Raw genomic sequence first — 72,089 nt, forward strand, 5'->3', positions numbered from 1 at the left:
CGTACATCAATCAACCATAAGAGATCGGTCAACGGCTGTATTAAAGTAAAAAAAATCACACAATACCACTATAAAAGATAGATCAAAGGCATCATTAACATCATGAAATCACATAAAACCAACCATAATAGATACACCAAAGGCTTTATTAAAGTTAAGAAAAGACATAAAACCACCATAAGAGACAGATTAAATAGTTCGTAAAAGTCATAAATTCACATAACTCCACCTTAATAGATAGATCAAAGGAATAATTAAAGTAAAGACATCACTTAAAACCACCATAATAGATAGTTCAAGGCACATTTCATTTACATGACAATTCAATGTGCTTTATATAAATCATTAGAGCAGGGTGCAGACGAGTGCATTTAAAAAAAATAAATAAATAAAAACAAAAAATAAATAATTAAATATGAAAAGAAATGTAATTGATGAAATAAAAGCAGAAGGAATATGCTAAAATAAAATAGATAAAAAGCAAGACATAAAGTTAAATACAATATTAAAACATAATTCCAGCTTAAAAGAACCAGATGTAGATTTTGACTTCTAAATTAAAACTATTGAAACGCAGCAGAGAACAGGTATGTCTTCAACCTTGATTTAAATAAACTGAGTGTTAAACTGGCTTTCTGGGAGTTTGTTCCAGACATGTGGAGCACAGAAGCTGAAAGCAGCTTCTCTATGTCTGGTTCTGACTCAGGGAACTGATAAGAAACTGTAATCAGATGACCTGAGGGTTCTTTCAGGTTCATAATGGCTCAAGAGGTCACTGATGATGATCTATCTAATATGGTGGTTTTAATTGATTTTTTGACATTAATAAAGCTTTTGATCTTTCTATTATGGTGGTTATATGTCTTTCCTTAACTTCAATAAAGCTTTTTATGGATCTATAATGGCTGTTTTGTCTGATTTCATGACTTAAATAAAGTGTTTGATCTATATATTATGGTGGTTTTGTGTGATTTCATGACTTTAATAAATTCTTTGATATATCTATTATGTTGGTTTTATGTGATTTCATGATGTTAATGATGCCTTTGATCTATCTTTTATGGTGGTATTGTGTGATTTTATGACTTTAATAAAGCCTTTGATTTCATACCATTAGTAAAGCCATTTAACTATCTATTATGTTGGTTTTAAGTGATGTCTTTACTTCAATAAAGCCTTTGATTGATGTATTAAGGTGGTGTTATGTAAATTTATGACTTTAATGAATCATTTAATCTATCAATTATGGTGGTTTTATGTGATTTCAAGACTTTAAAAAAGCCTTTGATCTATCTATTATGGGGATTTTATGTCATTTAATGACTTTAATAAAGCCTTTGATCTTTCTATTATGCTCGTGTTGTGTGATTTGTTAACTTTAATGAAGCCTTTAAACTTATCCATTAAGGTGGTTTTATTTAATTTCTTGATTTCAATATTCTATTCTATTCTATTCTACATTCATTTAGCAGATGCTTTTATCCAAAGCAACTTACATTTGAGAGTAAGAACAACACAAGCATGAATTCAAACAAGATGGGACATCATAATTAAGTGATAGTCAGACTGCTTTGAGTCCAGTTGGACCCAGGTGTTGTCATGTAGTGCTAGAGGCAGTGCATATAATTTATTATTTTTTTATGTCATTTTGTTTAAATACAAGATCACGATTTCATCACACAATATCAACTTGGGCATAAGTGCACACAGCTTCTTCAGTACTTGGTTGAGCCAAAGAGCTGGACAAATCTTTCTAACTCATTCTGTTGCATAAAATAGTTAAGCTAAGCGTGGAAATGCTCCTTAAACAACTGAGTCTTTAGCTTGCTCTTAAAAGTGGATAAGGACTCTGCGGATCGGACGGAGTTTGGTAGATCGTTCCACCACCGGGAAACAACAGAGGAGAAGAGACTAGCTACTGATTTTGCGCCACGTTGTGGTGGGAGCACTAGCGGTCTTTTGCTGGCAGAGTGCAACTGTCGAGAGGGAGTGTAGCTCTGGATTAAGGAGTGAAGGTAAACCGGAGCCGTTTGGGTTATTGTTTTGTAAGCCAGAAGCAGAGCTTTGAATTTGATGCGTGCTGCAACTGGAAGCCAGTGAAGAGCAACTAGCAGCGGAGTGACATGAGCTCTTTTGGGCTGGTTGAAGACCAGATGTGCTGCTGCGTTCTGGATCATCTGCAGAGGTTTAACTGAGCATGCAGGCAGGCCAGCCAGTAAGGAGTTGCAGTAGTCAATGCGTGAAATGACCAGAGCCTGGACCAGGAGCTGGGTCGTGTGTTCTGTCAGGTAGGGTCTGATCCTCCTGATGTTGTAGAGAGCAAATTGGCAAGACCGGGAATCCGAGGCAACATGGTCCTTAAAGGTCAGCTGGAGTTAATCACCATGAACAGTTGTCGTGTGTTGGGAGCATTGCGGATCTTGTTCTGATAAAAGGCTATCTTGGCCGCCTTTAGGCTTATTGTGAAAGTTTCAAGTTTTTGCTGGTACTCAGACAAGTCAGTGTGCTCTTTTGATTTGCACCACTTTCTTTCTGCAGCCCTGAGTCCGGCTCTGTGCTCCCTTAGAACCTCTGTGAGCCATGGACTGGGAGGATTTTGTCTGGCTGGTTTTGACACCAGAGGACAGAGTTTGTACAGAGAGGAGGCGAGAGAGGAGCAGAGTGTTTCTGTAGCCTCATTAACAGACAGTAAGGAGAAGTCTGAGTGGGAAGGGAGGGTAGAGTAAACCTCATCAGACAGCTGTGTAGGTCTGAGGGATCTCAAGTTTTTGGGGTAGGACACCATTTTTGGAGCTGCTTGATTGACATGAGGAAGGAAGACAGAGAATTTAACCAGGAAGTGGTCTGAGAGATGCAGCGGGGTGACGGACAGGTTGGCTGTGGAGCAGTTTCTGGTCAGCACCAAGTTAAGAGTATTGCCAACTTTGTGTGTTGGAGGAGTCTGTACCAGTATGAGATTGAAAGAGTAGATGAGAGCCAGAAAGTCAGTTGCTTGTGGTTTGCCAGTGTGAATGTTCATGTCTCCCATGACAATTAGTGGTGTGCCATCATCAGGAATGTCAGAGAGAATCATGTCCATTTCAGAGACAAACTCATCTATACTGCCACCCGGAGGGCGGTAAATGACCAGAATGTATGCAGTAATGGGTGTTGAAACCTTTACTGCGTGATACTCAAGTGATGAGCAGTTAGCCATAGGACGGAGAGAAGTAAAGTTCCACTTTTCAGAAATAAGAATGCCCGTTCCACCTCCTCGTCCAGCTGAGTGAGGTGTTTGGGTAAATTCTGCATTGACATAAAGGGCAGCTGGTGTAGCTGTGTTTTCTGGACGGATCCAGGTTTCAGTCAGGGCTAGGACCTGAATGTCAGAGACATTTATCAATGAACTGATGAATTCTGTTTTGTTCAGTGCAGACTGACAGATCCAGAGACCAAAGGCAACAGAGGGTTTGGCTGACGTGCATGCCAGTGGAAAGGACAGGTTTTGCGGATTGCGGTGTCTATGGGTGACACGCCTTGGTCTATACCCATATCTGACAGGAAGGGGTTTGAAGCACATTGTGCGTTAATATAGTTGTGAGGCGGTTTAAGCTCGTGCCCTTGCTCGGTGGACTCGTGCAGGTAGACTCGCAGGTCTTTACCCTGTGTGGTCTTAACCCGACGTGGGCTGACACAATGGCTGACGCCCCGCTGACGCTTCAGCGCACCATGTGTGGTAAAGTACCTGGAGCTGACACAGCTCAGCTCACTTTGCTTGATTGCAACCGGCTGAAATCTCCTCTATCTGCTTTGCCCTGAGCAGTACACAGTGGGTGTGACAGCGTCACGTCCTCAACTGGTTGTAGAGAGAAGGTGCTAACGACAGAGCCCCACACCAGCAATGTAAACAATAACCCGAAACCAAGACAGAAACTCAAGCAGTAAACTCACCTAATTGACTGTACCAACCCTGACTGAAATGTAGCTATTATGGTGATTTTATGTGATTTCATACCTTTAGTAAAGCCTCTGATCAATCTATTTATTATGGTTGTTTTGTGATATTTATTGACTTTATTGAAGCCTTTGATCTACCTTTTATGGTGGTTATATATCATTCATTAACCTCACTAAAGCCTTTCAAGTATCTATTATGGTGGTTTTGTGTGATTTCATGACTTTAATGAAGCCTTTGATCCATCTATTATGTTGGATTTGTGTCATTTCATAGCTATATTAGCCTTTGATCTATCTATTATGGTGGTTTTGTGTGACATCTTGACTTTAATAAAGCCTTTGATGTTTCTCTCTTTTTTTTTTTTTTTTTTTTAACTTGTCCTGTCCAGCATCATAGCAAGCAAAATGATAATCTGGTTGCTGTATCTTGCTGAACAAATTTGCTCTGCCAAGGGGAGGCCTATGGGTAAGGCTCCTCCTGATAATGTGATTAATTTATTTATTTATTTACTTTGAATCACAGAATCTATGTAATCTTGCTGGACCTGACCAGAGGGGACAGAAAAAGAGCAAAAATAGCCAAAGGGAAAGAAGAAAGGAGACAAAAAGATCACAGACAGAAGGCAACGACCCTTCAGTCCATACCATCACCAGACAACAAACTGTTACACCTGTACATGAACACACCAGAAAATTTCCTACAACTTTTACAAAAACAGAAACACACACACAGAAAAAACAGGGCTGCTAGTCATTAAGAGTTTTTAAATAATAACCAAATCAAAAAGACATAACAGCGACCAGATACTAACTCACAGGAACAATAAAAATACAAAAAAAAATAATTATCGCTTAGTATTAAAACCCACTGGACAACTCACTGACTGTGTCAGCATGCAGAGCATGAGAAACAAGGAGTGATCAGTGATGAAGAGTGGTGAGTGAGATCATGCAAATGCGACTACGCCTCCACGGAGGCCAGAGGCAGACCAGGGCCAGAGGCCCGGGCCTTCAGCAGCAGACCCGGAGCACCAACCCTAGCCACCCCACCACGAAGATGACTCCAGCCCCACTAGAAGGGCTGCAGAGGAGAGCCCCAGCAAGAGCCCCCCACGGCCACACACAGGGGGAACAGGGGTGTGAGAGGTCCCCAATACCCTCTCCCTCCCCGCTCCTGACTGTTTAAGTAGTGTGTGTTGTGTGCAATTAAAATTGAGGGGCAGTGACCGCAATGAGTCAGGAGCCGGGCCACCTAAGTGGCCCCGCCCGACATGCACCGCATGCCATGCCCCCCAGGTGTTGTTTGTGTGTTGTGTTTCTTGTGTTTTGGTGTCTCGGCGCAATTAAAACTGAGAGGCGAGTCGCCACGGGGTGCATCCAAGGAGACCACTGAATCGTCTCCTCCATTCCACCCCGCATGGCTCCACGCCTCCCAACTCCCTACATGTGTGTGTGTGCGTGTGTGTGTGTGTGGGTGTGTTCTTGATTACATGGTTTGCGAAACCAATTTTTCTGGTTACACACCAGCATTACAAAACCATTTGGTTTACGAAACCACATTAGATGTCCTCGTAATTCAAGAATTTTAAAGTCTTATAACTTTTGAACAAATGTAAGTAATATATATATGTGTGTGTGTACCATAGTTAAATAACTATTATTTTCAATTTATTTTGTTTTTTTGTTTTTAATTAGTATCCCATTGTTTTTATGGCCTGTACAAATGATGGTTCCTTAAACCACTGTGTGTGTGCGTAAACGCTGAAGAGTGGCCTCTGCAGGTGGGAAAAGGAACTGCAAGGCAACGCCAAGTTACACATTTTCCCGGGCTGACATACACAAAGGCGGGAAATTTTAGCTACGTGACCAGCACTTCCCACGGATTTTCGGGTGGTGACCAGTCCTACCGTGGGTTTTGTGCTGATTTTGTTGTGGATTTTTTTTAGCTGGATTTGTAATTCCTTTGGATTTTGGACCCATGATTATTTTTTTTAACCATCTATTCAAGCGATGAATTCAAAAGTAAGTTTTTCTGTTTTAATACATGTCTAACTATATGAAATAGTGTCCGTGGACATATTTGATCTAGTAAAAATAGACATTATCACTTTTTAAGGTTTACATGTTTTTAATCGTGTAAAACTGACAAGAAAGACATAATTAACTATTTCCCTTTAATTAAATGCCCCAACATTCTTGTAGGCACTTATCGGATTTGTAGTTTTTAACCGGTCTCCACCCTTTATTTGACTTCATTTAGTAGCACAGACGGTTTGTCAACCGGAGTTGATTAGCTTATTTCCCTGTCTCTGCTGTCCCTTTCACTTCGGTGACAAACGGATGATAATCATAGTCCACGTAAAGAATTGTTACAGGGAACTAAATAATTAATTATATTTGATTCGTACAACTTCACAATACTAATATTTGAGGCAACAACATGCAGTGTTTTTTTTTTAAACACTGCGAAGCAGGATGCCACTCGTTGTCACCTCAAATATTAGTATTGTGAAGCTGTACAAAGTTGCTCGTTAGATTATACCGATAATACAGCAACAATCTGATTAATGAACCATAACGAAAGCAACTTTGCCTGCTATTAGCTAAAATCTGGTAGCATCCAACATGTGAACTTCGAAGCCCAGAAAAATTCGAAGAATGCAGTTAGCTAGTTTGCCTTGAATTTTCCGTTTCTGTCGGTTGACTTCTATGCATGACTGATTGCACAAGTTACTTCTGGCTTGACCAATAGCCTTAGTGGTAGGAGCTATTTTTAGTTTATAATAAATATTTATCTGAGGTTGATATATGACAGCTGGTGGAAACACAGGTTGTATAAAATTTGTTTTTCTGTGTCTGACTGCAAAACAATATTATGGAGACACGTTTAACTATACACACGCTAAAGCATCATGCTTTATCCTCTAAATGAAAAATTGTCCAGTTATATTTTGGCCAAGGCATCCGTATTATAATAATAATGATGATCATCATTGTTACTGTGTTGACTTGATCTGACTATTGTGTGAATTATGCTTTACTTTTATAAACTAAATATAAAACACTATTTTGTAGTGAGCCTATCAAAGAGAGCCCTAAAGAGGCAAAATCCAATTAAAGAAGCTGAACATTATATCCGGTTGGGAACAGATAAGGAAGTCCTTACATGGAGGTTTATAGATCATATAAAAGGTAAGAATTAAAAATATTTTGTATTTTAATAATAGGTTGTCAATTGTTAATATGACAATTTGATCAATGGGATCTTTCTCTCTCTCTCTCTCTCTCTCTCTCTCTCTCTTTCCATGTATATATATGTATATATAATGTGCTGTTAGTTTAACTGTTAGTTTAATTGTTTAATTAAATGCTGTTCCTTTTTTCCTGAAGGTCGAGGAGTGTTTGCAAAAGGCCCTATTGGAAAAGGCACATTCCTATTAGAATACAGAGGGAAGCTTTTAAAAAGAGGAATCTGTAGTAAATTTGGAAGGACAATAAATGAATACACTTATATATTCACACACAAAGGAACAGACTTCTGGTTAGTAATCAAATTTATGTTAATATTTAAATATTGTGGACAATTTTAAATATAATGAACTTTTTTTCAGTTTAAATTTAATTCTATTTTTGAAAAATACAATTTGTCACATTTTTTTTTAGCATTGATGCTTCAAGTGAAGATGGCTCACTTGGAAGACTAGTCAATGATGACAGGAAACCTAACGCAAAAGTGAAGAAGATTGAAGTGGATTGTGTGCCCCACCTCTGCTTGTTTGGTGATGAAATAACATACGATTATGGAGGTGTCGACATGCCATGGCGCTCTTCAAACAAAAGAAACTCGTCCAAGGTAGACACTTGATGAGCAGAATGAGATGTATATATTTGTGTGTAAATGTATGTAGCCATGGTTTATGAAGACATGTCTTGTATAGAGTAACCATTAACCTACAGGCTGGTTAATAAAGCTTTCTTTTGTGTGTAAATGTATGTAGCCATGGTTTATGAAGACATGTCTGGTATAGAGTAACCATTAACCTACAGGCTGGTTAATAAAGCTTTCTTTTGTGTGTAAATGTATGTAGTCATGGTTTATGAAGACATGTCTGGTTTACAGTAACCAGTAAATTACATGATGGTGATTTGAACTACATCTTTTTGTTTTCATGTTCTTCCTCAGACACTTGGACCAGCCACAGTCAGGAAAAGCTCCAACTGTAGTGAAACCACTTCTGAAAAGGTTTGTATAGTTGCCAACATGATTTAGAAAATAGTTAAACATACAGATTTTGAACATTATGAGATGTGTGCTGCAGACGTTTGGTTCAAGATGGTTAGAAAAATGGTTCTTCTCCTTATATAATATGGTTATATCTTCAACTATGGTTCTGATCTATATACAGTAACCAGTAGCCTATATGTTGCTGAATGAAGCTTCTTTTGTGTGTAAATGTATGTAGTCATGGTTTATGAAGACATGTCTGGTATAGAGTAACCATTAACCTACAGGCTGGTTAATAAAGCTTTCTTTTGTGTGTAAATGTATGTAGCCATGGTTAATGAAGACATGTCTGGTATAGAGTAACCATTAACCTACAGGCTGGTTAATAAAGCTTTTTTTTGTGTGTAAATGTATGTAGCCATGGTACGGAAGCGTATTGCTGTCATGGAAGAAAATAAATTTTCGAGCACTATCACGTTATAACGTGATACGTATATTGTACAAACGTGTTACCTATATTGTACAAACGTGATGATTATATTGTACAAACGTGATAATTATATTGTACGAACGTGATATTATATTGTACAAACGTGATAATTATATTGTACAAACGTGATAATTATATTGTACGAACGTGATAATATATTGTACAAACGTGATAATTATATTGTATAAACGTGATAATTATATTGTACAAACGTGATATTATATTGTACAAACGTGATACGTATATTGTACAAACGTGATAATTATATTGTATAAACGTGAAATTATAAACTTGATCGTAGATGATTGCGGTTGCGGATGTATGCTTTGCGCTTGTTTGCTTTCAGTGAAGCCTTGCACAATGGCTAATTTACAGGAGTTGGTCAAGTTTTACTTCATGCTCGGGCTAAGACATGGAGAAATACTGATGCTGCTGCGTACTGCGGATGGACTTGTTATTAGCATGCGCACTCTTAGAAGGATCCTAGACAGAATGGGACTGTACAGAAGAAAAAATCAATCCGATCCTATAGATGTCGCGTCCTTCCTCATTGACCAGCTGGAGAGTTACGGGAGGCTTCATGGATATAGGTTTCATCACCTTAAATGTATTCAACATGGATATGTTGTGACTCAGAGTACAGTAAGACATCTCTTAAAATTTCTTGATCCCAGTGGTGTGGAACGAAGGCGAAGGAGGCGGCTGATGCGACGTGTGTATTTGAATCCTGGACCTAATTTCATGTGGCATGTAGACTCCTATGATAAACTGAAGCCGTTTGGTATTTGTGTCAATGGAGCAATCGATGGTTTTTCAAGACAAGTTATATGGCTTCATGCTTTTTCAACAAACAGCGATCCAAAAATCATAGCTGGATATTTCATAACAGAAGTTGAGAGGAGGATGGGAACACCTGCCCGAATTCGCGCTGATTTTGGAACTGAAAATGTCACGATGGCAGAAATGCAGAGATTCCTACGATGGACTGCTGACCCGTCTGCAAGTAATTCCTTCATCTCTGGATCCAGCAATCACAATCAGCGGATTGAAAGCTGGTGGGGCTTTTTGAGGACTCATCATGCTCAACACTGGATGGATCTTTTTCAGGAGCTGAAAGAGAATGATTATTTCTCTGGTGACTTTATGGACAAGCAGCTTGTTCTGTTTACTTGTCTGAAGATCATTGAGGTATGTCAAAGGGGTCATGTAGCAACCCTGCGTTCACTCTATTTTCATTTCCAACATCCAAATCATAACATTAAATTCGGGCCTTTTTCCGTTTTTGGATAGGCTTATGTGAAGTAGGCTATATTTCAAAAATTGAAGAAAGTGCTGTTTTCCATTTACTCACAGCCGTAAATCTGGCCTTTGCATCATTCTCTTATTAAGAACTTTTATATTCCCTTCAAATTACAAAAAATCAATGTAAAACCAAAATACAAACAATCATGACTGTTTAATATCTTTTTTTGTTAAAATGTTGGCCTCCACCTCATCCACCAAAATCCCGACCTCGTTGGCCCGGAACACTGTTTTTCCTTTTTTCCCTTGGCTCCATTTGACGCCCTTTCATTTAACCTATTCATAGCCACGCGATAAGTGTTAGTTGGCACCGGATGACTAACTTATGAATACTGGCAGCACGACACAAAGATTAGTGCTAAATACAGTATTTATTTTGTTTTTCCCTACTCAGCTCACAAAATTGTTTTTTCATGACATAGGCCTACAACAGGTGACATTATGTAGGCAAGCATTGTTGAGGCAAAACCTATTTTGTGACTGAATGGCATCTGATTGTTGTTATTTTAGGGTCCGGCAATACACCTGTGCGCTGCTTCAGCACTCACGTTCAGCACTAGCTCGGGGACAGCTCCACCCGCTACGAATAATCTTACCGACGTTGTCTCTACTGGCATGTTTGTGAAACATTTTACCGATCGCTCGTTAGATCATTCTTAAGTCCCTTCGCTATTTTTTCGTGTTTCCCATAACGATGAATCTTTCGAATAGTGGTTACGGGGTGCCCACACCAAACGAAAGATGCAGGTGTGGGACGCCAGAGGTATGAAGGCGTTGCTGTTGCCACACCCCTGTCAGCGGAGGAGAGGGCCCTGGCAGTATAGGGCCGCGTTTCCAAATAAGGATGAATCTTTCGAATAGCGAAGGAACTTAAGAGGGATCTAATAAACAATCGGTAAGATTTAACGTGCGTCTCCCAAACATGTAGAGACAACGTAGGTAAGATTATTCGGTAAAATACATCTGACTGTTCCTCCACCCCAGCCACTGTAAATAAGCCGCCCCATCACGACGTCATCATAAGCCCAATATTACCCCCCATGCACTTCATCACATGAAGGGTCACATGTCTCCCCTTAATATAAAGGCTGCATTCATAATGGCCTCATTACGTGTAGGCTGTAGCTGCCATTTTAACCAGTGGGTATTCAGGGCATTGATTTTCTTTGTGTGAATGCTGGTGGATATTTGCAAGAGAAGGAGGGGAGTGAAACGGTGAAAATAAAAGAGCGTTTTTACTGTTTTCTGATTGATTAACAAGCAAACATTTGTTTTTATTTCTTGGCAGTAACCTGGCCTGCTGTAGATGGCATATTTTGATAAATCAGTTAAATAATATTATCTTAATAGAAAAGACCTGGATGCTAATTAGAATGTAATTACACAAATTTTAACTGATTATTTTTCTACAGGAGGAGCTGCAACTGGTTTCCAACTTGTGGAACACACACACCATCCGCCACAGCAGAAATGCAGTCGCTCCGAGTGGACGTCCAATCCTTATATACACCATCCCACATCTGTATGGTGGACAAGAACATCTGGTGGAGGTCTCTCTGGAGGCAGTGGAGGCTTGTAAACAGGAATGCCATCAAAGAGGAACTTATCCTTGTGATGAAACAGTATTCAACTTGTGTTGTCATGTAATGTCCGAGAACTTCTTACTTGCACCAAGCACAGCAGATGAAGCCATTGAACTGTATATCTTCCTGAGAACATACATACGTATGGCCCTATAAACAGTGCAGTGTCCTGTCATATTAAGATGACACTTCTTTTTCCCATTGATGTGTAAGTGATGTCAAATGTTGTGAACATACACATTTGTGAGGAATGCAGGCCCCCATGATACTAGGCTATTATTATTGGACCTCACAGTCAGGATACAAGAGCCCACAGGGCTGTGTCACTGCCATGAGTAAGTCCTTGCAAGCCTTAACCAAAACTGTTGTGAACTTATCTGAAATATATGAGACAAAAACGGCGAGTGAACAACTAATGATGCTTGCCTTTCAGTTGCATGCATTTTTTGTTTGTTTTTTTAGTTTAATAATAGCTGCTGAGTAAAGGAATAAAGCTATGAAGCACTTAATGACTATGGCATTAATATTCATTCAACACTGTTTTCAGTAAGTAGCCTGTAAATATGACAAGAAATTTGTGTGTTGTTACTTTAGTTTCTAACCCATTACTTCAATTTTAAGAGTTAATTTTTCCATTATTACAGAGGTTGAACTGCTAATATGAAAATATGAGCAAAAAAATCTACCAAATTGTTGAAAATGCTTTTATTCTTCACATCTGTTAACAACTGCTTTCAGGTTCACATTTATATCCATGTGAAAAAAGATGTCACCTGTCACTTTCCATGTCACTTGAAAAAACAAAACAGAGCAGGTTAGTGAGTTAGTGAAGTCTTAGACCACTTTGAAACAGAACAGTAAACTTGTTTTTGTAAATTTCCAAACTGTGCAATAATAAATCACTTATTTAAATGTAATCCTTTAGAAAATCACTGCACTCTGCGGAAACAGCAAGACTATAAAACAATCTAATTACAATAAACAACATATGCTTCTGTTGTTGTGCATATTTCTGTTATGAACACAAACCTTCAGTTATAACTTAGCAAGGTACTCAGTGCTTCAAAATGCCTGATTGAAAAAAGGCACAACCTGTTCTTAGTGCATTTTACACTTTTCATTTAATGTGAAAGCTCAATCTACTTTTTGGCCTTTGCCACAACAATATATCACTGTTTCAGGGTTTTACATAGAATAACCTTCTTTCTGCATATTGCTCTTCCTTTTTACACAACTTAACACTGTGTATATGTATTTATTGAACACTGTTCTGTGTCTTTCTCTCCTTTAAATGTCTTCTTCCTGTTTGGTACTAAATGTCATAATCAGATCTAAACTATGCTGAACTCAAATGAGTTTTGATTAAGCAATATGCTGTCCATTTCACAACGGAGTTCTGGGTATGAACCATATGTCCATGGAAGTTCCAGAGCTGGTCCACAAGTGTGTGCAATAGGTCGTCTTGCCAGACCTTCTGCTGGTGTGAAGATCACCTCGACTCTGTTTACACAGATAATATCAGACCCTGTAACAAACCTTAGCATTCTTCTGAGTCCGGCATCATCCAGTCCTCTTATGTACTGCTGTAGAAAACGCAAGCTCTGATTCTCTGCTTGAGTTGTAGGAGAGGCATCCAGTAACTTCAGAACCTTTTTGCTCGTTGGCTTTTTTTCTTGACACATCTGCAGGACAGCTTGTGGGCTAGAAAATGATTCCTTTAAAAGGTGGCTAGCAGTGGAAGACATTTGTTCTGCAGCATATCTTGGTTTTTGGATCAAGTGCTTGTGTGCTGCTTTTAAAAGGATTCCCTTTAAATTCTCTTGTGTGGGAAGGGTTGTCACATTTAACCGATCCAAAAGATCAATAAGTTCATCCTTCTCCTCATTTACAGAGTTTGACTGTAAGGCAGTGGTCACAAGATCTCTGTCTGCTGGACTGATGAACAGGAGAAGGCTTTCAAACAGCATTTCCTCTGTGACTTCATTCTCACCAAAAATGAGAGCGACTGAAAAGGCAGGGGCAAGGCGACAAGGAAAGTAGCCATGATCTTGAAATCCCTTGAGCAGTATCCGCCCTATGGATTTCCACTCTTGTTTTTGCCATCTATTTGGCAATGATGGAACCCTCACTTCCTCACCTTCTGCTATGCGGTCCATAAACTCAGTCCAAAACGTGGCATACACGTCTCTTGAGACACCATCTGCATCGGCTCCCATTTCATCTATGAAAGTGAATTTCAGGGTTTGTCTAAGGAGTATTTCGTCCTTAAATTGTGTTATCATCTCCTCAAGAAGATTGCTCCTGTGTAGTTTTATAGTGATATGCACTATTTCAGATGAAGCTGTACTGGTACTTGCTTCATCACTTCGTACTGCGGCTACATGTGCTGTGCTTGTGGAAGGAAGTTCTATAGATATGAAGCTTGACTCGTCTCCTTCAAACTGATATATCAAAGTGTCATCAAGTTCACCAGGCATGGGCTCTGTATTTCTGGATGGGCCAAATATCACTTCAGATTCATCTGACAGTGCATCTTGATCGAGTTCAAAATCAGATAGAATCACAATGCTTTCACAAACTTGGTTATCTTGGACCATGTCTGTCATTTGTAGATTATTTTGATCAGATTCCTCACCACCATTATCCTCCTCATCCAAGCTGATCTTTCTTTTAGTGGAAAAGTAAAATCTTAACTTTCCCAATCTAACTACCGAGTACAGTTCCCCTACTGTGATATTGTCATCCAACACAGCTTCTTCCTGGAAGTCCAAGATGTCATAACTGAATGTCTCAAAACTTCCAAATCTACATTTTCCATTAGGGAAGAAAAGTTCCCTGGAATAATTAATAAGATCTGATTTCTTCGCATCTTTGGGTACATCAAGCGTTCTTGTTCCTCCCCCCTTGCGTGTCCTCACTTGTTTGCCATCATGGATCCATCCCAACTCGATTCTCCGAGTCTTTTTTTCAGCCCATTTGTTGGCATGTGCATATTGTCTTTTCCGTTTTGTTGTTCTCGTCTCAGCTTCATCCGAGTTTCTATCATCTGTATCAATGCCCATCTTCCTCTTCAGTTTTTCAAGCAGTGAATGTTTTGTGGAATCTTTTGTATTTGTGTCCTTTTTTCTAAACAGAAGCGTCTTGCTGCAATTCGGTCCCCATACGTTGGAATGTAGCCTGAGAGAGTGCCATCATCCATACAGTCAATAATCGTTGCATCAATCTGTGTATACAGAAATTTACATTAGAACTAAAAGACAAACTTGGTACCTATTGCAACATCCTGCAGCAGCACAAAGAGTGTGTGCACACACAAAATCTATTTTCTCTACACAGAATGATGTAGCAATAAATAAATGTATCGTTCTATCTGCCACTGGTGGTCTATGGCTACACAAGGTAAATCACCCATACTTAAATCTGAAACAATTATTTCAAACAAATCCAATCAACATTGGGTTATTTTGAGTCAGCGTCTAATATGTAAAGTAAAAGCAAGCTTGGCAGCCCAGTATGCTATTCAGAACAAAAGAAATAACCTTTCATTCCTTTCATTTAGGCTACATGAGGTGAACAATCTATACAGTAATGTAACTGGATATGAAATATTTCATTCTGTAAAAAATCAAATTGACATTGGTTTAGTTTGAGTCAGTATCTATGTAAAATAAAAGACCATGTATGCTAGCCAGAACGAATGGACTATCCTAATCATTTATGCTACGATAAATACAAATGTTGATCATAAATAATACGATAAATGCACTTACATGTTCCTCTTCCATGCGCGAGAGGCACTCTTCTGGCACGCCGCGGTTTCGCAAGAATCGTAGCAACGGAGAATCAGTATTATTTGCCATTTCTCACATGTAAACTACACGGGTAAGCTAACTCCTTCTCATTTTCCCTCTCATTTTCAATAAGGTCAAGAATACATTGTCGCCACTAGTCGGCCGCTTATCTGCCAATGGTATCTGCTTTAGTCTTTTAAAATAATGATCCACAGAGGGTGGATCTTTTACATTTTAAAGCTTGTTTTTTCTTAATCAGATTTTGCTCGTTGGCACTCGTAATTATTGCACATTTTTTCATAATCTTAGTTTAAAGTTCTTTAAATTAAAAGGCATGCACCGCAGTCTACTAAGTGAGTTGAACCAATGACATCCGGAGATACAAATCTCATGACATTGTTCAGCCAGTCAGACGCCGATAAGTGAAGATCAGGTGTTCATGACAAGATCAGCTGTTGGAAACGAGTTGGATACATAGAAAAACCTAAAAAATATGCTTGGAAGATGCAGTTTCTACGTTGCTCAATATGCTATCAATGCTATTTGTTCAATGTGCTATGCTTATATTGTGTTTATGAAAGTGTTGTGAATAACTCATGCTAATGAACTAGGGTAACCCAAACAAACATACATTATATATATATATATATATATATATATATATATATATGTGTGTGTGTGTGTGTGTGTGTGTCTATGTATATGTACAATGCACATATACATGGTACATGTTTGTATGAAATGTCACGGGAGCATGCTAGTAAAAGCATCCGGTGGTGTCTAGCTGTCTAAATGAATCCGATCTGTGGTTGCAGGACATCCAGCGTATGAAATACACCAGGCTGATCCAGACTGGGCATCATCCTTGCATCTGGGGCACACATCAGTTCAACCCACCAACACTCTGCGCTACCTGGCTATCTTTGTGGCATTATTCCACTTCTTGCTTCCTCTCATGCCCAGTTAAAACAATATTCTCATTCCCTTTCAGATGCTTCTTATAACCTTTATGCACCTGCAGTTGGATCTGCCTGCGCAACACTCAGCTCACTTGTTTCCCCAACACCGTGTTTAGAACATCCAATGAGATGGTGCCTTTTTTGTATGCAAATCTGAGTATAAGGTCTTAATAGCAACCATCCCTGTAAACATGATTATTCCTTGTGAAGGTGAAGAAGCTGCAGTGCTGGATAAATTCGGTACTGTATGTGTGCCTTACTGTTGTTTAGACAAGATATGATGAATTGAGTATGAGCAGTTACACTAGTGATTCACACAGTCAAGCCTTTTCAGAAGGCATAGGAATGCCTTTTACACTTAGGATTGTCTTCAGTTGCCTTACTTTTTGTAAAACCCAAGGTTTTAAAAGTTTTTGAACATGTTTAAAATGTTTAATGTGGCTGTTCTGTGCAAAAGTAACTTCAAAAGTTCCAAAAAGGGCACTATTGGGCAGGTTTCGTACGCATCAATCAAATCCATTTTCCATGAGGTTCCATTCAGGTTAAAAAGATGTTTATTTTTTGCGCAGCAAGCAAGCAAACATTTTACGTGCCTCTTTATGCTATGCCACGCTATCCAATGATGATGTTGATGATGGTAAAAACCTTGTGCCACCCCAGTGTATGCCGGTCACCCCAGGTGACCTATTTATAAACTTTCATTTGCCTGTGGCTGTGATTAAACAGAAAAAACAAATAAATATTGCTATATAATCAAAAATATTTTCTCAAAAATAAATAACAAAAATAACCTAAACTAAATTTGCCAAAAAGTTTAACTAATACTGTGTTGTAATAAATAGCTCCTACATTGTGCTTAATAAAATGAATCTATGATGTTCATCTCGCACATTAGGCACCAGTAATAGGAAATGTGTGCTAACAAAACAGGCATGACAGTTTAATTTAAATGGGTTGGTTTGTCTTTTTTTTTTACACTGAAAGTGACAATGAAAAGACAGCAACAACACAAAAAATACATAGTAGTCAATCAACACTGGAACATGGAGAGCAGTTTCAACAGTCCTCTGTAGTCGTATCATGCTGTAGACCAGGGCTTCATTGGTGCGTCACTCAGACGTCGGGAGTGCAAAACCTTTAGGCAGAAATGAACACATTAGCATAAAGAAAACAAAAATGAACATGTTTGTTTGATTTGTTAAGACTGTCTACACCGGTTTCTGATTTACAGAGGTGGAAAAGGACTGAGAATTTCGAACGAAGTGAGAGTATCTTTACTTAAATTCTACTCAAGTTAAAGTACCCATCTAAGCGCTTCTCAATTACACACACCAGGGGCCTCATTTATCGACAGTGCGTACGCACGGAACTGTGCTAAAAGCGTGCGTACGAGCATTTCTCAGCAAAGTATGGGATTTATCAACTTGTACTTGTGCATTGAAAAATGTGTTAATTGAAGCACATGCTAAGATCTTCGTAGCGTTAAGAAACGAATAAGCACATTTTCCATGCGTAAGCACAAAACCTAGCAGTAGAACAGGGAAACAGCATCTTTTCTGCAGGTTCTGCTGCATCTGTCAGTCATTATTTTTGTCCCACTACTGGGACAGGGTCCCTGTCCATCACGGAGCTGTGTTACATAATCAATAACTGATGCATCTTTTCACTGGACTGAAACACGCTTTTCAGTCTGGAATTATATGACAGCAGCGCGGCTATAATGCAAGAAATGATGCTGGGAATAATGGTGAAATATGTGTGCAAGTCTCTATAAACATCTAAAACCAGCCGATCGTCATGATAATAAAACATTCAGGAGGAAGTTTTCTTGGTTCTGTCTGACAGCAGCATATACGGCTCGTTTTAAAAGTGCTGTGGGTTTTAAAAGATTTATATTTTTCTTAATCCTATTTCATTCCTTCAATGGGGCAACAAAGCATTTTCTTTTTTTCTTTTTCTTAAATGACAAAGAATCTCCTCTTCATCCAGACATAGTTAGTGCTCAAATTTCTCTCTGCAGCGTTTATTTACTTTTTTTCACGTTTATTTTAATGAGATCTTTGGCAGCAATTCCTTCTTTCTTTCTCTCCACCACTTCGAGGAGAAACGAAAGCGATTTCTCTTTCACTTCTAAAGCGAAGTGTTGTCTCTATATATGGTTAAATGAGGGCTTTTCTGATTGCAAATGACCATGCTTGGGTACGGGCATGGTGATTTAGAACAGAGAGTACTTACAGCTGTGTGCACCCACGTTTGATAAATCCGGATTTTTTTTGTACTCAGGACAACATTAAAAATTTTAGTCCTACGCAAAAATTTGGAACCTTATGTAGAAATTTGGAACCTTTTGTACACATGGTTGATAAATGAGGCCCCAGGGGTCACCTTTAGGTCACACTACATCGACTGTTTTGGGAAGCTGTTTTCTAGCATGATCATGATGAGACTGTTGATGTGTGTAGTGAGTTTCTATACTGTATAACAGTGGAGTTATTGATCAATATTGGTATTATTATTGAAATCGCAATAAAAAAAATTATACAAAAGCATATTTTCCCAGAACTGCTGTTGTAGTCTAATCATGAGGAGATCATTGATGTGTGTAGTGAGTTGTTACTTCCTCACTCTGCTGCTGACTGTTCTCTTCACTCGGGTCAGATGGATTCTCCGTCTGTAGCTCTCTGATGTCTGCCTCTTTCTGCATCTGCTCCCGTCTGCCTTGTCTTGCAGGGCGCACAGTGTTGGTGGGTCGAACTGATGGGTGCCTCCGATGCAAGGATGATGTCCAGTCTGGATCAGGCTGGTGCACTTCATATGCTGGTTTTCCTGCAACCACAAGATCGGTTTCATTTGGACAGCTAGTCACCACCGAATATATATATATATATATATGTATATATATATATATATATATATATATATATGAGCTTTAGACTACTAAATAGACAAACAGTATATTGTTGGCCTGCTTTACTACCATCTGCTCTCTCAAATCACAAGTGGAAATCGCATACATAAAACTTTGTGTCATATTATGCTTACTTCTTACCTTTAGTTTTATAATAATTCGCTCAGCAATGTTTTTCTTTGGAATAAAAAACACCTATGAAACGATCTCTACCGACCTCCCTCTTTGTTTACAAGAGAGGCTAGTTAGGAAGCTAACTAAGGTTAGCTAAAAGGGAGACAGTGACTTTAAGAAGCAAACGATAGCATATTCAGCATCACTATTATAAACTACAACAACAAGAACCTTACGTACCTGTATGGAAATCCCAGGAGCAAGCACATGAAGGGGGATGCAATGGGAAAAGTGATGTCCTTCCATCTCAATGCTGCGACCGAGGCTATTCGACGCCTCTTTGTTATTTCCTCAACCTGCTGTCCATGTTTTCTTTTCCGGGTGGGAAACATCGAATGTTGTTGTCATATTCATTTCCCCTTTTGTCATTTGACTTTGTATGTGTTGCCTAGCTCAGCAAGCTAAGACGTTGAGTCGACCAGAGTTTTTCTCCCGGATACACTCGGGACCACAATGCATTGGGAACTAGCGGAGGCGCAACATCACCTGACAAAGACCCATTATCACGTTTGTACAATATAATTATCACGTTTGTACAATATAATTATCACGTTTGTACAATATAATATCACGTTTGTACAATATAATTATCACGTTTGTACAATATATTATCACGTTTGTACAATTTAATTATCACGTTTGTACAATATAATATCACGTTTGTACAATATAATTATCACGTTTGTACAATATATTATCACGTTTGTACAATATAATTATCACGTTTGTACAATATATTATCACCTTCGTACAATATAATTATCACATTTGTACAATATAATTATCACGTTTGTACAATTTAATTATCACGTTTGTACAATATAATTATCACGTTTGTACAATATATTATCACGTTTGTACAATATAATTATCACGTTTGTACAATATAATTATCACGTTTGTACAATATAATTATCACGTTTGTACAATATATTATCACGTTTGTACAATATAATTATCACGTTTGTACAATATATTATCACGTTCGTACAATATAATTATCACGTTTGTACAATATAATTATCACGTTTGTACAATATAATATCACGTTCGTACAATATAATTATCACGTTTGTACAATATAATCATCACGTTTGTACAATATAGGTATCACGTTTGTACAATATATTATCACGTTTGTACAATATAATATCACGTTTGTACAATATAATATCACGTTTGTACAATATAGGTAACACGTTTGTACAATATACGTATCACGTTATAACGTGATAGTGCTCGAAAATTTATTTTCTTCCATGACAGCAATACGCTTCCGTACCATGGTTAATGAAGACATGTCTGGTATAGAGTAACCATTAACCTACAGGCTGGTTAATAAAGCTTTCTTTTGTGTGTAAATGTATGTAGCCATGGTTAATGAAGACATGTCTGGTATAGAGTAACCATTAACCTACAGGCTGGTTAATAAAGCTTTCTTTTGTGTGTAAATGTATGTAGTCATGGTTAATGAAGACATGTCTGGTATAGAGTAACCATTAACCTACAGGCTGGTTAATAAAGCTTTCTTTTGTGTGTAAATGTATGTAGCCATGTATGTAGCCATTCTCTTATCACCATTGACCAGTAGGGTGCGATCTTCGCACAGCCCCAAAAAATGTGAAAATGTCCTGCTGTCACTATGCCACAATTCTGCCAACATTGAGCTTTAGCAGGATTTTTACATTGTTTACTTGTGATATTAGGAGTAACAAAAAAATGTAGCATGTTTTTCCAGGTAAATTCCCTCCACAGACCTGAACAGGAAGTGATCATTGCCTCTTTACACATATTCAGCCAGTCATCATCAGTTATTATCACTTTAGCTTCTTTTTCCCATCTGGCTTTAATATATACTGTAGAAAAGTTCTTTGTTGTTTGTAAGCATGAATACAGCCTAGATATCTGTTTCTTTGGGGCATTTCCTTCACATGAATCAAGAAGAATTTTGATTAGACCTGTTTCCTCCTCATCAGTAAACTTGATATGTCTGTCAAAGTAGTGCCTCAGCTGAAGGTATCTGAAGAAGTCTTGCTTTTCCAAATCACATGTTTCCAAAAGCTGCTGGTAACTTTTTAACATGTTTTTATCTGAAATTTTCCAGTAACCTGTGATACCCTTTTGTAACCACTGTATGAATCTCCCATCTATAATTGCAGGCAAAAATTCCGAATCATATGCTGGCCACCTCAGGATTCTGGCACTCCTCTCAGTTCTTTTATGTTTAAGTATTTTGAGCCAGGTGTCTATAGGTACTGTTATCCAGGTAGGCAACAAGTGCGTTCATCCAAGCCCTGTTCCTGCTCTATTTTCTGTCATGAGCTTTGCAGACTGCTGGCAGGTCCAGTCCCGGCCCCCAAGCCAGCCAAAATCTATACAGTCCCTGCTTGGATCAGTCACAGGGAGCACAGGTGTAATCCCAGCTGCAGTATCCAATCCAATCCACTTTAGTGATAAAGCATATTTAAAACAGAACGTCTCTAAAGTGTTGCTCATCAAAAAGTCAGTATGATTATTTAGAAAATGAGTTGTTTTTGCAGAACAGCAGTGTGAATGCCTTATGCTGAAATGCTTAAACTGTAATGCTTAGTGATGTGCCATGCTCAAAATAGCCGGCTCTGAGAGCCGATGCTTTGTAGTGAATCCGAAGAGCCGGCTCGCATTGAGTAAGAGCTGGCTCCCAGTTATTTTCCTATTGCTGTGTTCTCAGTGCTCAGCCCCAGCTCTGCCCACAACAAACCATTAATTTCTGAGATGTTAAGATAATTAGGGGGGCCACAAAAGATGATAAATTAAGAGCCATTTTGGAGCCGAAACAGCCAGCTCTCTGAAAAGAGCCAAACATCACATCAATAGTAATGCTAAAGGAAGCAGAAATGATCAAGAATGCCTAGAAGGCATTCACATACAATGCAAAATACAAAAAAAAAAAGAGGCCCATACAACTCACGTGTGGTGTTAAAAGCCAATGAATAAAGGGGGTCTTTAGATGAGACTTAAAACACTCCACATTTACTGATTTTTTTTATACTCCAGCAACCAGTGAGATGCAGTTTTACCGATCATTTATGGTGACGAATATTGTCCGGAAAGTTACTACTAGCTAGTTTCGGATACATGCTAAAGCTAGCTTTGAAGACACGTGCCGTTCCACACGTGCCGTTCCACACGCGCTGCACTGGAAAGTCTGCAGTAGTTAATCACTCCAAAGATCTCCCAGACATTTTCCACCTGGACCCTTTCTCTGGAAGAATAGAATAGAAAGAATAGAATAGATCCGTAGGTTTGACGATACGAACATAACATTAGTTCTGATAGAATCTTTATGCTTGTGGGTTGAAATAGCTGCAGTGTTATGGAGTTATTTTTGTGTTTTTATTAAATGCAAAAAAACAGTGATTTGAGAGTGGAAAAATTATCTGAAAGGAAAAAAATATATTTGATATAAATATTTTTCACACTGATAGCAAAAAATAATAATATTTGAGACTAAAAAAAGTTTTGAGATAAAGTGTCTTGTTACAGCACATTTAAAAAATAATTTGACATTTAAAAAAATAATTTCCTAGAAAAAAAACCTCTCTCAAAAGCCTTTCTTTACTCTCAAATATATATTTTTTTGCTATCAGAGTGAAAACTTTTACTCCCAATTTTTTTTCTCTCTCAAAGCTTTTTTCTTTTCTCTCTCAAAAGCGAAGTCTTTGCTATCGTTTCAAGATTTTGCTATCGATGTGAAACTTGTGTCATGGGCGGGTCCATGTTACTATTGGTCATTCTCAACCGAACTGACAGCTGGGTGGCGATCATTTCTGCATACTGATTACGCCGTTTGTGTGTGCTGTGTCATAATCTTACACAAATATTGGAGTCTCCGCCGCCAAAAACAACATATCAATGCATATTCACTATGTCTGCACCTCTCAGTGAATCAGTGGTGGATCACAGCGCAGGGATAGCAGGAGTTAGTCATGAATATTAATGAGAAAGGCGTAATCAGTATGCAGAAATGATAGCCACCCAGCTGTCAGTTCGGTTGAGAATGACCAATAGTAACATGGACCCGCCCATGACACAAGTTTCACATCGATAGCAAAATCTTGAAACGATAGCAAAGACTTCGCTTTTGAGAGAGAAAAGAAAAAAGCTTTGAGAGAGAAAAAAAATTGGGAGAGTAAAAGTTTTCACTCTGATAGCAAAAAAATATATATTTCAGAGTAAAGAAAGGCTTTTGAGAGAGGTTTTTTTTCTAGGAAATTATTTTTTTAAATGTCAAATTATTTTTTAAATGTGCTGTAACAATATACTTTATCTCAAAACTTTTTTTAGTCTCAAATATTATTATTTTTTGCTATCAGTGTGAAAAATATTTATATCAAATATATTTTTTTCCTTTCAGATAATTTTTCCACTCTCAAATCACTATTTTTTTGCATTTAATAAAAACACAAAAATAACTCCATACAGTGTCTGACTGTGACTAGTGTTTAATCACCACTGCCTCAGTGACACAAGAATTTGCTCAGACAGGAATTTTACATCTAGTCGGGCAAAAAGATTTTTGTGTTGGTGCAATACTGCATATTATCTCTTGCTCATTTTTTTTTATTTTGTATTTATTTTTATTTAGTTTCCATTATTCTTAGTAACATCATCAGTATATATAATCACTGATGATGTAGGTAAATTTAATTTCTTTGCACATTTATTAATTTCATACTGTTTCAACATTAGACTCTGCTTATGTTCTGAAATTGAGTAGAATGATTTTGTGTAAATTATTTATATTCATCATTATTGTAAGTTGGTATGTTCACCCAACCCACAAACTGTTTTTACTTGACAGAAAATGAGACCACAAAGGGTGAAAATCAAACCTGCAGATGAGGCAGCACATTTTTCATCCATTGGTATAGATAAGGATGGTTTTGATGTGAAATATATCAACTTATTCAAAGGTGGGTTACTATAGATCATAGTGAGTTTCTTTAGGCATAATGTGTTTGACTGTTGTGGTCAATCAATACTGACATTTTCTAATCATTGTTAGGTCGAGGAGTGTTTAGTAGATGCCACTTTCAGAAGGGAGAGTTTCTCATAGAATACAGAGGAGATGTTATAAGCAAACAGGAACATGAAAGCAGAATGAAACTGTATCATGATGCGTTAAAGGTCTTCATGTTTGAATTTCGCTTCAATGGAAAACGGCTATGGTATGTAAATGAGAGTACTTTGTTCTAACCACACATTTTAAGTTTTGCGGTACCCAGATAAACAAAGTAAAGCTTTCTGCCTACTCTATATCGGTATAGAAAGATGTTATAGAAGGTGTTTTTTTTTTGTTTGTTTTTGTTTTTTCTCAGTCAGATTAAAGATTTTGTCATTTCAGTATTGATGCAGCAAAAGACGATGGCTCTCTAGGGAGACTAGTTAATGATGACCACGTGAGCCCAAATGCCAAAATGAAGACGATCAGGGTAAATGGACAACCTCATCTCTGCTTATTTGCTATTAAGGACATCAAGCCAGGAGAAGAGATAACCTACAGTTATGGAGACTCTGAATGGCCATGGAGAGAAAAGGTAAATTTAAGCATGCATGAATATATATATATATATATATATATATATATATATATATATATATATATATATATATATATATATATATTGTTGCAAATATTTTATAAGCATTTTGATTCATTTACTCATTTATTATTCATTCATCTTATTCATTTATTCATTTACATTTTATCCTTAGATTTTAGTAACATGCATTAGGCTCTGTTTTTAATTAATAGAACTACAGCTTAATTGTTATCATTGCTTTGCAGGTTACAGATAGTGCATTCACATAAACTCATATAGGGTTATTGAGTTCAATACTGAGAAAAGAGCTGAGAATTAGCGGCCTTGACAATGTTATGGATGGCCAGTAGGGAGTAAATCGTAAATATTGTTACATCTCTTTGCTTATCTATTCACTCCTAGCAGAACGGAATTTCCCAGTAACTCAGAAATCATTAAAAGTACAGCCTTTTGTGTAAAACGGTGGGAACAGGTAGAAGGAGGTCAGCACAGAGAGGCAGACAGATAACAGGGCAGAGCATAGTATCTTTTTCCTTTCAGCTCTGACGCACCTCAGACGAAGGACGTGGAGGAATCAAATTACCGGAAGAAGGAAGGACCACCTTGCAAAATACACATTCACATGAAGGCTCACCACATGCACGCACATAGCCACAATGCTTTGTATCACTATAAATGAGGAGGATAATTTAGTTAGGCGGGTCTTTTTGGCTGAACCGAAGGGTCCCGACACTTTGTGTATTAGTGATCAGAAGCTAAGCTAACAGGCCTCCTTCTCGAGAAGATATGTATTGTTTTCTTATTACTGGCTTAACAAAGAATTGTCAATTCTACTCAAACTCTGGTGTTTTTGCCTTCTTTTAAAAATGTGGATTTTTGAACACTCTTCCTTCTGATGATTGATTTACAGGTGGTGAACAAATCTTTTAAAGCCAACAAAGAATATTTTAAAAATTTCAATATATATATATATATTTTTATACACATATACATACATACATACAGTGCTTTCGGAAAGCATTCACAGCGCTTCACTTTTTCCACATTTTATTATGTTACAGCTTCATTCCAAATTATATTAAATTAAGCTCTTACCTTAAAATTCTACACACAATACCCCATTATGACAAGGTGAAAAAAGTATTTTTTTTTAAGTTTTTGAATTTATTAAAAATGGAAAACGAAGAAATCACATTTACATAAGTATTCACAGCCTTTGCTTAATACTTTGTTGATCCACCTTTGGCAGCAATTACAGCCTCAAGTCTTTTTGGATATGATGCTACAAGCTTAGCACACCTATCTTTAGGCAGTTTGGCCCATTCTTCTTTGCAGTACTTCTCAAGCTCCTTTAGTTTGGATGGGAGATGTCTATGCACAGCCATTTTCAGATCTCTCCAGAGATGTTCAATCGGATTCAAGTCTGGACTCTGGCTGGGCCACTCCAGGATATTCACAGAGTGGTTCTGAAGCCACTCCTTTGAGATCTTGGCTGTGTGCTTTGGGTCATTGTCCTGCTGAAAAATAAACCGTCGCCCCAGTCTGAGATCTCGAGCGCTCTGGAACAGGTTTTCATCCAAGATGTCTCTGTATAATTCTGCAGTCATCTTTCCTTCTCTCCTGACTAGTCTGCCAGTTCCTGCTGCTGAAAAACATCCCCATAGCATGATGCTGCCATCACCATGCTTCACTGTAGGGATGGTATTGGCCTGGTGATGAGCGATGCCTGGTTTCCTCCAAACATGACGCCTGGCATTCACACCAAAGAGTTCAAGCTTTGTCTCATCAGACCAGAGAATTTTGTTTCTCATGGTCTGAGAGTCATTCAGGTGCCTTTTGGCAAACTCAAGACGGGCTGCCATGTGCCTTTTACTAAGGAGTGGCTTTCGTCTTGCCACTCTACCATACAGTCCTGATTGGTGGATTGCTGCAGAGATGGTGGTTCTTCTGGAAGGTTCTCCTCTCTCCACAGAGGAACGCTGGAGCTCTGCCAGACTGACCATCGGGTTCTTGGTCACCTCCCTGACTAAGGCCCTTCTCCCCCGATTGCTCAGTGTAGACGGCCGGCCAGCTCTAGGAAGAGTCCTGGTGGTTCCAAACGTCTTCCATTTACGAATGATGGAGGCCACTGTGCTCATTGGGACCTTCAAAGCAGCAGAAATTTTTCTGTATCCTTCCCCAGATTTGTGCCTCAAGACAATACTGTCTCGGAGGTCTACAGACAATTCCTTCGACTTCATGCTTGGTGTTTGTGCTCTGACGTGCATGGTCAACTGTGGGACCTTATATAGACAGGTGTGTGCCTTTCCAAATCATGTCCAATCAACTGAATTTACCACAGGTGGACTCCAATTAAGCTGTAGAAACATCTCAAGGCTTATCAGTGGGAACAGGATGCACCTCAGCTCAATTTTGAGCTCCATGGCAAAGGTTGTGAATACTTATGTAAATGTGATTTCTTTGTTTTCCATTTTTAATAAATTCAAAAAATCTCAAAAAAAGACTTTTTTCACCTTGTCATAATGAGGTATTGTGTGTAGAATTTTGAGGTAAGAACTTAATATAATTTGGAATAAAACTGTAACATAATAAAATGTGGAAAAAGTGAAGCGCTGTGAATACTTTCCGGATGCACTGTGGATATATATATATATATATATATATATGGATATGTGTGTACAGTTGTGCTCATAAGTTTAAATAGCCTGGCTGAATTTATGATTTCTTGGCCATTTTTCAGAGTATCATACAGGAATGAACACCTTAAATGTTGCTGTCATGTACAGTATTAAGAAGGACTTTGTATTAATTAAGTTGTGTATGATACAGGGATGAACACCTTGAAGGATCTTCATGCAATACTATTGCAACACATGTGTCTCATTGTTACTGTGCTTTAAACTGTCAACAAACTGGTATTGTAAAGATGTTAACCAGTTTTTGTGCTTGTTTGAACCAGGTTTCAGCCACCAGAGACCCTCCTTGTTATGAGCAGCCTAAAGCATCAGTCTCCATCATTGAAGATGAGCAGGTAACCCATTTTCCCCTGCTTTAACTACAGGAACATCTACAGAACATAGCAGTCTAGTTGGTCCTAGTGATAATTGTCGACAGTCCCTGTAGTGTTGTTTATTTGTCAGACACACATATTGTGAGGACTGTGTGTTTTTCTAATCTGTACATGATGGTGATTTGAAATACATCTTTTTGTTTTCATGTTCTTCCTCAGACACTTGGACCAGCCACAGTCAGGAAAAGCTCCAACTGTAGTGAAACCACTTCTGAAAAGGTTTGTATAGTTGCCAACATGATTTAGAAAATAGTTAAACATACAGATTTTGAACATTATGAGATGTGTGCTGCAGAAGTTTGGTTCAAGATGGTTAGAAAAATGGTTCTTCTCCTTATATAATATGGTTATATCTTCAACTATGGTTCTGATCTATATACAGTAACCAGTAGCCTATATGTTGCTGAATGAAGCTTCTTTTGTGTGTAAATGTATGTAGTCATGTTTTATGAAGACATGTCTGGTTTACAGTAACCAGTAAATTACATGATGGTGATTCGAACTACATCTTTTTGTTGTCATGTTCTTCCTCAGACACTTGGACCAGCCACAGTCAGGAAAAGCTCCGACTCTGCTGTAATTACTTCTGAAAAGGTCTGTATAGTTGTCAACATGATTTAGAAAATAATTGCACATCTAAATGGTGAACGTGATATAGGTTGATGGCTGGTTGGTGGTAGATAGAGAAGAAATGAAAGCTTCATTTTGTGTGTAATTCTGTTAAATCATGGTTTATGAAGACATGTCTGGTATAGAGTAACCATTAACCTACAGGCTGGTTAATAAAGCTTTCTTTTGTGTGTAAATGTATGTAGTCATGGTTTATGAAGACATGTCTGGTTGGAGGAATACAAGTACCTTGGAGTTCAGCTGGACAACAGACTTGAGTGGAAAAGCAACACTGAGTACATTTACAAGAAAGGTCAGAGCAGACTCTACTTCTTAAGGAAGCTGAGATCTTTTAACGTCTGCACCAAAATGTTGCAAATGTTCTACAGGTCTGTTGTTGAAAGTGCAATCAGCTTTGCAGCAATCTGCTGGGGCAGCGGCATCAGAACCAGAGACTTGAAAAGAATTAACAAACTGATCAAGAAAGCTGGATCTGTGCTTGGAGTAACTCTGGAGCCGCTGGAGTTGATCATCAAAAAAAGAATTCTGTACAAGCTGACGAAGATAATGGAAGATCCTTCACACCCTCTACACAACGCCGTGACGAAACAACAGAGTGTGTTCAGTGGGAGGCTTGTTCAAGTCCGATGCAAGACAGAGAGATACAGAAGATCCTTCCTTCCAGCAGCTATCAGGCTGAAGAACAAAGCCCTTAATTAATTAATGTGATTGTTTAAAAAAAAAAAAAAAAAAAAAAAAAAAAAAATTACTACTACTACAATATTGAATTTCCCTTTGGGATTAATAAAGTATTTTTCATTTCATTCATTTCATTTTCATTCATTCATTCATTCATTCATTTCATTCATTCATATCTTCAACTATGGTTCAGATCTATATACAGTAACCAGTAGCCTACATGGGGCTGAATGAAGCTTCTTTTGTGTGTAAATGTATGTAGCCATGGTTTATGAAGACATGTCTGGTATAGAGTAACCATTAACCTACAGGCTGGTTAATAAAGCTTTTTTTTGTGTGTAAATGTATGTAGTCATGGTTTATGAAGACATGTCTGGTATAGAGTAACCATTAACCTACAGGCTGGTTAATAAAGCTTTCTTTTGTGTGTAGATGTATGTAGTCATGGTTTATGAAGACATGTCTGGTTTACAGTAACCAGTAAATCACATGATGGTGATTTGAACTATATCTTTTTGTTTTCATGTTCTTCCTCAGACACTTGGACCAGCCACAGTCAGGAAAAGCTCCGACTGTAGTGAAACAACTTCTGAAAAGGTTTGTATAGTTGCCAACATGATTTAGAAAATAGTTAAACATACAGATTTTGAACATTATGAGATGTGTGCTGCAGAAGTTTGGTTCAAGATGGTTAGAAAAATGGTTCTTCTCCTTATATATGGTTATATCTTCAACTATGGTTCTGATCTATATACAGTAACCAGTAGCCTATATGTTGCTGAATGAAGCTTCTTTTGTGTGTAAATGTATGTAGTCATGGTTTATGAAGACATATCTGGTATAGAGTAACCATTAACCTACAGGCTGGTTAATAAAGCTTTCTTTTGTGTGTAAATGTATGTAGCCATGGTTTATGAAGACATGTCTGGTATAGAGTAACCATTAACCTACAGGCTGGTTAATAAAGCTTTCTTTTGTGTGTAAATGTATGTAGTCATGGTTTATGAAGACATGTCTGGTTTACAGTAACCAGTAAATTACATGATGGTGATTTGAACTACATCTTTTTGTTTCATGTTCTTCCTCAGACACTTGGACCAGCCACAGTCAGGAAAAGCTCCAACTCTGCTGTAATTACTTCTGTAAAGGTTTGTTTAGTTGTCAACATGATTTAGAAAATAATTGCACATCTAGATGGTGAACGTGATATAGGTTGATGGCTGCTTGGTGGTAAATAGAGAAGAAATGAAAGCTTCATTTTGTGTGTAATTCTGTTAAATCATGGTTTATGAAGACATGTCTGGTATAGAGTAACCATTAACGTACAGGCTGGTTAATAAAGCTTTCTTTTGTGTGTAAATGTATGTAGCCATGGTTTATGAAGACATGTCTGGTATAGAGTAACCATTAACCTACAGGCTGGTTAATAAAGCTTTCTTTTGTGTGTAAATGTATGTAGTCATGGTTTATGAAGACATGTCTGGTTTACAGTAACCAGTAAATTACATGATGGTGATTTGAACTACATCTTTTTGTTTCATGTTCTTCCTCAGACACTTGGACCAGCCACAGTCAGGAAAAGCTCCAACTGTAGTGAACCCACTTCTGAAAAGGTTTGTATAGTTGCCAACATGATTTAGAAAATAGTTAAACATACAGATTTTGAACATCATGAGATGTGTGCTGCAGAAGTTTGGTTCAAGATGGTTAGAAAAATGGTTCTTCTCCTTATATAATATGGTTATATCTTCAACTATGGTTCAGATCTATATACAGTAACCAGTAGCCTACATGGGGCTGAATGAAGCTTCTTTTGTGTGTAAATGTATGTAGTCATGGTTTATGAAGACATGTCTGGTTTACAGTAACCAGTAAATTACATGATGGTGATTCGAACTACATCTTTTTGTTGTCATGTTCTTCCTCAGACACTTGGACCAGCCACAGTCAGGAAAAGCTCCGACTGTAGTGAAACAACTTCTGAAAAGGTTTGTATAGTTGCCAACATGATTTAGAAAATAGTTAAACATTCAGATTTTGAACATTATGAGATGTGTGCTGCAGACGTTTGGTTCAAGATGGTTAGAAAAATGGTTCTTCTCCTTATATATGGTTATATCTTCAACTATGGTTCAGATCTATATACAGTAACCAGTAGCCTACAAGGGGCTGAATGAAGCTTCTTTTGTGTGTAAATGTATGTAGTCATGGTTTATGAAGACATGTCTGGTATAGAGTAACCATTAACCTACAGGCTGGTTAATAAAGCTTTCTTTTGTGTGTAAATGTATGTAGCCATGGTTTATGAAGACATGTCTGGTATAGAGTAACCATTAACCTACAGGCTGGTTAATAAAGCTTTCTTTTGTGTGTAAATGTATGTAGTCATGGTTTATGAAGACATGTCTGGTTTACAGTAACCAGTAAATTACATGATGGTGATTTGAACTACATCTTTTTGTTTCATGTTCTTCCTCAGACACTTGGACCAGCCACAGTCAGGAAAAGCTCCAACTCTGCTGTAATTACTTCTGTAAAGGTTTGTTTAGTTGTCAACATGATTTAGAAAATAATTGCACATCTAGATGGTGAACGTGATATAGGTTGATGGCTGCTTGGTGGTAAATAGAGAAGAAATGAAAGCTTCATTTTGTGTGTAATTCTGTTAAATCATGGTTTATGAAGACATGTCTGGTATAGAGTAACCATTAACGTACAGGCTGGTTAATAAAGCTTTCTTTTGTGTGTAAATGTATGTAGCCATGGTTTATGAAGACATGTCTGGTATAGAGTAACCATTAACCTACAGGCTGGTTAATAAAGCTTTCTTTTGTGTGTAAATGTATGTAGTCATGGTTTATGAAGACATGTCTGGTTTACAGTAACCAGTAAATTACATGATGGTGATTTGAACTACATCTTTTTGTTTCATGTTCTTCCTCAGACACTTGGACCAGCCACAGTCAGGAAAAGCTCCAACTGTAGTGAACCCACTTCTGAAAAGGTTTGTATAGTTGCCAACATGATTTAGAAAATAGTTAAACATACAGATTTTGAACATCATGAGATGTGTGCTGCAGAAGTTTGGTTCAAGATGGTTAGAAAAATGGTTCTTCTCCTTATATAATATGGTTATATCTTCAACTATGGTTCAGATCTATATACAGTAACCAGTAGCCTACATGGGGCTGAATGAAGCTTCTTTTGTGTGTAAATGTATGTAGTCATGGTTTATGAAGACATGTCTGGTTTACAGTAACCAGTAAATTACATGATGGTGATTTGAACTACATCTTTTTGTTTCATGTTCTTCCTCAGACCCTTGGACCAGCCACAGTCAGGAAAAGCTCCGACTGTAGTTAAACCACTTCTGAAAAGGTTTGTTTAGTTGCCAACATGATTTAGAAAATAGTTAAACATTCAGATTTTGAACATTATGAGATGTGTGCTGCAGACGTTTGGTTCAAGATGGTTAGAAAAATGGTTCTTCTCCTTATATATGGTTATATCTTCAACTATGGTTCAGATCTATATACAGTAACCAGTAGCCTACAAGGGGCTGAATGAAGCTTCTTTTGTGTGTAAATGTATGTAGTCATGGTTTATGAAGACATGTCTGGTATAGAGTAACCATTAACCTACAGGCTGGTTAATAAAGCTTTCTTTTGTGTGTAAATGTATGTAGTCATGGTTTATGAAGACATGTCTGGTTTACAGTAACCAGTAAATTACATGATGGTGATTCGAACTACATCTTTTTGTTTTCATGTTCTTCCTCAGACACTTGGACCAGCCACAGTCAGGAAAAACTCAGACTGTAGTGAAACAACTTCTGAAAAGGTTTGTATAGTTGCCAACATGATTTAGAAAATAGTTAAACATACAGATTTTGAACATTATGAGATGTGTGCTGCAGAAGTTTGGTTCAAGATGGTTAGAAAAATGGTTCTTCTCCTTATATAATATGGTTATATCTTCAACTATGGTTCTGATCTATATACAGTAACCAGTAGCCTATATGTTGCTGAATGAAGCTTCTTTTGTGTGTAAATGTATGTAGTCATGTTTTATGAAGACATGTCTGGTTTACAGTAACCAGTAAATTACATGATGGTGATTCGAACTACATCTTTTTGTTTTCATGTTCTTCCTCAGACACTTGGACCAGCCACAGTCAGGAAAAGCTCCGACTCTGCTGTAATTACTTCTGAAAAGGTTTGTATAGTTGTCAACATGATTTAGAAAATAATTGCACATCTAAATGGTGAACGTGATATAGGTTGATGGCTGGTTGGTGGTAGATAGAGAAGAAATGAAAGCTTCATTTTGTGTGTAATTCTGTTAAATCATGGTTTATGAAGACATGTCTGGTATAGAGTAACCATTAACCTACAGGCTGGTTAATAAAGCTTTCTTTTGTGTGTAAATGTATGTAGTCATGGTTTATGAAGACATGTCTGGTACAGAGTAACCATTAACTTACAGGCTGGTTCAAAAAGTTTTCTTTTGTGTGTAAATGTATGTAGCCATGGTTTATGAAGACATGTCTGCTTTACAGTAACCAGTAAATTACATGATGGTGATTTGAACTACATCTTTTTGTTTTCATGTTCTTCCTCAGACACTTGGACCAGCCACAGTCAGGAGGAGCTCCAACTGTAGTGAAACCACTTCTGAAAAGGTTTGTATAGTTGCCAACATGATTTAGAAAATAGTTAAACATTCAGATTTTGAACATTATGAGATGTGTGCTGCAGGCGTTTGGTTCAAGATGGTAAGAACAATGGTTCTTCTCCTTATATATGGTTATATCTTCAACTATGGTTCTGATCTATATACAGTAACCAGTAGCCTACATGGGGCTGAATGAAGCTTCTTTTGTGTGTAAATGTATGTAGCCATGGTTTATGAAGACATGTCTGGTATAGAGTAACCATTAACCTACAGGCTGGTTAATGAAGCTTCTTTTGTGTGTAAATGTATGTAGCCATGGTTAATGAAGACATGTCTGGTATAGAGTAACCATTAACCTACAGGCTGGTTAATGAAGCTTTCTTTTGTGTGTAAATGTATGTAGTCATGGTTTATGAAGACATGTCTGGTATAGAGTAACCATTAACTTACAGGCTGGTTAATAAAGCTTTCTTTTGTGTGTAAATGTATGTAGTCATGGTTTATGAAGACATGTCTGGTTTACAGTAACCAGTAAGTTACATGATGGTGATTTGAACTACATCTTTTTGTTTTCATGTTCTTCCTCAGACACTTGGACCAGCCACAGTCAGGAAAAGCTCCAACTGTAGTGAAACCACTTCTGAAAAGGTTTGTATAGTTGCCAACATGATTTAGAAAATAGTTAAACATACAGATTTTGAACATTATGAGATGTGTGCTGCAGACGTTTGGTTCAAGATGGTTAGAAAAATGGTTCTTCTCCTTATATAATATGGATATAACTTCAACTATGGTTCTGATCTATATACAGTAACCAGTAGCCTATATGTTGCTGAATGAAGCTTCTTTTTTGTGTAAATGTATGTAGTCATGGTTTATGAAGACATGTCTGGTATAGAGTAACCATTAACCTACAGGCTGGTTAATAAAGTTGTCTTTTGTGTGTAAATGTATGTTTGGTTCAAGATGGTTAGAAAAATGGTTCTTCTCCTTATATATGGTTATATCTTCAACTATGGTTCAGATCTATATACAGTAACCAGTAGTCTACATGGGGCTGAATGAAGCTTCTTTTGTGTGTAAATGTATGTAGTCATGGTTTATGAAGACATGTCTGGTATAGAGTAACCATTAACTTACAGGCTGGTTAATAAAGCTTTCTTTTGTGTGTAAATGTATGTAGCCATGGTTTATGAAGACATGTCTGGTATAGAGTAACCATTAACCTACAGGCTGGTTAATAAAGCTTTCTTTTGTGTGTAAATGTATGTAGTCATGGTTTATGAAGACATGTCTGGTTTACAGTAACCAGTAAATTACATGATGGTGATTTGAACTACATCTTTTTGTTTCATGTTCTTCCTCAGACACTTGGACCAGCCACAGTCAGGAAAAGCTCCGACTGTAGTGAAACCACTTCTGAAAAGGTTTGTTTAGTTGCCAACATGATTTAGAAAATAGTTAAACATACAGATTTTGAACATTATGAGATGTGTGCTGCACACGTTTGGTTCAAGATGGTTAGAAAAATGGTTCTTCTCCTTATATATGGTTATATCTTCAACTATGGTTCAGATCTATATACAGTAACCAGTAGCCTACATGGGGCTGAATGAAGCTTCTTTTGTGTGTAAATGTATGTAGTCATGGTTTATGAAGACATGTCTGGTTTACAGTAACCAGTAAATTACATGATGGTGATTCGAACTACATCTTTTTGTTTTCATGTTCTTCCTCAGACACTTGGACCAGCCACAGTCAGGAAAAGCTCCGACTCTGCTGTAATTACTTCTGAAAAGGTTTGTATAATTGTCAGCATGATTTAGAAAATAATTGCACATCTAAATGGTGAACGTGAACTAGGTTGATGGCTGGTTGGTGGTAGATAGAGAAGAAATGAAAGCTTCATTTTGTGTGTAATTCTGTTAAATCATGGTTTATGAAGACATGTCTGGTATAGAGTAACCATTAACCTACAGGCTGGTTAATAAAGCTTTCTTTTGTGTGTAAATGTATGTGTGGTTCAAGATGGTTTGAAAAATGGTTCTTCTCCTTATATATGGTTATATCTTCAACTATGGTTCAGATCTATACACAGTAACCAGTAGCCTACATGGGGCTGAATAAAGCTTCTTTTGTGTGTAAATGTATGTAGTCATGGTTTATGAAGACATGTCTGGTTTACAGTAACCAGTAAATTACATGATGGTGATTCGAACTACATCTTTTTGTTTTCATGTTCTTCCTCAGACACTTGGACCAGCCACAGTCAGGAAAAGCTCCGACTGTAGTGAAACCACTTCTGAAAAGGTTTGTTTAGTTGCCAACATGATTTAGAAAATAGTTAAACATACAGATTTTGAACATTATGAGATGTGTGCTGCCGGCGTTTGGTTCAAGATGGTAAGAACAATGGTTCTTCTCCTTATATATGGTTAAATCTTCAACTATGGTTCAGATCTATATACAGTAACCAGTAGCCTACATGGGGCTGAATAAAGCTTCTTTTGTGTGTAAATGTATGTAGCCATGGTTTATGAAGACATGTCTGGTATAGAGTAACCATTAACCTACAGGCTGGTTAATAAAGCTTTCTTTTGTGTGTAAATGTATGTAGCCATGGTTTATGAAGACATGTCTGGTTTACAGTAACCATTAACCTACAGGCTGGTTAATAAAGCTTTCTTTTGTGTGTAAATGTATGTAGTCATGGTTTATGAAGACATGTCTGGTTTACAGTAACCAGTAAATTACATGATGGTGATTCGAACTACATCTTTTTGTTTTCATGTTCTTCCTCAGACACTTGGACCAGCCACAGTCAGGAAGAGCTCCAACTGTAGTGAAACCACTTCTGAAAAGGTTTGTATAGTTGCCAACATGATTTAGAAAATAGTTAAACATTCAGATTTTGAACATTATGAGATGTGTGCTGCAGGCGTTTGGTTCAAGATGGTAAGAACAATGGTTCTTCTCCTTATATATGGTTATATCTTCAACTATGGTTCTGATCTATATACAGTAACCAGTAGCCTACATGGGGCTGAATGAAGCTTCTTTTGTGTGTAAATGTATGTAGCCATGGTTTATGAAGACATGTCTGGTATAGAGTAACCATTAACCTACAGGCTGGTTAATGAAGCTTCTTTTGTGTGTAAATGTATGTAGCCATGGTTAATGAAGACATGTCTGGTATAGAGTAACCATTAACCTACAGGCTGGTTAATGAAGCTTTCTTTTGTGTGTAAATGTATGTAGTCATGGTTTATGAAGACATGTCTGGTATAGAGTAACCATTAACTTACAGGCTGGTTAATAAAGCTTTCTTTTGTGTGTAAATGTATGTAGTCATGGTTTATGAAGACATGTCTGGTTTACAGTAACCAGTAAGTTACCATCCAACATAATCTTGGTAAGAAGAAACATTGATACATTTAACTCTTAATATATTTTTACGGTGGTCCCTCGTTTATTGCGGGGGTTACGTTCTGAAAACACACCGTCATAAATTAAATCTGCAAAATGACGACCTTACTAATTTTTCACAATTCAAATGCATGTTAAGGCCTAATTATCCCTCCTCGGAGTGTTTATAGAACTTTTCCAAAGTATAAAGAACTTTTTCAACATTCTTCAGCACTTTATACACTCTCAAGAACTTACATATATTTAACAATGTGAATTTCTTAATAATTACTTACCCCTAAAATATATGACATGCATACAAAAAAATCTGCGAAACAGCGAGACCGCAGAAGATGAACCGCGATATGGTGAAGGACCACTATCTGTCTATATATATATATATATATATATATATATACACCATATATCTTTCAGCAATGCATTTATAATTTGATGTTTAACTTTTTTTTGCTTCTTTTTCTGTTTTGTTTTAATTTTTTTTCTTTGCTATTAGATTGCATTGAACATGATGTTGTTTCTACTGAGATTTCTTCCTTGGAGAAATGTTCAGTTTGCCTGGGACCATTTTCCCCTTTAAAATGGAGGGGACTCAAATGTGTAGGTTGGTATTACTGTTATGATTTTTTTAAGCTTCTTTAAAAATCGTTTATAGTAACGAAACTTGTAACTATTGAACTGAGTCAATTATGGAATATATGAGAAGGAATAAATGTTTCCTTGAGAGGCAATGTAGTCAATGAAGTTTTCTCCCACTATTGAGAGGTGGCAGAGGGAAAGAGTGGGCTTGAATTTCAACATGGAATTGTGGGTCTTGTGTCATACAACTTTGGAATGGTGTTGAATAATATTTACATGTTAATTTTGGAGTCCCATCCTAGTTAAGTTGTAATTGGCATATTTTACTGGAATTTTGTGCTCCTCATATCTCACAGATTCACAAATAGATTTTTTTAAATGACTTTTTCTTGTTTTGTAACTAATATTGTGACTCAAATATTGATTTGCTATTTGTGTTTTCCTATTTCTTTAATTTTATTATTCAAACAGATTGCACAACTACATGGCATGTACATTGTTTCCTCGCAAAAGAGAAAAGACAAAAGCAGCAGGTAATTGTTATCAATATTTTGATATTTTTGTATATTAATATTATTGGGAGTTGTTGATAAAGGGGTATTTACAATTCACATGTTAAAACTAAAGTAAAAAAAAAAAAGTCAATACTTGCTTATTTCATTCCAAAACATCATTCAAGCAGAGGAACTGTGTGTCTGAATAAATTTGATACCGTGTCTGATTTAAGTAAGATCAATTTTAAAGTACCCAACCCCTTACTCCACTTTTTCGTTCTCTAATTACCTACAAGTGCTAAAGCGACATTGTGGAAAAGATGCTTTTTTTCTTCTTCTTTTTTTTTTTATTAAATTTTGGAAAATATCAACAAATCTAAATGTAGCAAAGTCTAAGTTTGCTGGCTGTCATGAAGTGCTTCTGTAGAGGTCACTTATCTTTTATTTTTTCTGTTTATTCTCTCTAACATTATATTCAGAATGAATGTGACACATCAGAAGAAGAATCCGATAAAGAGCAGGATCCAGATTATGTTCCAGAATCAGCAACAGATACAGAAAAAGAAGAAGAAAAGTATGAAGAAGAAGGCATCACCATCCTGAAAAACTCAGAAGTTACAATTGTTAAAGATCCATCAATTTTAGACTTGGATACAGGTGACACCAATGACGCCCCTGTAAAAGCAACACATGCAAAATCTTTGAACATAGATCCTAAAAAGACTCTAGTTGGAAGGAAAAATTTCTGCTTTTTTCGCAAGGAGGCTCATTCTAAAATAGCCAGGCATTTCAACACCCATGCAAAAGAGGATGCAGACATAGCGAAAGCTCTCAGTTTTCCTCCAGGCTCCAAAACAAGGAAAAAGTTGCTGGAGCAGCTTCGAAACAGAGGAAACTTCATTTACAATAATGAAGTTTTGAAAAGAGGAAGTGGTTCTTTAAAAGTGAAGCGAAAATCTAAGGCTGATCATAAAAAATATGAATATTATGTCCACTGCAAGGGTATGTTTCTTCGAACTGAACTTTGGAGACATATGAGAAGATGCCCCTTCAGGTCAGAGGATGACAAACAGAAAGGAAGACAAAAAGTTCTTGGACTTGCATCTGAGTTGAAAGCAGGGCATGCAAAAACTTCAGAAGAAGAAGTGCTTAGGATGCTAAGCCATGTGCATGATGATGACGTAGCAAGTATTATTCGCAATGACTCTTGTCTTTTGCGTTTTGCTGAGTCCCTTTACAATAAACACGGACATGACCCTTCCAAACATGAATATATCCGGCAAAAGATACGTGAGCTTGGGAGACTTCTCCAGACCCTCCGAAAGAGGTCACCAGACATGACAATAGAGGATGCTTTGAGACCCAAAAATTTTCTAAGTCTTATCAAGGCAGTGAAAGAGACAGCTGGTTTTGACAAAAAGAAAAATGACTACAAAACTCCAAGCATTGCCTTGAAACTTGGACACTCATTAGTAAAAGTCAATGATATTATTACCTGCCATGCGCTTATTGCCGAAGATGAGGACGGAATTAAATCTTCAAAAGCATTCATGAAGCTTTATCGGGCAAAGTGGTCTGAATATGTATCACACAGTGCCTTGAGCACAATTGCTGATAAAAAGTATAATAAAACAATGAAATTACCACTCACCGAGGATGTCACAAAACTTCACAGCCATCTTGACAAAAGGACTGAATTGGCATCAGAGGCATTAAAGAATGAAACCACAGCGCATAGCTATTCAAGTCTGGCAAAAGCAACACTGACAAAAATAGTTATTTTCAACAGGAGACGAGTTGGAGAGGTCTCAAAGATAAAGTTGAAGAATTTCCTTGAACGAGACCAATCAAACACACATGAAAAAAGGGGTCTGTCTGACTATGAACAAAAGTTGTGTACCTATTTTGAGCGAGTAGAACTGAAAGGGAAAAGGGGGAGAAAGGTAGCGGTGCTACTAACACCTAACATGACAAAAGCCCTGAACTTGTTGGTGGAGAAGAGAGAGGAGCGCGGAGTGCCAGTTGAAAACGAGTACTTGTTTGCCATACCAAACTGTTTGACCTACTACAGAGGACACGAATGTCTCAGAAAGTTTGCAGATGAGTGTGGCGCACAGGAGCCTGAATATTTGCGGTCAACTCGGCTGCGCAAAGAAATGGCAACCACATCCCAAATACTGAATCTGAAAAACAATGAACTTGATCAACTTGCAGATTTCATGGGACATGATCTAGCTGTACACAGACAATTCTACCGGTTGTCTGAGCCCACAATACAAAGTGCAAAAATTTCAAAAATCCTTCTTGCTCTGGAAAAAGGAATGCTACATGAGGTCCGAGGCAAATCTCTTGAAGAAATTGGAGGTATGTAAATGGTTTCAGTTTTGAAGATTGCATTTTTATTACAGATTGAAGTCTGCTGAATTGTGACAACTGAAAAATTAATACTATAAAATGAAAAATATACAGAGCTTTAAGTGACACAACTTTATGTAGATATTACTCTAGTAGAACTTTTGTAGTTTTGTTGAAACAGGATTCATTATAATATAAAAAAATGGACTTTGTTTTCCCTTGGTTTGACCAAGTTAATCAGAGCCCCTTCATGTACTAGAAAACTTTGTAGGTAATGCAAGATAAAAACAAGCTGTCTGACAGCAGTTTGTCTCGGTTCGCTTGCAAACAGACTATCCAGCAACTAAACAGAAAAAAGCATGAAGAAGACGAAGAAAGTGATGCAGATTTTTGTTTGGGTATAAAGAAAAACAAAACAGACAGCATTTGTTCAAAAAACGTATGTTCTACACACCACAATAAAATTAGGAACCCCAAGACCAGAGTCCTGCACTGGTCCAATTTTACCAACCCAAACCCGTCCCACATGCATTACGATGACCAAACCCGAGCTATTATCTCCTTTGGAAATCTGGACCCGATAATTTATGTAGGCTATAACCTGTAACACAACCCACACGTTAACACAATTACATAATTGTAAATCCACCCTGTCCTTCCGTCATTAGGCTACTTTTCTATATTTAGGCCCGAGCACCGAAGGCGGTGCGAAGGCCTATTGTAATGCAAGCGTTTATTATTATTTTTATTTCGCACAATGAATCGCATTTTTGGGGGCCTGAACATGCTCCAAAACTCACCAAATTTTGCCTACCCCCCCATTGGAATGCGAAAAATTTAATAATTTGGGGTGCTCGGGACTGTTCAGGCAAAACTGAACCAGAGCGCCACCTATTTGTGATGCCCCTCCATTGCAAGTTAGCAATCTTCATGAAACTTTGTACACATGTTCCACATGGTGGGGGGAACAAAAAAAGAAATTATAGTATAGGTCTAAATAAAACTGGAAGTCGGCCATTTTGGGTCAAAGTCGCCATTTTGGCGTTTTACTGACCTCGCATTTGAACGAACTCCTCCTAGAGATATTATCGGATTGACACCAAAATAGCTCAGGATGTTCAGAAGGCATGTGTGATCAAAAGTTATGCAAAACTTTCTCAAAGGAGTAACGGCGTACAAGGGGCGTGGCCTCAAAGTTTGATGTCTCGCCATGAAAGACGAAATTGATATAACTCCCACATAAAACAACATTTCTGAACCAAAATGGCCATGTCTGATACTAGTCCCATCCTCAAGACATCTACGTGGCCACGATTGGATTATGAATAGGCCACGCCCCCTGGCAACAGGAAGTCATGTTTTTTACTTGAAGACCCACCTCTCTGACGTTTTGAACAGAACCGGGGTCAAACTGCATCAGACACCTGAAAACAAGTTGGGGATGATATCCGGTGAAGACTGTTGCTCTACGCTGCAAAGCGAGACCGTGGCGCCATGGCGAACTTCGATAAGACGCCATGACATCATAAACAAGTATAAATCCCTCATTTTTCACCCAATCACCATCAAACTCACAGGGAATACTCATGGTCTGGTCCTGAACAAACCCATATCACCACTTCCGGTCTAGCCCTAAGCCCCGCCCACTTTCGACAGGAAGTGCTTTTTCTCGGTTGCCGGGGTCCTGCTCCTCAGGCATGAAAACCAGACACTTGAAAGTGCTTCACAACAGCTCAAACCCTTTCATGATACTACAACAAAAATCTCAAGTTCCTTCGCCAAACGTAACCATGGCGAATATTGGTCCGACGCCACCAAACAGGAAGTACTTGTAACTCACCCGGTGTACCATCGATTTCCACCAAACTTGGCAGGAAGGATCGTATTCAGACGTGGAACTAAGCCAAATTGACATATGCTGGAATAATGACATAGTGGCTCTATAGCGCCCCCTACAATATTTTGATCAACCAGCCCCGCCCCCTTCGTGGACCAACATGCATGAAATTCACCACATTAATTTACTATGCCAGGATGCACCAAACTGTCCATTAGACCTATAGGCTAATTTCAACAGGAAGTCGGCCATTTTGAAAAAAGTCTCATTTTTAGGGTCATTTTTGCTTATTTCTTGCCATTGCATTTGAACGAACTCCTCCTACAGACTTTATCGTATTTACCTCAAAATCACTCTGAAGCTTCCAGAGGCATGTGTGATCAAAAGTTATGCAAAACTTTCTCAAAGGAGAAAGGGCATGGCGGGGGCGTGGCCTCAAACTTTGATATCTCGCCATGAGAGACGAAACTGACATAACTTACATATAAAACAACCTATCTTGACCAAAATGGCCCCGTTTGATGTCATTTCCATGCTGACCACATCTACATGTCCAGATGTTGTCACCTGGACATTGCTCAACGCTGCATGGCCAGACGGTGGCGTCATGACAAACTTGGATAAAACGCCATGACATCATTAATCAGTATAAATCCCTCAATTTTCATCCAATCACCATCACACTCACAGTAATTACTCAGGGTCTGTTCCTGAACAGATACATTGAACTACTTCTGGTCTTGGTCTAAGCCCCGCCCACTTTCAACAGGAAGTGTCTTTTTCAGACACTGGGGTCCCTCTCCTCAGGAATGAACTCCACACACTCAAAAGTGCTTCAGATCAGGTCAAACTCTTTCGTGATACTACCGAAAACAATCCTCAAGTTCCTTCCTCAAGCAAAACCATGGCGAATGGCGTTCATCGCCATGAAACAGGAAGTATTTGCAACTGACCCATAGTACTCCCGATCTCCACCAAACTCGGCAGGAAGGACAGTGGTCAGGCCTGGAACTGATTTAAATAGACATATGCTGGTTATGTGGCTCTATAGCGCCCCCTATAATTATTTATTCTATCAGCTCCAACCACTGCTTTGACTGACATTCATGAAATGTGGCATATTTATATAACATGCCAGTACAAACCAAAAAGCCTCTTCATGTCCTGATGTTTTCAACGCCATAGCCCCGCCCCCTGGAAACAGGAAGTACCCCTTTTTTCCCATTGAAAACCCTACACACCTACTCAAACTCATCAATATTATCCTTGATGAACACATGACTCACAATATAACAAACTGCTTACACCATCATGAATAAAATGGCTGCCTGTGAGGTTTCTGTCCCTCGCCATCAAACAGGAAGTGGCTATAACTCTGGACTCGGTTGACCCAATGACGTGATACTTGGCAGTTGTCATTAAAGTCCGAACCTCAACATGTTAGTACAAGATCAAACACTGTAGCTCCACCTACTGGCCATGTTGATATCTGCAGATCTTAAAAGCATGATTTTGTTTGGATTTGTTTCACACTATTGGTCAGAACAAGGTCATGACCACTTCTGATGTCATTATTAGGCCCATTGATGTATGAGATGATGGTCAGAGAGAGACAATGACCACACGAGGCAGAAACATGGGGACGACTGAGCGTACGGCTGCCAGCCAGAGCCAGCTTGCTTGGGGAGGGAGGTTGCAGGCCGAGGGGGCGGTGCAATAGGCCGGAGCGGCGCCAGAGGTGCGAGGGCCTTCATCGCTGCTTGCAGCTTTAATTGTTCTTATATCTATGGTGATTGTGATGTTGTTTTGTCATTTTCATTTACAATTAAAAAAATGATGACAACACAATAAATATAGCCTATGTTAAGGTTAGGCAGAACTTATTTTTTTCGTATAATTTCACACTAAATCACAACCAGCTCCCTTTAGTCTGTTATTTTGCTACTTGGAGGGCTTTATTCATGTGATTGGGAGAATGCTGTGTAAAGCAGATGTCATCCACCATCCCTGGTTCCAGCTGTGTTCTCTGATCCTGAATCACAGAACCAGCAGCAGAAATCTCACTGGCTGAGCAGGATGGTGTTGTGGAAATTTCATATTATTCCCTTTACTATATTATGTCTACTGATCCCTCTCAGGGTAAACAGCTTGTTTAAGTTCTTGGTAATTGAGTTTAATACTGAGTAGCCTGTTGCTATCGTAAATGTGGATGCATTCTTTAGAACAGTTCGCTCTGACCTGTGTGACTTATCTGATACCAGCCAGGCGCCTCAGGATGACCCAGCCGGGCATCCTGCCTTAATGTCACTGGGGTTGTTTACGTGCTCAGTAAAACTGAAAAAGCTCATTAGGTTTGCTGAAGTGTCTAATCCTGTGTGAGGAACAGACAATCTCTTTGTTTGTATTTCATGATGTGCTGTGACGTGATCATTCTGCTTAAAAGATGCTGCATGTGTGTTTCTTATCAGATTCTGTTCAGATCTCTGTGCTGTCAGACCTCTGAACAGTCTCTCAGGAATTGCAATTCTATTCTTTCTATTCTTCCTATCCATTCTATTCTTTGTATTTTAATTCTGTGTTCAATAAACTTGTAATCATTTTTTACTTCAGAACCAGACTCCTCATTCCTTGACAGAGTAACTTTTTGCCTCAACAATGGCGAGAACTGTCCTCGCAATAAGTGCAAGGTTCGGAAATACTCCTGAAAAGCTTCAAAATAAAGTCGATCTCGGCGCCTGATCAGTTAAAGAAAAGGGGGAAAAAAAAAAACCAAAAACTCATGTTCACAAAAATAAGAAAAGGGGGAAAAAAAAATCTGTGACACCTCCTGCACTAAATAAATATCTGCCTATGTGATATTTAATCTATGTAATTTCTACCTTTGGTCTGCTTGAGTCAAGTGCAGTTTGAATAGAACCAAACCAAATGTGTGAAAGGGAAGGTGTGAAACTTTTCGGAACTCCCCACCCAATCGCACAGAGTCCCTCAGACTATCCTGGTGTGAATGCCCCCTGCCACCCTGTGGAGGAAACAAATTTGAGCCGCTTGTATTTGTGATTGTGTTCTGTTGGTCACACACAGCTCATGCCCATAGATGAGGGTCGGAACATAGATTGACGATTAGACATGGCCAAGCTTTTGTCTTCATAGCCGAGTTTGAAGCGGTTGGGAAGACAATCAGCACCTGTAAATCCGAGACTCAGTCCTCAGCCAGAAAAGGGTAAAATGTTCTCTCCAAGTCGTTAATGAGATTCTATCCCAAATGGAGTATTTCACATATCTTGGGGTCATGTTCTTAGTTAAGGTTAAGGGGAGGATGAAACCAGGGATTGACAGGTGGATTGGTGCAATGTCTACAGTGATGCGCACTCTCCAGCAGCCTGTGGTGGTAAGGGAGCTGAGCCAAAAGGTGAAGCTTTTAAATTACTGGTCATGAGGTGAGAAGTTTAGAAATCCAGAAGAGGGCTCAGAGTACAACTGTTGTTCTTAAGCATTGAGAGAAGCCATTTTCTCTGCTTAGGCAGCTGTTCTGCAAACTGACCCTGGATAAGTGGCAAGAAGATGGATGGATGGAAAGTTATAAACAGAAACAGTGACAAAGGGCTGAATAACCCACACAGAATTTCCAGGAAGCACGCACATGTAGACTGGTTGGGCAAACCCCATGCTCCCTCCAAGACCCTGCAGAGGGTATACAGCCAGTCCACTGTTACATGGCCAGGATAAAAACCACACTGCTCCTCTTTTCTTCAACAGACCCTCCTTTCCAGGACCCCTGGATAGACTTTAACAGGGAGGCTGAGGAGTGCAATTCCCCTGTAGGTGGAACACATCCTCTGATCCCTTTTCTTGAAGAGAGGGACCACCATGCTAATCCTTTTTTCACCACAGTATCCAAGTCTTCCCAGTCACACCTTTCCAGGTCTCACTGTCATTGTCCACATGAGCATTGAAGAGCCCATTCCAACTCAGAATGAACCCAACATTCTCCTCCCATCACAGCTGGTGAGGCCATGGAAAGGAGGGCCCATACTACCTCTTCCAATTATACGCGGCCAAGCCCCATTGATACAGAGCCAGCCAATATGCACTCCCATCAGGCCCTACTCCCAGGCCTGGCTATATAGGGAAACCCCAGGGACCTATGTCTGGGCAAGGAAGAGCAAAGTCCTTAGAGTTAATTATAGGAAGTCATTTTAAAAAACCAAAGAAAATAATGAAACCTATTTCATCATTTTACCACTTTGTTTGACTCATCATTTGCAGTGAACACTAATTTAAAACTGAAACAAAAACTGTAAACATTAGATAGAAGTCACAACTTAATCACCACAGCATTGGCCTTTAGCTATCCAGAGTCAGATACACCGATGGCAGTGTTTGCTGCATTTGTATTAGACCATAGCAGCCATCTTCTTCTAATTTTACATTTGTTTAAATTGTATAGTATATGTGTATAACATCATATACTTTTAATAAGTATTCCATGAAGTTGGTCAATGAAGACTATGAAAAAGAATTTTCTTTGCACTCATTTGTTTATGATCCAAAATCTACAAATTTAGATTTTTGTCACTGACACTTTTCCCAGATAACACGGACGATGAAGAGGATACAAGTGAAGAAGAGGATGCCATTTCTGATGGTGACACACCAAGGGTAAACTCTTCTCAGGAAGTGTTAGGTATGTATTATGAGTGTCCAACAAGAGAATGTTTTACAAATATTTAGAATTTTAAGAATTTTCCTTTAAAGGTATATTATGAATTAGGATTGAGGTGTGCTGCCCTAAAAAAATTTAAAAAGATTTTTGAAATCCTGCACTTCCCCTAAAACCTACCAGAATCACAACAAGAAATTGCTCTCTCCATCAAGGTTGCTTTGATGTGTAATAGATATTCTGCATAGTTGTTTCTATGAATTTGATTGGATGTCTGCAAGAAAACAACAAAAAAAAAACTGTTATTACACTACAGGTTTCTAAAGGTAATTTTCTCAGGATGGGAGCCAATGTTGGGTGTATAAATGTCCAGATGAAGCTCCTACACATGCTGTGTTGTCTATTTGGAGGCTTTCATGTGTTATAAGTTTAGCTTTCATGTTTATTAATATGGTTGGATCTGATGCCTTTAAATAGTCTTTTAGAACAATTTTATTTAGAATTTTACAATCCAAACCTTTAAAGGCTTGTTTTCTTAAAATAAGATTTTTCTCAACTTCTGGGTCTAAAATCTCCACTTCAGAAGCACTTACAGAAACAACCTGTCTCTACAGAAGGATTTTTGATATCTCATCCATAGCCTTCATTAAAAAACACTCAATGCTCAATGTACGTGACAACATGATCAGAAAAAATGGCTGAACAAGTAAGGTTCAGCTCAACCAAATTGCATCTGTTCCAGTTTAATACTTGTTTAAAACAGTATCAATACTAAGCTGTTCATTATTAATCTTGCATGTCCCCAACTTGGAATTTTTTCAATTTCAGCCACTTGTGCGATTGAATTTGACACCCCTATTCTACAAAGAACATGGCAACATGGCTCAATTTCAACATACAGTCATCCTCAAATTATGCATACACTCCCAATAAAGATTAATAAGATTTACTGCAAGATTTACAATAGTCACTTAAATAGCTGGAGACTGAAAAAGGTAATAAATAAAAATTTGCTAAATTATAATTTAGTGAAATAAGACACTGCTCCTCCACATCGAGAGGAGCCAGATGAGGTGGCTCGGGCATCTGATTAGGATGCCTCCTGTTCCAGGCACGTCCCACCGGAAAGAGGCCCCGGGGAAAACCTAGGACGTGCTGGACAGACTACATCTCTCGGCTGGCCTGGGAACGCCTCGGGATCCCTCCGGATGAGCTGGTGAATGTGGCCGGGGAGAGGGAAGTCTGGGTTTCCCTGCTTGGGCAGCTGCCCCTGCGACCCGACTCCGGATAAGCGGAAGAAGATGGATGGATGGATGGATGGATGGATGAAATAAGACATTTTAATAGAATTGAGTTTAAAAGAATATTAAAAAGAAAACAAAACTGTCCCAGGCAATTTAAAGACAGTCATCGCCTTAAAGAAAAACCAAAAACTGAACTGAGCATCTTAGCAAACACCTCATACTGACTGTCAGGCACAATGGTGTACAAATGATAATGCGGGCTGGTTTTGCAGCCTCAAAACCTGTACTCCCGTTAGTCCCTGAGTAGACCATATACTCCTTTTGAAACTCCTGAAACTGGATCATCAACAGGACTCTGGAACACAACATGTGATGACAACAGAATGGCCGAAAAGTAAAATTAACTGCTACAATTTTCCAGATCTCAACCTCACTTAACTGATGTGGTGGGACCTTAACAGAGCTGTGCAGTGGTAAAAGCTGCAAACCTAAATTAACTAGTCTAATGCTGCAAAGAAAAGTATTTCCACTATCCCAGGCAACCATATGAGAAACTGATGTCATTCAGAAACCAAATACTATTATTGCTGTGAAATGTTTTTGTTTTTTTTTTTTGTTTTTTTTCTGCATGCTGCTAGATTATGGAGAGGATCTGGATTTTACATGCTGCTTTGAAAAGAGATTGTAACATTGCTTTATGAAATTTCAAATTCAGACTTCAAATTTACTTATATAAAGTATTACTTAGTTTACTGTAGTTAAATGCATTCTTTCTGTCATCCCAATTCAGACTCTGATAAAAACACAAGTGCACCCATGGGACCATCAAGAAATCCAAAGAAACGATTGGCTGAACACAATGGTATGGTCTAAATGGATCGTAACTCACATCAAAATATTCACACTGTAGAACAGATCTATAGTAAAGTTAAAAATTATAATTGGGGCAGTGGTAGCCTAGTGGTAATGAGGCTGGGTTCAAATCCTGGTTTGGCTACACAAGGACCCCTGTGGGATCTTGAGCAAGGCCCTTAACCCACAATTACTTACCAGGTACCATAATATGGCAGCCTAATGTTTTTAGTGCAACTAGGATGGGTAGATAAAGAGAATAATTTCTTAAATGGGATTGAAGTATAATTTATTACCATCAAATAATATTAGTAACAGTGTGCTCAATTAAAATGCTTTTTTTTTCTAAATGATTCAGACCCCATGGAAGGAGGCCTGGGGACATTCATGGGACCTTCAGCAAAGACACGTTTTGCAGGACACAGTGGTATGGTCAATTTGAATTATAATTTATGCCCAGTACTCTATCCAATTTCTAAAAATAGTTGGGACACTAAAATAAAAACACAAACAGAATGCAGTCTTAGTCTCATTGAGTACTATTTCAGTCACAAGAGACTATAGAAAAGATCAATATTCATTCATTCATTTTCTATAATGATTAGTTCAGTTCAGTCACGGAGCCTATCCCAGCAAATGGCAGGTGAGTGGGAGGTACACCCTGGACAAGTTTCCAGTTCATGGCAGGACCAACACAGATGAAACGCTCACTCCTATGGAGAATTTAGAGTGACCAATTTACCTTCCATGCATGTCTTTGGACGATAGGAGGAAGCCGGAGAATCCAGAGACTGTATTTCAGGCTTACAATTACTTTAAAACTCAGTGGCAAGAGTTCTGGTGAGGACCAGAGGGCGACAACACATTACACCAGTTTTAAAATGGCTCCATTGGCTCAGGATTTATTTTAAGTTTTTTTAGTGGTTTATAAATCTCTTAATGGTCCTGGGCCTTCTTTTTTTTATCTGACCTGCTTTTGAATTATGAGCCTTTGCAAACCCTGAGGTCCTCTGGTACCAGCCTTTTAGTTGTTCCTAAAGTCAGAACTAAAACATATGGCTAGACCTCTTTTTATTATATTGACCCTTGACTGTGGAACAGTCTGCCAAAGAGCCTGAGGACTACAGAAACTATGAATGTTTTTAAAAAGAGGCTCAAGACCCACCTTTTTAGCTTAGCTGTTAACAGATGTTTAATTATTTATATTTTTATTTTAATTTCTTTTTATTCATTTTTTTAGCACATTATTTTATCAAATGCTTTATGTATTTTTTATTATTGCTGCTATTATTTGTTGTTATTGTTTCTTAAGTTCATTTAATTTTTGTTTTATCTCCAGTGTTTACCTTATTGGGATCCTCCACATTGGGGGCTTTGCCTGTTCGGTCTCGGGTGGTTGTTGCCACAATGTTCACCCCTCTCTGGGTGGTGGGTGGTCCTGCACCATAGCCTTATGGCTGTGATGTGGATCCCGGCCTGCCTTGATCTGGGTGGTCACTATGGCAGCAACGATTTTTAGAATAAAAATGATTTTTAGAATAGTTAAATGTCTCACTTTTAACAGTTATATTTTCTGTTCTATTATAATTTATTGGTTTGAGATTTACAAATCAAGTGTCCCAACCTTTTCGGAATTGTGGGTGTACAATAAAGGTTTTATACAAAATGCTTATTTGATTAGAAAGTTTCTGAATCAGTTTAGAGTTTTAAAAAAAAAGAAACGTAAAAGTACATCCTCTCTGTTTTCCTGATTTAGAATCCTCAGACAAAAGCTCTCCCATGTCTGCTGGGCCTGTATCCACGAATGAACAAAAACATTCAACAGGACAAAAAGGTACAGTCAAGTTGGAAAGTAAGTTACACCTGATGAATACTATAGAGGCAAGGTCCTCATGCATGTAGACCTGTGAATGTTTCATTCAGGAAAAAAATGACCAAATTATGCCAATACTTTCAACTCAGGACCTCCAAGGAGACTTGGTAGATGGATTTACTTGTTAAATGATTTATTTACAGGAATGTTAAAACAGTATTTTGTGAAGCATGAGGTCCCACATTATGTGTCTTGTAACTTTTGTCAATATATTGAGTATCTTCGAAGACATTTCATTTTAATATTTACTTATTTGCGCCTTATGTCATCTTGTTTGATTTTTAGTAGCTGGCAGAGGGACATATCACAGAAGACCATGGACTAAGGCTGAGAGGAACGCCGTAATGCGGCATTTTGAGACTCACATTATGAAGGGCAATTTGGCTTCTACGAGAGAATGTGAGATGTGCAAGAAATGTGAGCATCCAGCTTTAGAAAAAAGAACATCCCAAAATATTAGGGATTTTGTTCGAAACCAGGGACTTGCTCTGAAACGTCGGTAACTTAGTTAGTTACAGTTTGGTGCCTTTGTTTAACCATTTAAGCTTTGTTGTTCAAACTTCAGTTAAATTTTACTTCCATTTCAGATGTTATTGTTACATCAACATGTCTGTGTGCATGTTAGGGATGAACTCCGAATCACAAATACAATGTTCAGGGAAACACTGTAAAGTGTAAATCAGGGATCACTGACTCCAGTGGCCCTCATCTGCAGGTTTTAGGTATTTTATGTTTTTGCTAAAACATGATTCAAATTAAATGCTTCTGCAAACACCTTTTTTGCCAAGTCACAAGTTCTGTACAATTTCATAATGACCCTATTTTAATCATCACTTAAGTGTTTATATTCATATGCCAAAAAAACCCGAGGGATCTCCTGCCAGGCCTGGATCGGGGCATCAGTCAACCCCTGCATACTCCATGGTGTGGTGTGGCAGCAGACGATGGAATGGGACATTATGCCCCAAAAGTGCTGAATTCGATTCAGGGGCCGTATTCCTAAAGATTCTGAGAATTCTCTTGGAGAGCTCCTAACTTAGCCTTGCAAAAGGTCTCGACAGCGGAGTGATCCCAGAACATTGTCAAATAACTTGACCAAGGAATGGCCAGAAACTCCTATCTTATGCTGGCCGTACGTCAGAAGACTTTAAAAAGATTTGGAAATGACTCTAGAAAACTATCAGCTCACACCTGCTCACATCTTACAACAAGTGCCTACTCTCAGACTGATATTTCACAAAGACTGTGAATCTGGGAATTACTCATCATTATTAAGTGTGCCTTTGCATCTCCACCAGGTGTTACACCGACTTATCAGAATCTGGAGGCATGAATGAGTTTTCTATTCATTTCTCATTTGTTAGATCATTATACTGCAACACATAAATAATCCACAGCAGACATTTACTTCTTATAACCATCTGCTCCTCTTTCTGGATGGTCCACCTACATCTTTTCATCACCGGTTCTTGGTTGTCTTTTTTTTGTTTTTTTATTTTTTGTGTTTTTGTTTTGTTTTTTTCTTTCTGTCCATTTTTGCCGGTGTTATGACAGTCAGGATTCCTGTTTCTGCTTTTGTCAGAGCTCATCTATTGGTTGTTGATTGTGTTACGTCACTGCAACTTGTGATAATATCAAACACATTTGATATTGTCGCAGATTACCACCTTAAACCTAACGACTGAGATGACGGGAGCGTGCTCTGACTCCAGTAAGACTCCTAAGATTTATAAAAGGCGTTCAGTTTTTGAAAATCGTTTGGTGTAAGCCCAGAATTGGTAAGTTGTGGTTGACCATGTTCTAAAAAATACACTTTTGGAGATGATGGGCATAGAATGGACTGTCAGATCAACAGACTTAATCTATATGAAGACTGTCTTATTATAGATAATATTTTACATAAAAATGTTAACTAAAAAGTAAGCTATACTTAAAAAATTATCCTATAAGAATAAGTGAAAACGCAGGCAAAAAAACAAGACAACTCAGGTCCACTTACACAGTATTAACGTGCTGATAGTTAAACTTATTTGCTTACATTTATTAACCATGCCAATAATTTTTGTACTTTCAATTTTTTAACTGCATTTTGTGTTAACATTTTGTATGTTACCTGTTGCTAAATACCTCAGTGTTGTGATGTCTTCAATTTCCTGTGATATTACATTGTGGTGTTTGGTTGGGGAAGGAAGCACATCTGAAATGAGGTGAGACAACCACGAACATGATTCCTGCAAGATCCAATCTGTTGGCTCCCTGTTAAATCCAGGATAGAATTTAAAATTCTTCTCCCCACATATAAAGCTTTTCATGACCAAACTCCATAGTGTGTCAAAGATCTTATGGTTCCATATATTTCCAACAGAGCACTTGGCTCTCAGACAGCAGGTTTACTTGAGGTTCCCAGATTCTCTAAGAGTAAAATGGGAGGCAGAGGCTATCGGGTCCCTCTCTTGTGGAACCAGCTCCCAGTGTGGGTTTGAGAGGCAGACACCCTCTCTACTTTAAAGATCAGCCATCAAACCTTCCTTTTTGATAAATCTTAAAGTTAGGGGTGGTTAGCCATCTCTTAGTTATGTTGTCATATGCTTAGATTGCAGAGGGATGTCCATGATGCACTGAATCATGGACACCATATGTCTTTATATAAGTATTGGCATCATTAATGTATTTCTCCTCTGTCAGCAGGTTTGTCTCTCTTTCCTGTCCTGCAGCCCCCCCTTCTGGTCTGAGAAGACCTTCTGGTCTCCCCCCGCCCCTCCCCCCTTAGGTCCGAGATATGGTCTGAGGACCATAGCTTGGTACCTAATTGAAGTCTCTTGAAATTCCTCTCGATATTTGCCTGTGCAGTGGGGTGCACAGGACACAACCCTGTAGGAAAAATGGTGCTTTTCAAACAGGCATATCAGCCAGGACCAGTAGAGGGGATTTAAATAATAATATATAATTAGGTGAAGAGAACTCATAATGTCAGTCCCCTTAAACCATAATATTGTTAAGTTTGTGTGTTTTATGCAAACAGACCTCATAAACCAGCCTGGTCTCGTATACCACAATCTTGACATGACCCGATAAACCTGTGAAATGTCAACTTCAGATTTCTTTATGTTCTGAACAAAGAATTTAAATTTTTAAGTCAGATTTATCTTCTAACAGTCAAATAAGAATTTTTGAGATAGTTTTTATGTTGATCTGATGGGTCCTCATAACCCAGGAAAAACTCACATTGGCCTCAGATACCATGAAAGCCAGTATGTGTGTGTGTGTGTGTGTGTGTGTGTGCATGTGAGACAGAGAGAGCGGGAAGTAAGAGGGGTCCGGGGATGTACGTCCAGAGGAAAGCAAACTTCCCTCTGGATGATGAGCCTCTAGTGGCATTAGGCATCCCCGCTCCCCAGGAGGCCCCCCAGGGCAAGACAGGCGAGGAGAGACCGCACCCCACGACCAGGCCATTCAGGGACCACAGCCAGTGAGCCGTCACCAACCCCAGAAAGTACCCACCCTCCCACACCCCTAATGGGGAATGAGAGGATGGGGACAGAGGCAGACCCATGGCCCACCACCCCCAGGCCCGCTCACGAGGCGACTCCAACCGCTGGCCCCCACAGCCCCCGACGGGGCCACCCCCATAGCCACCCCCATCGCAGAGCAGCCCGGTCCCACACCACGGGCAACCACAAAGAACCCGGAACCACCAGTCACTCCCGGCCATTTCCCAAACCCCCATAGCAACGAGGTCACAGTCCTCCACCTACACTAAGTGATGGAACTAAGCACAGGGGACCAGAAGGAATGAGATTCAGCTAAATAGTTCTTTGAGAATGCAGACATTGTCTCACTACTGATGTGGTCAACTAAGAGATTCCTAAACTGCTGAATACACAGATTATTTTTGTTTTTCCAGTTCACAAGGATAGTTTTCTTTGCGATGCATAATGCTGTGCGTATCACGTGTGCAGAGTTAATTGCCATATTAATGTCACCCAAGTCACCTAGTAGACATAGTGCGGGGTTTGTAGGAATATTTCATTTAAACCATGCTGACATGTCCACACATACCTGAAGCCAGAACCTGCGGACAGGTGTGCAGGACCACAAGGCATGGAGGTAGTTATCTGGTGTGTTTTCATTGCAGTGTGTGCAGATGTTTGATTGTGACAGACCCATCCTGCACATCCTTTGTCCTGTATAATGAGTTCTATGCAGAATTTTGAATTGTATTAGTTACATATTTGAATTCTTAGTCATTTTAAAGGTGTTTAAACATATTTGTGACCATTTATCTTTATTAAAGTTACTGGATAAGTCACCCTCCCATTTTGAAGTTGGAAGACAGATTGAGTCTTTTAGTTTGGATAATAGTCTATATGTTTTTGATAATAGCTTTGGGGCATTGAGATTCATGAATTCTGCCACCCTAATAGGTAGCTGTAAGTTTAATTGATTAATGGTATATTTTTTTACATAAAATAGATTTAAGCTGGTGATATTCTAAAAAATTTTTGCTACTGATTCCATATTGTGAAGTGAGAATATTAAATGACAAGAAGTTTCCATTTTCTATCATATGTTCTAATTGTTTTATTCCTTTATTTTTCCATTGAGTAAAATTGATAAGCTTTTTGTTTTGCAGGATGTCAGGATTGTTTCAGAGGGGTGTAAACTTACACAGGAAAAAGTGAGGATTTGGTTATTTTTAGAAAATCCCACCAAGCCACTAAAGAGGAACTGATGTTGATGCTTTTAAAACACTTATGTGTTTTGATGGTTGAGCTGATGAATGGCAGGTCAGAGATAAACAGATCCTCACACAATGCTTGCTCTACATCTAACCATGATTCATCCAGACTGCTAGGTTTAAGCCATTTGGAGATATACTGCAGCTTGTTAGCTAAGAAAACATGATTAAAGTTGGGTAGCTCCAATCCGCCTCTATCTTTAGTCTGTTGTAAAGTTTTTAGACTGATACGTGATGGCTTATTTTTCCATAAAAATTTAGATATATGTGAGTCCAGTGACTTAAACCAGCTGGAGGATGGTTTAGTGGGTATCATTGAAAACAGGTAGTTTACTTTAGATAGAACTATCATTTTAACTGTGGCAACCCTCCCCATGAGTGATATGGGTAAGCGCCTCCACCGTGAGAGATCATCCTCTATTGCTTTAAGTAGCTGGACATAATTTAGCTTTGTTAGTTCTGATAAACTGGGGGAAGTGTTTATGCCTAGATATCTAATGTTTCCAGACTGTATTGTAGTATTGGGTGTGTTTTGTAGGTCACAGTTGATGGGCATAATAATAGTCTTAGACCAGTTAATAGAGTAGTCAGATACTGATGAGAATGTGTTAATAAGTGTGATTGTCTGGGGGAGAGATGTAGGTGAGTTCTGGAGGAAAAGTAATACATCATCAGCATAAAGACTTATCTTGTGTTCTATATTTTTGGCATGTATTTGTTTAATCTCTTAATTTTGTCTTATGGCAGCAGCTAGGGGTTCAAAAAAAATAGCAAAGAGTGGTTGAGAAAGCGGGCAGCCCTGTCTGGTGCCTCTCTGCAAACAGAAGCTTGGAGAGGTTTGATCATTGATCTTCACACATGCATTTGGGTTGTTATATAATATTTTTATCCAATCTATGAAAGATTACCCAAACCCAAATTTGTTTAACGTTGCAAATAAAAATTTCCAGTTTACTCGGTCAAATGCTTTTTCTGCATCTAAAGAAATGACTGTGGATTCTAGATTATATAGAGTAGAATAATCTATGATGTTAATTAATCTACGCATGTTAGTAGAGGAATGTCTACCTTTAATAAAGCCTGTTTGGTCAGGATGTATTATTAGAGGGGTTATTTTTTCTATTCTTCTGGCCAAAGCTTTGCTAATTATTTTGAGATCTACATTTATTAATGAAATTGGACGGTAACTGGATGGAAGTATTGGGTCTTTACCTGGTTTTAATAGTAGAGTAATATTGGCTAGGTTCATATTTGAAGGTATTTTTTGTTTTTCCCTTATTTCTAATATCATATTGTAGAAAGTGGGTGCCAGCATTGTCCAGAATTCTTTGTAGAATTCTGCTGGGTAACCATCTAAACCTGGAGCTTTATTGTTGGGCATATGCTTGAGAGCTTCTTGGAGTTCGCTGACTGAAAGGGGGGAATCCAAGACCATTTCATTTTCATGTTTTAATTTTGGAAGATTGATGTTACTAAGAAATTTATTAATATTGTCATCTGTTGTAGTTAGTTGTGACGTATATAATGTTTTATAGAATTCTTTGAAAGTGTTATTTATCTTGTCAGGGTCGTGGCTGATGTTTCCTTCTGGATCTCTGACAGAGGAGATGGTTGTTTTCTCCTTATTTGTTTTTAACCGATTAGCCAGGAACCTTCCAGATTTGTTGCCATGCTCAAAATTCTCCAAGCGAAGTTTTTGCACCAAGAATTGCGTCTTTTTTTATCTATTATTTCATTAAATTCAAGTTTAGCTTTCCTTATAGCATTTAGTAGGTGTTCTCCTGGGAAGACATGGTAAGCGTCCTCTAAGTATTTAATTCTGAGTTCTAACTCTGAAATTCTCAAAGTTTCCTTCTTTTTCTTATGAGAACAAAAGGAAATTATTTTCCCTCTCATTACTGCTTTTCCTGCTTCCCAAAGAAAATGCGCTGAAGTTTCTGACAAGTCATTATTTTCTAGATATAAGGACCACTCTCTTTTGAAGTAGCTGATAAACTCAGGATCTTTAAGTAATGGCGTATTAAATCTCCAGTTTCTAGTTGCTTGTTTATTGCTCTTACTTCTCAGAGTGAATGATACTGGTGCGTGATCATTAATGCTAATAGGATGGATTCTGATTTCTGACATGTCATTCATCGGCGAGCTGCTAGTTAAGAAATAATCTAATCTAGAATAGGAATGGTGAACTGAAGAGAAGAAGGTGTATTCTCTTAGTGTGGGATGGTGAGAGCGCCAAGCATCACAGAGACCAAAATCCTTCATGTACTGTTTTACAGTTTCTGAGGATTTCCAGACTCGATGAGCTCCTGTGGTACTTTGTTTGTCCAGTATATTGTTAAAATCACCTCCTATAATTAATGTGTTATCTGAGTGACCATAGAGTGAGGCGAAGAGGGAGTGAAAGGAGGGATCATCTACATTTGGACCATATATATTTGCAATACATAACTTAACATTTTTAATAGATAATGTAACTATTATAAATCTGCCTTCTGGATCTATGATTGTATTATCTATGTCAAAATTTAACCTTCTATTAATAAGAGTTGCTACTCCTCTCTGCCTAGAATTATAACAAGCTGAATACACATGTGGAAACTGGGTTGTTGAAAGAAGATCTATTGTTGAATTTGATAAATGAGTCTCTTGGAGTAATATTATATCTGCTTTCATTTCTTGTAAACGATTAAAAATTTTTAACCTCTTTTCCCTTGTGCCAGCTCCACGCACATTCCAAGTGACAAATGTGAGTTCGTTCATGAACCAACCACAGAAATGAGGGCTATATGCATAGTACTGAAGCATGTGTGCGTGCATCCCACTGCTTCTCCGCGTGCATGTGTATCTGCCAGCTGGTTGTGACAGGGAATAATGTGTGCTTGTGCTGTTCTGTGTGTGTTCCTGTGAATCATGAAAAGTGCTGATGTGTATATAATATAATGACAAGTGTTACCGTTAACCGTTAAAGGGTCGGAGAGAAGAAGTGTAAAGAGTAAAAAGAGCGACAGTGCCAAATGAAAAAAGTAATTTAAAAACCGCATCTGTGCTGAGAACAGTGTAGTGGAGACGGGCAGTGGATTTACTGTTAACCAAATTATCTTTTATGGCACTTTTTGGATATAACATGATCTAGTGAGAACACAGGAAAATTAAAGCACATACCAAGTCAATAGAGCCACAGAGTGATGTCCGGGTCGTGGTACCGCTGTCCATTAATAAATAATTTATCCACCCGATGACAGCGCGAGCGCCTTCCTTGATGGATTTCCTCCTGATGGGAAACAGGACTCTTCGTCGGTCCAGAATCTCTCTCGGATATTGGTCGTTTACTCCAAAGTTCGTTCCCTTCAGTTCGTGGCCCTGGTTCTTCACCTGCTCCTTCTGTTTGAAGCTGACGAACTTCGCTACAATAGGTCTTGGTCTACTGGACCCAGGTTTCCTCCCGCCGAGCCGATGAACTCTGTGAAAGGAGATGTTTTTCACCGTTTCCTCCGGTAGCTTCAGGTGGGTTTTGATGAAGTTTTTCACCGTGATCTAGGGGTCCTCCTCCGTCTGCTCTGGAATCCCTGCAAATACCAGGTTCTCTCTCATGCTCCGCGCCTGCAGATCGATCACCGTTTCCTTAATCTTCTTATTTTCCTCTGAGAGACGGGTCAAGCTCTCGGTGAGGGATTTTACCGACTCTCTGAGACCAGCATTTCTACAGCCAGAGTTTCCACCTGCCTCTGACGGAATTCTAATGATTCGCGTAGCGCCTGGAACTCCTTGTGGAGAATTTCTAGCAGGCTCAAACGCGCATCAATATTACTGAGTTTCTTATCTATAGAGATCAGAACATCCGTTGAGTCCTTCCCCGGTGGTGAAATAGCTCCAGGTGAATCCTCATTTCACTGTCTCTTGGACTTGGATGAGGTGGAGGGGGTGGACGTGTTGTTTGGTTTCCCCATGACGATTCTGTCGTAACAACGATCTGTAAAATCTGTCAGGCTGGCCAAATCCTCCCCGCTGTGGTCCAGAGTGTACCTTTTAAAGACACTATTTTCCAACTTTAAAGAATATTTTGATTAGGCTGGCACAAAATACAATTGAATGAAAGTATAAATGTTTGGGTGCGTCTAGTTTGATTTTGCCATCTCCCAGGAACTACGTAACCTACAGCATTAGCGTCACTTACCTGCCACCAGCGTCACCTACCTGCAGCCCCTGTATGAGCCTGCCAGAGCCTTTGATGTTTCTATTACAGTGGCTTGATATGATTTATTGACTTCAGTAGATCCTTTGAACTATCTTTGATAGTGGTTTTGTGTTATTTCATGACTTTAATAGTCTTTGATCAATCTAGTATGGTGGTTTTATGTGATTTCATGCCTTTAAAAAAGCCTTTGATCTATCTATTATGGTGGTTTTGTGCGACCTCTTCACATTAAAAAAGACTTTGATCTATCTATTATGGTGGTTTTATGTGATTTCCTGACTTTAATTAAGCCTTTGATCTATCTATTATTGTGGTTTTATGTGATTTGATGACTTTTTTGAAGCCTTTGAACTATCTATGATGGTGGTTTTATGTGATTTCTTGATTTAATAAAGCCTTTGATCTGCCTTTATTGTGGTTTGATGTGATTTCATGACTTTAATGAAGCCTTTTAGCTATCTATTATAGTAGATTTGGGTGATTTCATGACTTTAATGATGCCCTTGAACTATCTCATATGGTCGTTATATGTCTTTTCTTAACTTTAATAAAGCCTTTGATATATATATATAATTGTGGTTTTGTGTCATTTCAAGACTTTAAAAAAGCCTTTGATCTATCTATTATGGTGGTTATAAATCTTTTGTTTAATTCAATAAAGCCTTTCATAAATCTATTATGGTGATTTTATGAGATGTCATGATTTTAATGAATCCGTTGATCTATCTATAATGGTGGTGTTGTGTGAATTCATGACTTTAACAAAGCCTTTGATTTGTCTATGATGGTGGTGTTATGTGATTTGATGACTTTAATAACCTTTCATCTATGTATTTATTATGGTGATTTTGTGTGATTGCTTGACTTTATTGAAGTCTTTGATCTATCTATTATGGTGGTTATATCTTTTTTGCTAACCTCACTAAAGCCTTTCAAGTATCAATAATAGATAGATCAAATGCTAATAAAGCCATGAAATCACACAAAACCACCATAATAGATGGATCAAAGGCTTTATTGAAGTCGTGGAATCACCCAAAACCGCAATCATAGGTACATTAAATGTTTTATTAAAGTTAAGAAATGACATAAAGCTAACATGGTAGATTATGGTGATTTTGTGTGATTTCTTGACCTTAATAAAGCCTTTAATCTATCTATTAAGGTGATTTTATGTGATGTCATGACTATAATGATGACTTTGATCTATCAATTCTGATGGTTTTGTGTGATTTCAGGACTTTAAAAGAGCCTTTCATCTCTCTGTTATGGTTTTTTTTATGTCGTTGCTTAACTTTAATGAAGACTTTGATGTATCTATGATTGTGGTTTTGTCTGATTTCAATACTTTAGTAAAGCCCTTGAACTATCCATTATGGTGATTTTAATACATGTCTTTACTTTAATAAAGCCTTTGATCTATCTAATAAGGTGGAGTTATGTGAATGACTTTAATGAACCATTTAATCTATCTTTTATGGTGGTTTCATGTGATTTCATGATTTTAATTATGCCTTTGATCTACCTATTATGGTGGGTTTATGTCTTTCCAAACCTTCAGTGAAGCCTTTCATGTATTTATTGTGTTTTTTTTATGTGATTTCTTGACTTCAATGAATCCATTAATCTATCTATAATGGTGGCTTTAATTGATTTCATTACTTTAATGAAGCCTTTGAACTATCTATTTTGGTGGTTTTATGTGATTTCTTGACTTTAACAATGCCTTTGATCTACCTTTTTTGTGGTTTGATGTGATTTCATGACTTTAATAAATTCTTTCGTCTATGTATATTGGTGGCTTTATTTGATTTCTTGACATTAATAAAGCCTTTGATCTATCTATTAAGGTGGGGTTATGTGATTTCCTCAGTTTAATATAGCCTTTCATCTATCTTTATTGTGGTTTGATGTGATTTCATGACTTTAATAAAGCCATTGATATATCTATTATGGCAGGTTTGTATGATTTCTTGACTTTATTGCAGCCTTTGATCTACCTATCATGGTGGGTTTTCTGTCTTTCCTTAAATTTAATAAAGCCTTTCATCTATCTATATTGGTGGTTTTAATTGATTTATTGACATTAATAAAGCCTTTGATCTATCTATTATGGTGGTTTTGTGTGATTTATTGACTTTAATAAAGCTTTTAATCTATCTTTTATGGTGGTTTTATGGGATTAAATGGTTAGTTAAAGTCATGAAATCACATAAAACCAACATCATAGATACATCAATGGCTATATTAAAGTTAAGAAAAGACATAAAACCAGCATAATAGTTAGATCAAAGGCTTCATTATAGTCATGACATCACATAAAATCACCTTAATAGATAGATTAAAGGCTTTATTAAGATCAAGAAATCACACAAAACAACCATAATGGATAGATTAAATGTATCATTATGGCATGGCATCACATAAAATCACCATAAGAGATACTTGAAAGGCTTTAGTGAGGTTAATAAAAGATAAGCTACCACCATAATAGATAGATCAAAGGCTACTAAAGTCATGAAATCACACAAAACCACCAATATAGATGGATTAAAGGCATTATTAAAGTTTTTTATTATTATTAAAGGCTTATTTAAAGTCAAGAAATCACATCAAACCACGATAAAAAATACATAGATCAAACGCTTTATTAAAGTCATGTAATCAGGTTAATACACCAAAATAGATAGATCAAACACTTTTTTTAAAGTCAGAAAATGACAAACCACCATTACAGATACTCGAAAGGCTTTAGTGAGGTTAATAAAAGACATGTAACCACCATAATAGATAAATCAAAGGTCTCAATAAATTAATGACATCACACAAAACCAAAATAATAGATAGATCAAATGCATGAAATGACAGAAAATCCCCATAACAGATAGCTGAATGGCTTATTTAAAGTCAAGAAATCACATCAAACCACGATAAAAAATAGATCAAAGGCTTTATTAAAATCATGAAATCACATAAAACCACCACAATTGATAGATTAAATGGTTCGTTAAAATCGTAAATTCACATAACACCACCTTAGTAGATAGATCAAAGCCTTTATTAATGTAGAGACATCCACTAAAACCACCATGATAGATTGATTGAAGGCTTTACAAAAGTCCAGAAATTACATCAGACCACCATAATAGAAGCATCAAAGGTTTTTTAAAGGTATGAAATCATACAAAACTGCCATAATTGATAGATCAAAGGCTTTATAAAAGCCATGACATCACATAAAATCATCATGATGGATAGCTCTAAGGCTTGATTAAAGTCAAGAAATCACATAAAACCACCTTAATAGATAGATTAATGGCTTTATTAAAGTCAAGAAATCACACAAAAGCACTATAAAAAATAGATCAAAAGCTTTATTAATGTCACGAAATCAATTAAACCCAACATAATAGATAGATGAAAGGCTTTATTAAAATTATGAAATCACCTAAAACCATAATAATAGATACAGGGTGTGCAGCATTATTAGGCAAGTTGTATTGTTGAGGATTAATTTTATTATAGAAAAACAACTATGTTCGCAATGAACACAAAAGACTCATAAATATCAAAGCTGAATATTTTTGGAAGTTGGAGTGGGGCTTTTTTAGTTTTAGTATCTTAGGAGGATATTTCTGTGTGTGCAGGTGACTATTACTGTGCATAATTATTAGGCAATTTAACAAAAAACAAATATATACCCATTTCATTTATTTATTTTCACCAGGGAAATCAATATAACAACTCAAATTTACAAATATACATTTCTGGCATTCAAAAACAAAATAAAAACAAATCAGTGACCAATATAACCACCTTTCTTTGCGAGGACACTCAAAAGCCTGCCATCCATAGATTCTGTCAGTGTCTTGATCTGTTCACGATCAACATTGCGTGCAGCAGCAACCACAGCCTCCCAGACACTGTTCAGAGAGGTGTACTGTTTTCCCTCCCTGTAGATCTCACATTTGATGAGGGACCACAGGTTCTCTATGGGGTTAAGATCAGGTGAACAAGGAGGCCATGTCATTATTTTTTCCTCTCTTAGACCTTTTCTGGTCAGCCACGCAGTGGAGTACTTGGATGCGTGTGATGGAGCATTGTCCTGCATGTCCTGCATGTCCTGGAGGTGCACCTCCACCTTGCTGGCGTGTGAGTCGGAATGGAGCTCTCTGCCCTGTACTGATCCAGCCACGGGCCCATCCATCTGGCCCATCAAGACTCACTCTCATTTCATCAGTCCATAAAACCTTGGAAAAATCAGTCTTATGATATTTCTTGGCCCAGTCTTGATGTTTTATCTTGTGTGTCTTGTTCAGTGGTGGTCGTTTTTCAGCCTTCCTTACCTTGGCCATGTCCCTGAGTATTGCACACCTTGTGCTTCTTGGCACTCCAGTGACGTTGCAGCTCTGAAATATGGCAAAACTGGTGGCCAATGGCATCTTGGCAGCTTCACGCTTGATTTCCCTCAGATCAAGGGCAGTTATTTTGCGTCTTGTTTTTTTCAACACGCTTCTTGCGACCCTGTTGACTATTTTGAATGAAAGGCTTGATTGTTCAATGATCACGCCTCAAAAGCTTGGCAACTTTAAGAGTGCTGCATCCCTCTGCAAGACATCTCACAATTTTTGACTTTTCAGAGTCCGTCAAATCTCTCTTCTGACCCATTTTGCCAAAAGAATGTAAGTTGCCTAATAATTATGCACACCTGATATAGGGTGTTGATGTCATTAGACCACACCCCTTCTCATTACAGAGATGCACATCACCTGATATGCTGAACTGGTTCAAAGACTAAAAAAGACCTGAATTCACACAAAACCACCATAATAGATAGATCAAATAGTAAAAAAGACATGAAATAACACAAAACCACCATAATAGATAGATCAAAGTCTTTAATAATGTCAAGAAATCGCACAAAACCAACATAATAGATGGATCAAAGGCTTTTTTAAAGCAATGAAATCGCACAAAACCACCATAATAGAAACATCAAAGACTTTATTAAAGTTGAGAAATCACACCAAACCACCATAATAGATAGATCAAAGTCTTTATGAATGTCAAGAAGTCGCACAAAACCACCATAATAGATGGATCAAAGGCTTTTTTGAAGGTGTGAAATCACATAAAACCACTATAATAGATAGATAAAAGACTTTATTAAAGTCATGAAATCACACAAAACCACCATAATAGATAGAGCAAAGTCTTTATGAATGTCAAGAAGTCGCACAACACGAACATAATAGGTGGATCAAAGGCTTTTTTAAAGGCATGAAATCACATAAAACCACCATAATGGATAGATCAAAGACTTTATTAAAGTCATGAAATCACACAAAACCACCAAAATAGATAGATCAAAATATTTATTAAAATCAAGAAGTCGCACAACACCACCAAAATAGATAGATCAAAGACTAAAACACACATGATTTCACACAAAACCACCACAATAGATAAATCAAGGTCTTTAATATTGTCAAGACGTCGCACAAAACCACCATAATAGATGGATCAAAAACTTTATTAATATCAAGAAGTCGCAAAAAACGACCATAATAGAAAGATCAAAGACTTTATAACAGTCATGAAATCACACAAAACCACCATAATGGATGGATCAAAGGCTTTATTGAAGCAATGAAATCACACAAAACCACCATAATAGAAACATCAAAGACTTTATTAAAGTTGAGAAATCACACCAAACCACCATAATAGATGGATCAAAATCTTTAATAATGTCAAAAAGTCGCACAAAAAGAACATAATAGATAGATCAAAGACTTTATTAAAGAAATGAAATCACACAAAACCACCATAATAGAAACATCAAAGACTTTATTAAAGTTGAGAAATCACACCAAACCATCATAATAGATAGATCAAAGTCTTTATCAATGCCAAGAAGTCGCACAAAACCACCATAATAGATGGATCAAAGGCTTTTTTAAAAGCATGAATTCACATAAAACCACCATAATATATAGATAAAAGACTTTATTAAAGTCATGAAATCACACAACACCACCAAAATAGATAGATTAAAGACTAAAAAGGACATGAATTCACACAAAACAACCACAATAGATAGATCAAAGTCTTGAATAATGTCAAGAAGTCGCACAAAAACACCATAATAGATAGATCAAAGACTAAAAAAGACATGAATTCACACAAAACCACCACAATAGATAGATTGAAGTCTTTAATAATGTGAAGAAGTCACACAAAACCACCATAATAGATGGATAAAAGACTTTATTAATATCAAGAAGTCGCACAAAAAGAACATAATATATAGATCAAAGACTTTATTACAGTCATGAAATCACACAAAACCACCATAATAGATGGATCAAAGGCTTTATTAAAGCAATGAAATCACACAACACCACCATAATAGAAACATCAAAGACTTTATTAAAGTTGAGAAATCACACCAAACCACCATATTAGATAGATCAAAGTCTTTATCAATGTCAAGAAGTCACACAAAACCAACATAATAGATAGATCAAAGACTTTTTTAAAGGCATGAAATCACATGAAACCCCCATAATAGATAGATAAAAGACTTCAGTAAAGTCATGAAATCACACAAAACCAGCATAATAGAAACATCAAAGACTTTATTAAAGTTGAGAAATCACACCAAACCACCATAATAGATAGATCAACGTCTTTATGAATGTGAAGAAGTCCCAAAAAAACCACCATAATAGATAGATCAAAATCTTTATTAAAGTCAAGAAATCACACAACACAGCCAAAATAGATGGATCAAAGACTTTATTAATATCAAGAAGTCGCACAAAATGACCATAATAGATAGATCAAAAACTTTATATCAGTCATGAATTCACACAAAACCACCATAATAGATGGATCAAAGGCTTTATTAAAGCAATGAAATCACACAGAACCACCATAATAGATGGATCAAAGGCTTTTTTAAAGGCATGAAATCACATAAAACTACCATAATAGATAGATAAAAGTCTTTAATAATGTCAAGAAGTCACACAAAACCACCATAATGGATGGATCAACGACTTTATTAATATCAAGAAGTCGCACAAAACGACCATAATAGATAGATCAAAGACTTTATTACAGTCATGAAATCACACAAAACCACCATAATAGATGGATCAGAGGCTTTATTAAAGCAATGAAATCACACAACACCACCATAATAGAAACATCAAAAACTTTATTAAAGTTGAGAAATCACACCAAACCACCATAATAGATAGATCAACATCTTTATGAATGTCAAGAAGTCCCACAAAAACCACCATAATAGATGAATCAAAGGCTATTTTAAAGGCAAGGCATGAAATCACACAAAACCACCATAATAGATAGATCAAAATCTTAATAAAAATCAAGAAATCACACAACACCACCAAAATAGATAGATCAAAGACTAAATCAAACATGAATTCACACAAAACCACTACAATAGATAGATCAAAGTCTTTAATAATGTCAAGACTTCGCACAAAACCACCATAGTAGATGGATCAAAGACTTCATTAATGTCAAGAAGTCGCACAAAATGACCATAATAGATAGATCAAAGACTTTATTACAGTCATGAAATCACACAAAACCACCATAATAGATGGATCAAAGACTTTATTAATGTCAAGAAGTCGCAAAAAATGACCATAATAGATAGATCAAAGACTTTATAACAGTCATGAAATCACACAAAACCACCATAATAGATGGATCAAAGGCTTTATTAAAGCAATAAAATCACACAAAACCACCATAATAGATGGATCAAAGGCTTTTTTAAAGGCATGAAATCACACAAAACGACCATAATAGATAGATCAAAGACTTTATAACAGTCATGAAATCACACAAAACCACCATAATAGATGGATCAAAGGCTTTATTAAAGCAATGAAATCACACAAAACCACCATAATAGAAACATCAAAGACTTTATTAAAGTTGAGAAATCACACCAAACCAACATAATAGATGGATCAAAGGCTTTTTTAAAGGCATGAAATCACATAAAACCACCATAATAGCTAGATAAAAGACTTTATTAAAGTCATGAAATCACACAAAACCACCATAATAGATAGATAAAAATCTTTAGTAATGTCAACAAGTCACACAAAACAAACATAATAGATAGATCAAAGACTTTATTACAGTCATGAAATCACACAAAACCACCATAATAGATGGATCAAAATCTTTATTAACGTCAAAAAGTTGCACAAAAAGAACATAATAGATAGATCAAGGACTTTATTACAGTCATGAAATCACACAAAACCACCATAATAGATGGATCAAAGGCTTTATTAAAGCAATGAAATCACACAAAACCACCATAATAGATAGATGAAAGTCTTAATGAATGTCAAGAAGTCGCACAAAACCACCATAATAGATGGATCAAAGGCTTTTTTAAAGGCATGAAATCACACAAAACCACCATAATAGATAGATCAAAGACTTTATAACCATCATGAAATCACACAAAACCACCATAATAGATGGATCAAAGGCTTTATTAAAGCAATGAAATCACACAAAACCACCATAATAGAAACATCAAAGACTCTATTAAAGTTGAGAAATCACACCAAACCAACATAATAGATGGATCAAAGGCTTTTTTAAAGTCATGAAATCACACAAAACCACCATAATAGATAGATAAAAATCTTTAGTAATGTCAACAAGTCGCACAAAACAAACATAATAGATAGATCAAAGACTTTATTACAGTCATGAAATCACACAAAACCACCATAATAGATGGAATGAAAGGCTTTATTAAAGCAATGAAATCACACAAAACCACCATAATAGAAACATCAAAGACTTTATTAAAGTTGAGAAATCACACCAAACCAACATAATAGATGGATCAAAATCTTTATTAATGTCAAAAAGTCGCACATAAAGAACATAATAGATAGATCAAGGACTTTATTACAGTCATGAAATCACACCAAACCACCATAATAGATGGATCAAAATCTTTATTAACGTCAAAAAGTCGCACAAAAAGAACATAATAGATAGATCAAGGACTTTATTACAGTCATGAAATCACACAAAACCACCATAATAGATGGATCAAAGGCTTCATTAAAGCTGTGAAATCACACAAAACCACCATAATAGATGGATCAAAGGCTTTATTAAAGCAATGAAATCACACAAAACCACCATAATAGAAACATCAAAGACTTTATTAAAGTTGAGAAATCACACCAAACCAACATAATAGATGGATCAAAGGCTTTTTTAAAGGCATGAAATCACATAAAACCACCATAATAGCTAGATAAAAGACTTTATTAAAGTCATGAAATCACACAAAACCACCATAATAGATAGACAAAAATCTTTAGTAATGTCAACAAGTCGCACAAAACGAACATAATAGATAGATCAAAGACTTTATTACAGTCATGAAATCACACAAAACCACCATAATAGAAGGATCAAAGGCTTGATTAAAGCAATGAAATCACACAAAACCACCATAATAGAAACATCAAAGACTTTATTAAAGTTGAGAAATCACACCAAACCAACATAATAGATGGATCAAAATCTTAATTAATTTCAAAAAGTCGCACATAAAGAACATAATAGATAGATCAAGGACTTTATTACAGTCATGAAATCACACCAAACCAACATAATAGATGGATCAAAATCTTTATTAATGTCAAAAAGTCGCACAAAAAGAACATAATAGATAGATCAAGGACTTTATTACAGTCATGAAATCACACAAAACCACCATAATAGATGGATCAAAGGCTTTATTAAAGCAATGAAATCACACAAAACCACCATAATAGATAGATCAAAGTCTTTATGAATGTCAAGAAGTCGCACAAAACCACCATAATAGATGGATCAAAGACTTTTTTAACGGCATGAAATCACACAAAACCACCATAATAGATAGATCAAAGACTTTATAACCGTCATGAAATCACACAAAACCACCATAATAGATGGATCAAAGGCTTTATTAAAGCAATGAAATCACACAAAACCACCATAATAGATAGATCAAAGTCTTTATGAATGTCAAGAAGTCGCAAAAAACCACCATAATAGATGGATCAAAGACTTTTTTAACGGCATGAAATCACACAAAACCACCATAATAGATAGATCAAAGACTTTATAACCGTCATGAAATCACACAAAACCACCATAATAGATGGATCAAAGGCTTTATTAAAGCAATGAAATCACACAAAACCACCATAATAGAAACATCAACGGCTCTATTAAAGTTGAGAAATCACACCAAACCAACATAATAGATGGATCAAAGGCTTTTTTAAAGGCATGAAATCACACAAAACCACCATAATAGATAGATAAAAATCTTTACTAATGTCAACAAGTCGCACAAAACGAACATAATAGATAGATCAAAGACTTTATTACAGTCATGAAATCACACAAAACCACCATAATAGATGGATCAAAGGCTTTATTAAAGCAATGAAATCACACAAAACCACCATAATAGAAACATCAAAGACTTTATTAAAGTTGAGAAATCACACCAAACCAACATAATAGATGGATCAAAATCTTTATTAATGTCAAAAAGTCACACATAAAGAACATAATAGATAGATCAAGGACTTTATTACAGTCAAGAAATGACACAAAACCACCATAATAGATGGATCAAAGGCTTTTTTAAAGTCATGAAATCACATTAAACCACCATAATAGCTAGATAAAAGACTTTATTAAAGTCATGAAATCACACAAAACCACCATAATAGATAGATCAAAGGCTTTTTTAAAGGCATGAAATCACACAAAACCACCATAATAGATGGATCAAAGGCTTTTTTAAAGGCATGAAATCACATAAAACCACCATAATAGATAGATAGAAGACTTTAGTAAAGTCATGAAATCACACAAAACCACCATAATAGATAGATTAAAATCTTCATTAATGTCAAAAAGTCGCACAAAACGAACATAATAGATAGATCAAAGACTTTATTACAGTCATGAAATCGCCAACACCACCAAAATAGATAGATCAAAGACTAAAAAAGACATGAATTCACACAAAACCACCACAATAGATAGATCAAAGTCTTTAATAATGTCAAGAAGTCGCACAAAACCACCATAATAGATGGATCAAAGACTTTATTAATATCAAGAAATCGCACAAAACGACCATAATAGATAGATCAAAGACTTTATAACAGTCATGAAATCACACAAAACCACCATAATTGAAACATCAAAGACTTTATTAAAGTTGAGAAATCAGAACAAACCACCATAATAGATGGATTAAAATCTTTATTACTGTCAAGAAGTCGCACAAAACGAACATAATAGATAGATCAAAGACTTTTTTACAGTCATGAAATCACACAAAACCACCATAATGGAAACATCAAAGACTGTCTTAAAGTTGAGAAATCACACCAATCCACCATAATAGATAGATCCAAGGCTTTATTAATATCAAGAAGTCGCACAAAACCACCATAATAGATGGATCAAAGGCTTTTTTAAAGGCATGTAATCACATAAAACTACCATAATAGATAGATGAAAGACTTTATTAAAGACATGAAATCACGCAAAACCACCACAATAGATAGATCAAAATCTTTATTAAAGTCAAGAAGTAGCACAACACCACCATAATAGATGGATCAAAGACTAAAAAAGACATGAAATCACAAAAAAAACCCACCATAATAGATAGATCAAAGACTTTTTAAAAGACATGAAATCACATGAAACCACCATAATAGATCGATCAA

General features: G+C 37.3%; 2 protein-coding genes and 3 long non-coding RNA genes across 5 annotated transcripts; all 5 read left to right on the forward strand.

Annotated features, from left to right (window-relative positions):
- Window positions 1-5,931: 5,931 nt before the first annotated feature.
- LOC121649036 lies at window positions 5,932-36,894 on the forward strand. Its single transcript, XM_041999568.1, has 17 exons — window positions 5,932-5,958; window positions 7,012-7,128; window positions 7,327-7,477; window positions 7,600-7,789; window positions 8,120-8,179; window positions 28,183-28,242; window positions 28,558-28,617; window positions 29,869-29,928; window positions 30,420-30,479; window positions 31,260-31,319; window positions 31,811-31,870; window positions 33,487-33,546; window positions 34,594-34,653; window positions 35,373-35,432; window positions 35,745-35,804; window positions 36,256-36,315; window positions 36,808-36,894. Coding segments are annotated over exons 1-17 (1,266 nt in total). The 5' UTR covers window positions 5,932-5,957.
- On the forward strand, window positions 32,311-33,136 carry LOC121648376. The gene is made up of 3 exons (XR_006011961.1): window positions 32,311-32,335; window positions 32,650-32,709; window positions 33,112-33,136. It is a non-coding gene; the product is annotated as an uncharacterized LOC121648376 (long non-coding RNA).
- Window positions 36,895-37,927: 1,033 nt separating the features above from the next.
- Window positions 37,928-39,241, forward strand: LOC121648374. The gene is made up of 3 exons (XR_006011959.1): window positions 37,928-38,032; window positions 38,479-38,540; window positions 38,981-39,241. It is a non-coding gene; the product is annotated as an uncharacterized LOC121648374 (long non-coding RNA).
- Window positions 39,242-39,513: 272 nt separating this feature from the next.
- LOC121649037 lies at window positions 39,514-49,470 on the forward strand. The gene is made up of 3 exons (XM_041999569.1): window positions 39,514-40,865; window positions 47,285-47,377; window positions 49,388-49,470. Exons 1-3 carry the CDS (start codon window positions 39,536-39,538, stop codon window positions 49,468-49,470), a joined length of 1,506 nt encoding a protein of 501 aa, XP_041855503.1. The 5' UTR covers window positions 39,514-39,535.
- Window positions 49,471-49,858: 388 nt separating this feature from the next.
- LOC121648373 lies at window positions 49,859-51,675 on the forward strand. Its single transcript, XR_006011958.1, has 3 exons — window positions 49,859-49,876; window positions 51,206-51,283; window positions 51,608-51,675. It is a non-coding gene; the product is annotated as an uncharacterized LOC121648373 (long non-coding RNA).
- Window positions 51,676-72,089: the final 20,414 nt, after the last annotated feature.

The sequence above is a fragment of the Melanotaenia boesemani genome, chromosome 11 (genome assembly GCF_017639745.1).
Source record: "Melanotaenia boesemani isolate fMelBoe1 chromosome 11, fMelBoe1.pri, whole genome shotgun sequence".
NCBI lineage: Eukaryota > Metazoa > Chordata > Actinopteri > Atheriniformes > Melanotaeniidae > Melanotaenia > Melanotaenia boesemani.

Coding starts and splice junctions, on each gene's coding strand:
- LOC121649037 (XM_041999569.1), top strand. CDS start 39,536: ATGAGAAGATGCCCCTTCAGGTCAGAGGATGACAAACAGAAAGGAAGA. Junction 40,866..47,284: donor ATCTCTTGAAGAAATTGGAG/GTATGTAAATGG, acceptor CACTTTTCCCAG/ATAACACGGACGATGAAGAG. Junction 47,378..49,387: donor CTCTTCTCAGGAAGTGTTAG/GTATGTATTATG, acceptor ATCCCAATTCAG/ACTCTGATAAAAACACAAGT.
- LOC121649036 (XM_041999568.1), top strand. Junction 30,480..31,259: donor CTGTAATTACTTCTGTAAAG/GTTTGTTTAGTT, acceptor GTTCTTCCTCAG/ACACTTGGACCAGCCACAGT. Junction 31,871..33,486: donor CTGTAATTACTTCTGTAAAG/GTTTGTTTAGTT, acceptor GTTCTTCCTCAG/ACACTTGGACCAGCCACAGT.